At 38.9% G+C, this 60,948-nt stretch overlaps 1 protein-coding gene and 1 pseudogene across 1 annotated transcript; one reads left to right on the top strand and one right to left on the bottom strand.

Annotated features, from left to right (window-relative positions):
* Positions 1 to 2,281: 2,281 nt before the first annotated feature.
* Positions 2,282 to 2,801, bottom strand: LOC130025749 (enhancer of rudimentary homolog; annotated as a pseudogene).
* A 4,842-nt stretch (positions 2,802 to 7,643) lies between these two features.
* HORMAD2 (HORMA domain containing 2) lies at positions 7,644 to 26,972 on the top strand. Its single transcript, XM_056116566.1, has 9 exons — positions 7,644 to 7,694; positions 13,269 to 13,410; positions 16,244 to 16,307; positions 17,166 to 17,202; positions 21,269 to 21,289; positions 24,282 to 24,308; positions 25,714 to 25,784; positions 26,377 to 26,528; positions 26,689 to 26,972. The coding sequence occupies exons 1-9, from the start codon at positions 7,644 to 7,646 to the stop codon at positions 26,970 to 26,972; spliced, it is 849 nt and encodes a 282-aa protein (XP_055972541.1).
* The last annotated feature ends 33,976 nt before the right edge of the window (positions 26,973 to 60,948 follow it).

The following is a 60,948-nucleotide window of genomic DNA, read 5'->3' as shown; positions in this document are numbered from 1 at the left end:
CAGTGATCCAGTGAGCACTGAGCAGGCAGTAACCCTAAACCAAAAACAAGTTACAGTACAAAAAGGTATATTCTTTTTTTTTTAACTCAACTTTGTATTTATTTATTTATTTTACATTTTTATTAGTGAAACACCATGAGGTACAGTTGTAGACTTACAAATTTTTGTGCTTGGGTTTCAGTTATACAATGATCAAGTACCCATCCCTCCACCAGTGCCCATTCTCCACCACCACTGATCCCAGTATCCATCCCACCCTCCATCCTCCCATCCCACACTACCTCTGTGGCAGTGCATTCCCTTTTGTTATCTCTCTCCTTTTGAGTGCTGTGGTTTGCAATAGAGACATTGAATGGTAATCATGCTTGGTCTATAGTCTACTCTCATCACACATCTCCCATCCTGGGAGGAACCTCCCAACACCCTTTATTTGGTGCTCCCTTCTCTTTCTGAGCTGCCTTTTCCCTTAGCATGTGGGCCTGGCCTCCAAACCATGGAGTAAACCTCTCAGCTATTCTTGAGTGTTAGTCTCCTATTTTGTTACTTTATGTTCCCCAGATGAATGCAATCTTTCTATGTCTGTCACTCTCTTTCTGACTCATTTAGCTTAGCATGATACTTTCCATGTAGTACTACTTGTATATAAATTTCATGACTTCATCTTTTCTAACAGCTGCATAGTACTCCATTGTGTAGATGTACCAAAGTTTCTTTAACCAGTCATCTGTTCTCGGGCACTCCAAGATTCTAGCTATTGTAAACAATTTCAGATTCTAGCTATTGTAAACAGTGCTGCAATGAACAAGTGCAAATGTCACTTCAACTACTTTTTTTGCCTCTCTGGGATATATTCCCAGGAGTGGTATTGCTGAGTCAAATGGGAGCTCAATTTCTAATTTTTTGAGAATCGTCCATACTGTTTTCCAAAAGGGCTGAACCAGTCGGCATTCCCACCAGCAGTGAAGGAGAGTCCCTTTCTCGCCACATCTGCACCAACACCGGTTGCTTTTGTTCTTTTGGATGTGGGCCAGTCTCTGTGGTGTGAAATGATATCTCATTATTGTTTTGATCTGCATCTCCCTGATGATTAATGATGTAGAGCATTTTCTCATGTGCCTTTTTGCCATTCGGATTTCTTCTTTGGGAAATTTTCTGTTCATTTCGTCGCCCCATTTTTTGATGGGGTTGGATATTTTCTTCTTTTGGAGTTCAACCAGTAATTTGTATATCCTTGATATCAACCCCTTGTCAGATGTGTATTCGGCGGATATCCTCAAAAAGGTATATTCTTAAGTAAAATATATATACCTTGGGATATTTAAGGACCAAAGAACTGTTAGGTGGTTTTCAGTCTTGTATAAGATATTGTAAAAGAGTGTCCCCTAGTGCTACTCTGAAGAGTTGAATGAAATTAAATATTACCTGTTTATAATCTCTATCTCCACCTTGTGGCAGTGTCTTCAAATAATTCTGCTGTCATATTTGCAAAAATTTCCAGAATCTTGTATTCATTTATGTACAAAAATAGGTCATAGCTTATTCTGGGTAATTCAGAATATCATTTCTCTAAATGAAGTATTTTACAACTATATTTTTTCAGAACCCCATAAAACCTAGAAAAGAGGCCCCAGGTGAAAGGGAAATTAGGGAAGGGAAATTTACTTTCTTTTTAAATGTTAGTGAAACAAAAGAAGTGGAAACTATATTTGTTTAATTAGCTTTTATGTTCTAGTATAATATACAAAACAGAATTACTGCTTCTAACATTCTCGTGGGTAGAACTCAGTGACTCTAAGTGCATTTAGTGTTGTGCAGTCATTACCATTATCTTTTTCTAGGAAATTTCATCATTTGAACAGAAATTCTACCCAATTACCTCAACCTCTTGTCCCTGAAAACTTTAATTCTACTTTCTGTATGAATTTCACTACTTTAGGTATAACTGCCTCATAGAAATTTAAGTATAATGTTTTCAAGATTCATCCATGTTATTGCATGTATCATCCTTTTCTTTGGTTGAGATTGAGATTCCATTGTATATAACACTTAAATCCTTTTTATTTTTTTTAATAACTAAAGAACATTTATTTGTCTTTCACTAAGATTTTATCTTGAGGACATAACTGTGTCATCATCACCCCCCCCCCCCCAATCCTGAAGAATGGTTAGTAGAGTGAGTACTATTAAAGTGGAAACAAATAGTTGGAAGGACTGAAACCAACAATAACTGACAAAGAAAAACCTCCGTGTAAAACATCATAAAAATATTTTAAGTAAAAAAAGGTGGGGAGGGGGTAGGAAGAGGGAAGGAAGCATTGGGGGTTTTCAGATTGAACAAGATCGCCGTATTTCATTCAGTACATTCAACCCTGGCTAGATTGTACCAAATGGAAACAGGATTGTTAGAATACAAAACATCCACTAGAGTTTGCTGTACACACCTGTATTCCAAGCCTACCCATACCCCCTAATGCTTCCAGCTCAATTATTTCCCGGCCTGCTGGGCCTGCCAACGAAGAAGCATGTAGATCATCTCTTTAATCCAGTCTTTGTTATAAGGTTGGTATGTCTGGGTCTCAGCTCGGGTAAACGAGGCAGTTGAGGTCTGCCAGATCATCAATAAAATCAAACAATTTACTGATATTACATATGACAGAGGGGCTGAGGGGTTCATTCTCTGCAGATGTTCTTCGTACATTTTACAAACACCTTCCAAGCATTCATTCACAGATTCATAGTCAGCATAAGTTCTGCCTTCTGGCCTCTTGGTGGGCTGGACTAGTAAAATGGTGTGAGACATGGAGCCACTTTCAATGCAGCCCCTGGCTGACACCTCCGCTGCACATGAGCTGAGAAGCAATGCCTTAAATCCTTTTTAATCTTTTAAAAATAAAAGGTAGGCTGGAAAGATAGTACAGCACGTAGGACACTTACCTTTCACACGGCTGACCTGGGGTTTGATCCTCAGCAACCCATATGGTCCCCTGATGACTGCCAGGAATAATTCCTGAGTGCAGAGCCAAGAGTAATCCCTGAGCATCACCAGATATGGCCTCGAAACCAAAATGAATGAAATAAATGGTATATACAGTGTTGATGCTCAGGGGCTTAGGAACCACTTAGTAATATAGGCCTGAGGAATTGGTGTGTGGCATAGCTATGCAGTATGAATTTGGGTGTTAAGGGGTTATAGGGCTACCCTGGCAGTGATTTGGAGCCACCAGAGCTATACCTATTGGTGCTTGAGGGGCCATGCCAAGAATTTAATAAGTACCCTCACCTTTGTTTTGGGGTAGATTTTTAAATTACTATTTTGATTTTCTTACTGGATATTGGTCTATTCATTGAGATTTTCTACATTTCGCTGCAAAGAGGATTCTCAGTTGGAGATTCTTTTTATTCAGTACTTTGAATAAACCATTCCATTTCCTCCTTAATTGTAGTTTCATTTAAGAAATCTAATGTAAGTTTTAAGCTGTTTTCCTTATATTTGAGGCTTTGGTTCTGTCTTGTCACTTCAGGTACTTCATCTCTCTTTAGTTCTTGCCATTTTGAATACAATATGCCTTGGTAGTGTAGTGTTTTGTTTGGATTAACTTTGTTTGGTATTCTTGGGTCTCCAGGATCTGTGCACATATTTACCTTCCCACAGTGGGATATTTATCTTAACTTTCCTTCATTTTGAGGGCAGGGAGGGCTGGGGAGGAGGTATATGACTCTGCTTAAGTTGTGCTCCTGGCTCTACCCGCAGGAACCCTCCTCATGTGGTTAGGAATGCCAGGGAACAAACCCAGGTCCGTTACATGCTAGGCAAGTGCCTTAACATCAATTCCCCCCCCCCCAGTTTAATGAGTCTCTCTTCAAATCATTTCTTTAGCTCAGTGAATATCAAGAGGATTGCTGGTGTGAAGTCATCCGTGGATAACGTGAAAATTTCTGCTATACTTGAGGGCTTCTGTCCCCATCCATTGATGTGGAAGAAGAATTTCTTCATTTTTTCATTATATCTGCTGTTTTGTAGTAACTAAGGGTTGAACTTCAAGTGCCAGATGGTCTGAGCAGCTAACCACTGCTCCGATTCACAGTACCAGGCTCATGTCTATGAGTCTACTGATTTCTGGCAGCCATGGATGCCTAGGGAGAATTATTTTTGGGGCTGCAGAGTTTGGGTCATACCCAGTTGTGCTCATGGGCCATTCCTTGTTCTGTGTTCAGGAGTGAACCCTGGAGATACTTGGGGTACCATATGCAGTTATTGAACATGGGTTGGCAACTTGTGAGGAGCCCTTTGCGCGCGCGCGCGCGTGTGTGTGTGTGTGTGTGTGTGTGTGTGTGTGTGTGGTGTGGTGCCTGGAATCACATACAGCAGTGAGGAGTTCTTAAAGGCTCACAGGATCAAACTGGTGCCTGTTCTGATTTGTGTGCATTTGGATGACAACAGGGGATTGGTGGAACCAGTGCCTTACAGCACCAAGATCTAGCTGGCATGGGCGCTATCTCTAGTTTGCCGTGACTGATGTCTGGAAGTTGTAGCATCACAGTCCACCTGACTTGGGAAGCGATAGGAGTTTGTGACCATGTATACCCAGTAATCGTTGTTCAGTAAGCTGATCCGTGTTGCTCTGGTGGATTTTTGCACTGACTAATAGCATTTGGGGGATGGCTGCTCCAAATCATGAACTAATGGAAAGTGGGGGCAGCTTACCCTGGAGTGTCTGCTATCAGCTGCTGCTTCTGCAATGGCAGCTCCTAGTTTCTCTTGGAAAGGTTTGCTTCCAGCTGTGGCCCAGGGGAGAACTACACTCTGTAGGGGCTGGGTACTGCCTGTTTCTAGATTTTTTCTGATATGGTGGGTAGAGGCTTATAAAAAAAAAACCGAACCTTTTTGGATCCTTTTCACTCAGTGTCCTCTGACTTATTTGGAGATTCCATTTTGTAAGCCTACTTTGGAGGAGCTTCCTCTGGTTCTGAGCTTATTGAAGCTATAATGCCTGTCAGATTGTATTTTGTTCTGGGGCCATAGCTGAGACCTCTGCTCAACAGAACCAAAACTGATCCTGCTGGGTGGGTTCACCTCAGTAATGGCTGCTCCTAGTCCCAGTTAGGTGCAATCGTATCATCAGTTAGGTTTAACAAGTCCCAAGACTGTGACTCCTGAGTTCCAGCGCAAAACTGAATTCTGTGAGAAGCCTAAATACTCAGCTCCTTGGCACAAGCATGTCAGGTTAGGTGGGGCCAATTCAGGTAGTGAACTGTCTGCACAGTCTATCAGTGCAGAGGTGAGACAGCAGCCCTATCAGTCGGTCATGGTTCATCTTTCTAATGGCTGCTTTCTGCTCATCCCAGGAGCAGCAGGCCACTGTGGTGGACTAAACCAGCCCCAAATATGTTTACTAACTTAGTTAATGTTGGTGTAAAACTGATGTTCTGTAAGTTCTTTATGTTCAGCACCCTCTTGCCCCAGTGTTTTTGGCCCAGTGTCTGTTTGTCAGACTTGTGGTCCCTTCTATCTTTCATCTTCTTCTCCTCCCACAACCCAGTGGAAACACACTTCAGCTCTGATCTTATCTGCAGTTCTTCATCCTGTAGTTTAGTCTTTCCAGGAGGTTATAGCTACTTTTTCCAGATAATTTTCTCCTTGAGACTCTTTCCAGGGGCCTGTGTTCCATTCAATTTTTGCGGGATTTTTTTGTTGTTGTTGATGCTATAGGAACACTCACAGAACATTTCCTTTTTGATCACTTTGGCCCTGCCCCCTCCCCATTTCATTTTTTAAGAAGCTGCCATATTGTTTTTCATAAAAGCTACCATTTTACATTCCCACTAACAGAGCACAAAGGTTCCACTTTCTCCACATTTTCATGAACTTTTGTTTTTTGTCCTGGGTGCTCGTAGTTCTGCCTGTCCCTCATACACTACAAGGCACATGTTCCAGGACTACGCTATACACTTGTTCCATGTTTTTTCTTTTCTTTTTTAAATCGTCATCCTAATGGGTATGAAGTGTATACATTAACTTTTTATTTTTTGCTTTTTGGGTCACACCCAGCAATGCACAGGGGTAACTCCTGGTTCTGTGCTCAGGAATCACCCCTGGCGGTGCTCAGGGGACTATATGGGATGCTGGGAATCGAACCCAGGTTGGCCACGTGCAAGGCAAACGCCCTACTTGCTGTGCTATTGCTCCAGCCCCTACATTAACTTTTGAGCTGAATTTGAGAATAAGTTACACATGAAATAATTTAAGAAATGTATATTAGAGTCTGGAAAGATAGTACAGTAGGTAGGGTACTTGCCTTGCATGCAGCCAACCCAGATTCAATCCCTGGCACCATATATTGTCCCCTGAGTTCTACCAGGAGTGATCTCTGAGCACAGAGCCCGGAGTAAAACCTGTGCACTGCTGTATGTAATCTCCCCAAAAAGAAAAATAAATGTTTCTGAATCCCTACTATATCCAGAGCAATATTAACACTTGAAAGAAATAACAAAGACGAGTAAAACATATTCTTGACTTTTTGGGTAGTTAAATTTACGTTTTATCTCTAAATGTATTTGGGAACAAGTAACTCAAATTTTATTTATCTCCCCCCTTGCCATCATTGTTGTTTGTTGTGATAACCAGGGATCACACACTTGGTCACATAGCTCACTGGAAGTAAATACTTGTTTACGGTACTCACACATTTTTGTTACAGCTCTAGGGTGGTACATTTTAGTTGTGTTGCTTGTATAAACACTATTTCTGTGCATCTGTGATTACAGTTTGTTTTGTTTTTCTTTTGTGGTACCATGGTTTGAACCAAGAGCCTCACATATGCAAAGAGGTTGCATACTTTGCTTCTATATTGGAGATTTCAAACACCAGTACTGCTGTAATCTTCCTCTGAGTGTGGAGCCATTCTCGGGCAGGGGACAAGGGAAGTTAAACTCGCAACCTTACTTTGCCACTGAGCCATTTCTGTGATCCTTAACTTAATTTTTCACTGGGTTGTTAGAAAAATTAATCCAAAGATCCTAAGTCAAATTTACAGATTGGTAAAATCAGTAGTGGGGATAAAGTTGTTTATTGAATGAATTTTTCAAAGAATGCAAATAACATTAATTATATAGTTTTTTGAAAATTTCCCAGTAAGGATTCTTCCAATCAAGTTAATTTTATAGTTTATATAGGGTCTGGTAGATGTATATTAATATTCATTTTTCTTTGCTTATTTAAAATTGAACTTGGTTAATTCTCTCCAAACAGAGCAATCTGGAAAACAGCCTATATTTAACTGACTTAATTTTTGTTTAGATTTTTGGGATTTTTTGGGCGGGGGCTTGGGGTGGGGGAGTGGGTGGTGGTGGTTGAAACATACCTGGCAGCAGTTGAAACACTCCTGACATGCTCAAGAGTGATCACTGGCAGTGCTTGGGGACCTTATGTGGCACCAGAGTCAGCTGCTTGCAAGACAAGTTTCCTTGCTTCTTGTGCTCTTTCTGGTCCTAACTTTTAATTTTTTATTTGTTTTTAGAATTTTATAATGCAATATTTGGACATAATAAGAAAGGAAAATTTAAAGTGCTAAAGATAAGCATATTTCTAATTCACTTCTTTTTGCAGGTTAAATTTATTAGAAGAATCCTGATATAGTCCTATAATGGCCACTGCTCAGCTCTCTCACTCCATCCGAATTCACAAAGCAGCTGAGGTATTTACCAAGTGTTAAAAGAAAATCAATTACTATTTAGTGAGCTAATTCAGATGACTTTAATCTTTCTTTAAGAAAAAAAACATTTTATCAGTTAATTGGCACATAACAGTCTGGCAGAGTATGTCAACACTTTTACCACCTAATGGACTGAGAATGTAAAGGAAATTAAAGGCAGATTTCTACAAAGAAATTTACTTTGAGACATGTTTATTTTATGCTTTTTATATTTGTACTTTCTGGAATAAAAGAAATCAGAAGGAAAAAAAAAGAGAAAAAGGTGTTTAAAGTGAATGTTAGAAATCCACTTCCTGGGCCAGGTAGGGCACTTGCCTTGCATGCAGTTGACCTCAATTTGATCCGTGGCATCCCATATGGTCCCCTGAACACCGCCAGGAGTAATTCCTGAAAGTAGAGCCATGAGTAACCCCTGAGCATTGCTAGGTGTGGCCCTAAACCAAAAAACAGAAAAATAAGAAAGAAAGAAATTGACTGCTATAAGCAATTAGATAACTTCTGATGCATAAAATGATGTAATTATCAGAATTAAAGAAGAAAGCTAAGAGAGAAAAATGGATGCTGGAACCCTTGGAGGACATACTGGGACCACCGAACCTTTTTTTGAATTCACCTGTACAAATTTATCTTAGTCCACGATGTTTTTAAATAAATTACTGGTTTAGTCATTGATATTAATTGTATATAATTAATAACTAATTATATATAAAATACAATTATATAATATATATTTAAAGGAATATTCATCTTTAAGGAGAAGTTATTAAGGTAAATAAGTTAGTTTGGTAAATAAAATTTATGATAGTTGTCATATATAAAGCAGTATTTACATTGCATGTATGTGGCAAAAGTTAGATGATACAAATGATAAGAATTTAGAGATTTTGTGTAATAGAGTAGTTTGTTTATTCCTTGTGAAGGAGATGAGATTCAGTGTGAAAAATTACCAATGAAAAGTGCTTGATTAGAGGAGAGAGAATTCAATGAGTAAAACCTAGCATAATGCCATGGCATGGTATAAGAAATGAACATGATGACATGTTTCAGGGAATAATTAAGAACCTATTTTTATGGAGAGTTTCACAGTATAGAAAATAAAATTAAACAAGAACTTTAGAAGTAAATTTATATGGATCTTAAAAACCAGGCTAAGGAATTTATGCTTTATTCTGCAATCAATAGAAAGTGGATTTGATCAGGATAGTAAGTAAAATAATTGTTTTAGGAATATTAAACTGTAGCTGGAACAGGAAAGATTAAAGTTGAAGGAGAAATATTAGGGCAGAGAGAAAGCAGTCATCTTTCTGGCTTGAATCACATATATTCACCAAGGAGATTCCTGATCGTCTTTGGTTTCCTAAGTGCTTGCTTTCTGCGATGAGGAGTGGGGAGAAGAAAGTGCTGAGCTGGGTATATGAACTGCCACCAACTTGGTGGTTCTTTTTCTCTCTATAATTTAACAAATTGACCTTTCAATATCAACAAATCTTTGTAGGTGAACTACATGAGCTATTTCTCCTAACAAATTTTAAGTGACCATATGATTTTTTTCTATTTAATACTTTAAAAGACAAAGATAATAACAGTAGAAGCTGAGTAAGCAAACTTACTATGTCCTTGGCACTGTACCAAGGGCTTTATGTTATTATTTCAATTGTATTTTGCAATAAGGAATAAATTGAAGCACAGAAGTAATTTGCCTATGATCATATGACTTGACAGCAAAGCTGTCAAATATCTTTTGTCATTAGCACCCTGTCTTATTAAAATAATTTACAATGGTATTTCTATTAACACGTCATGGTATTTTCATGAATTGAACATTTATAAAAAAAAAAGGGTAACTCAAAGAATTAGACTAGCTGAAATGAAAAAGAGAAATAACTGAGTATAGAGAAGCAACAAAATTCTAGAAACATTATTTTTCTTTTTAAAATATCTGTCTTGTATACCAGGGATTTTAAACAGCAGAGTATTTGCTAGTGCAAATAGCACCAAGATTTGAAATCAGAGTCTTTTTTTTTGCTTTTATTATTGTTTTTTGTTACAATCATATGCACCTGACTATGCTCAGTGATTATCCCTGGCTCTGCACTCATGAATTACTCCTGGTCATGCTCAGAGGACCGGAGACCATATGGGATGCTGGGGATCAAACCCAGGTTGACCCAGTGCAAGGCAAATGCCCTACCCATTGTACTATTGCTCTGATCCCATGAACTCAGTCTTGAAATTATTAGGCAAGCATTTTAAGGACCCTGTAATCTGAATCTTCTTCTGTGTCCCTATAGTTTAATTTTTAAAAAATTTTTTATTAGTGAAACACCATGAGGTACAGTTATAGACTTATAAATTTTTGTGCTTGGGTTTTAGTTATACAATGATCAAGTACCCATCCCTCCACCAGTGCCCATCCTCCACCACCACAGTTCCCAGCATCAGTATCATGTTAAGCGAAATGAGTCGGAGAGAGCGGGATAGACACAGAAAGATTGCATTCATCTGGGGAACATAAAGCAACAAAATGGGAGACTAACACCTATAGTTTAATTTTTATTAATTTATCTTTATACCAGGCTGGGCTGGAGCTATAGCATAGCAGGTAGGGCGTTTGCCTTGCACAGAGCTGACCCAGTTTTGATTCTCCTCTCAGAGAGCCTGGCAAGCTACCAAGAGTATCTCACCCGTACAGCAAAGCCTGGCAAACTACCCATGATGTATTCGATATGCCAAAGACAGTAACAACAAGTCTCACAATGGAGATGTTACTGGTGCCAGCTCTTGCAAATCGATGAACAATGGGAGGACAGTGCTACAGTGCTACCAGGCTATGCTTGGGTGCCATTTCCAGCTTGGTGCTCAGGGATAACTCAGGTGCCAGTTAAACCTTCTGTATTAATGTTTTTGGTAGTTGAGATGAACTACCAATAACTACCAACTACTATGTTACATTCCAATCCAACCTGATGTGCTCAGTACTTCTGGTATGTTAGTGTGGTAGAGTTGGAGATGTTGCACAGTCATGAATATGGCAACACGCTCCAGAAATATCTAGAATATTTAACTGGGCAGTCTGGCTGGTGGCATGACAGCAGCTTTTGGGGCTTTGGTAGGACAGGAACTTGGCCCAACCCTGTCCCGAGATCACATTGGAGGTCTTAGCCAGAACTGGGTAACTGAAAATTTTTTGCAGCTTGCAATTCTCTCTTGAGATTTATTTTTGAGCCTCTTGAACAGGACTGGTAGATGAGCTTACGTGGTGGTGGTGGTGGGACATCTCAGTTGCTTATTTTTTACTCAGTGAATTTTAGGGGTTCATTATACATTCTTGATGAGTCCTTTGTTAAGCATGTATTGCAACTGCCTTCCATGCTTGAATTTTCTTATTGCTCTGAAGAGTATATTAATGAACAGTAGCTCATAAGTTTAAAAGTTTCACCAATATTTGGAAAATACTTTAAGATTTTAATGTATCTGGACCAAAGAGATAGAACAGGGATTATCATGAGAGCAGCCCTAATTTAATCCCTGGTACTATATGGTCCCCTGAGCACCACTATATGGTCCCCTGAGCACCACTTGTATAGCTCTGGAGTCCTCCAATCACTTGCCACAGTGGCCTGTGTGATCCCTGGCACTACAGGGCCCAAGCAGCACTGTAACCTCGGTCAAAGCATTGAACCACTTTGGCCAAGAATTGTGTGAAGTGTTCCCAGGCCTCTAACTCTTGGGAGACCCCAAAATAAGTAAAAATAAAAATATAATGTATCAACATTATACACCATCTAGAGTTTATGAGACATTTTGTGCTAGGATTATAAAAAAAAGTAATCTTATAGATTAGTTAATTCTGGAACCATGATAACATTTTTATTTTTGTGTTTACGATATATATAATAAACATGGACTGCTATGACAAACACGTTGAAATTATAACTCATGATCCCCAATATAAACTATCCATGTGCAAATAATACGGTTTTTGTTTTTGATCCACACCCAGGGGTACTCAAATCTGGGATTTCAGTGACAGAGCAATAGTACAGCGTGTAGGGTGTTTGTCTTGCACATGGCTGACCCAGGTTTGATCCCCAGCATCCCACATTGTTCCTAAGCACCACCAGTAGTATTTCCTGAATATTTCCTGAGTGCAGAGCCAGGAATAACCCCTGAGCATTGCTGGGTGTGACCCCAACAAAGGAAGAAAAAACTTTGAATAAATAGCAGTACTCCTACATGCAAAAAAAATCTGGGACTTCAGAAGGAAACCATGCATTTCAGCCCTTTAAACAATCTCCCATGCTAGCAAATATTCTGTATGCAAGATGACTGTTAGTAGACCCTTCTTTTTGCTTGTGTGTTTTGTTTTAGTTTTGGGGCCACACCCAGAAGTGCACAGGGCTTACTCCTGGCTTTGCACTCAGGGATCACTTCTGGTGGGCCCAGGGGACCATATGAGGTGCCAGGGATTGGACCCAGGTCAGTCATGGGCAAGGTAAGAACCCTGCCTGTTGTACTATCTCTCAGGCCCCAATAAACACTTCTTATGTAATGAATTAAAATTAATGCATCTGTCATTCTCATATGCCACACTATTCAAGGCAGATTATGCAATTGTTTAAGAATATACATACATGTACATACATCTAAGCTTCAGAAGGAAATCACTATTCATATTTATAAAATTATAAAAATATTGATAAAATAATCTTATAAAACCTTACTATTTGTCAAAATTTTAGCTCAATTTTTGGGGGAAGGTGCAGTGTGCGGCACATTCAGTAGTGCTCAGGACTTACGCCTTGTTCTGTGCTCAGGGATCACACCTGGCAGTGCTCAGAAGTGCAAATGCGGTGATGAGGTCAGCTATATGCCATGTAAGTGCCTTAACTGCTGTACTACTTCTTTGGCCCCCACAATTCTAGCTTAACTAAAACACAGAGTTGTGGAAATGCATGGTAATAAAATAACAGATGAACAGTGGTTTCACATGGGTAGAGAGCAGGGTGTGTAGGAGGATTTGGAACTAATGGCAGAGAGGAAAGGGTCGGAGGTGAGGTAGGTGAGCGAAGCAAAGAAAAGACAGTCCTTAAATTTTACACAAAATTATTTTAGCTATTTTGTATGAACACAAAGAATCTTTTGATAAAATTTATCTTCTTTAAAGTGAACTATGATTATAAAGAATAGATTGAATGAGAGGAGCTTTCAGTAATGAAGTCAGGGGCTACAAGGGAGAAATGAGTTTTCTTGAATTAGGTCTGTCCGACTCAGAAGGGAAATGAGAAAACATATTTAAGAATGCTTTTAGAATTAGTAGGATTTAGTGATTGCATATGGGCTACTAATGAGGGAGAGAAGTCAAAGATGATTCAACTCTAGACTGGATGATCAGAATAGATATTGGTTCATTTGTCTAACCCTTTTAATTACCTGTCAAGGTTTTAGATTTTAGGTCTTCAATAAGGTATTTCCATTATGTCTGTGGAATTAGGCTGAATGTATCAAGGACTGAATACATTAAATAATTCTAACTTTATTCATTTACCCCCCTAGGACACTGTTTTTCCATCTCAAGTCAGTAATGAGCATGAATCATTGATTATGGTGAAGAAACTTTTTGCTACTTCTATCTCATGTATAACATATCTAAGGGGCTTGTTTCCAGAGAGCTCTTATGGAGAACGCCATTTGGATGGTAAAATTTAACTGAATGGTTGCTTTAACTGTTGTAGTACTTTTCTATATTTGGTAGAAATAAACCTTTTATATCTCACAAGATGTGATAATTATGTTATGAAACTTGCTCATCTAGGTCCATTTGTTAATTCCTTTCTCATTTTAATTTCACTATGCATAGGTGGTTTTGCCTATGGGAACCAGTAGTTCTTGAATAGATACCAAATGACAGACTAAGGGAAAAAATATGTGTGAACAAACTCAGTAATTCTAAACTATATCTGTAAAAGAAGCAGCCAGGTCAAAATATATCTGGATGTAGATTCTGTATTCAATTGGATTTTGACTTTTTTGAGGTATAATTTAACATTGAGTAAGTTCTATGCAGTCAGGCTAGAAAAAAACATCAACTATTTCGGTTAACACATATACATATTCTATGAAAAGTACTGGAAAAAATGTGCCAAACACATTTGTTGATTAGCCTGGATATCAAACAATTATTATTCTTATCAGCATAGTTCTTTTTTTCAGGTCATGGGTCTTCTTTCCTTTTTTTTGTTTCTAGTGTCTTTAAACTTATGATCTCATTGCCTTATCCTTTCTGGTTCCTTTCCTCCTCTTATATTAGAACTTAGCAATTTTTCAAAAATTTTGTTGATTTGTTAATAAAGTAGGAAGCAGCACTTGTAAATTAAATATGAAGAGCTACAAGCTTCTCTGTAAAATGTTATTTTTCAAAATTGTACCTTATTATAATTTCTCACATCTGCATTTAATGACACATCTTAGTTTTGGTCTCATTTTTTTCTTTTCTTTTCTTTTTTGTTTTTGGGCTATACCTGGTGGTGCTCAGGAGTTACTCCTGGCTCTGCACTCAGGAATTACTCCTGGTGGTGCTCAGGGGACCATATGGGATGCCGGGGATTGAACCTTACTGTGTTGTACAATGCAAACACCCTATCCACTATTCTGTTTTTCTGACTTATAATTTTATTTTCTTAAGCAACAGTAGATTTCTAAAGCATGGTATTTTACAATCTTGACAACATCTTTTGTATTATATCCTTTTTTGATTTATAGTATTAAACCTGCAGTGCTGACTATGTTTATTTGTAGCATATAAGTGCCATTTCTCCTTTTGTTTGGAAGGAACATAGAATTTAAAAAAGACATGCTTTGCTTAGAAAGTTAGGTCACTTGCTTTGCATGTGGCCAACCCTGATTTGATCCCTGTCACCACATATAGTTCCCTGAGCATAGAGCCAGGAGTAAGCCCTGAGCATAGCCAGGTATGCTGCATCACCTCCCCAGCCCCTCTCCCCGCCAAAAAAAGAAAGAATAAAAAAAGAAAAAGAAAAGAAAAAGAGGCGTTAGTAGACTAGAGATAAAATTCAGTGTTAGAGCACTTGCCTTGGATATGTGAAGTCTGGGTTCAATTCCCAGTACCACATAATCCTTTCAAACACCACTGGAGTGACTCCTGGACCCAGAATCAGGAGTAACTCAAGCCCAAGTGTGACCTCCTCACAAAAGAAAACAAACAAAAACATGTTTGAGGTAATTAAGCACTCATTGTGTGCTGTTTATTCCCTTAGCCTCAGGAGAGAGATTCTTTCTAGCTTCATTTTTGGAGACAGTTTTTTTTTAATGGAAGTTTTTGTCTCCCTCTCAGTGTTTTAAAAATTAATTATTTTTAAAAAATTGTTATTTGTGCCACATCCAGCAATTCTCAGTGGTAACTCCTGACTCTGCACTCAGAGACCGTTCCTGGTGGTGCTCAGGGGACAATATGGGAAGGAAGGACTGAACCCACGTCTGCGCGTGCAGGACAAGCACCCTATCCACTGTACTATTTCTCTGGCTTTTCCCTCTCAAAGTTCATATAACTGCAAAGGGCAAGTTCCACTATTACTCCTAAGGGTCAGTCAGTCTAAAAATCAGATGACTGGGCCTAATACAATGCAATGCTGCTTGGGCTCAGAAATGCTAGGGGTCACAAAGACCACCTCTGTGGTACTAGGGGGCTATCAGGACCACATGAAGCAGTACTTGGGAGTTTTCTGGGCTCCTCCAGGCTCTGCCCTGGGGCCAGGTCACTCAACTCCTTTATATTTGGTTTTATTTGTACACAAAATGTTCACATAACTGTGTTACGTGTTTACTATTCTTACTTGCTCAAAAATGCACAAAACTCTTATCTGCTTAACACCCTTTTTGATAGTATTTGAATGTAATAGCAACATAGAAAATAATTTCTATCCTTCTGTAAAGGAGAGGTGAAATTGATTTTAGGATAGGAAGCAATATTGGAAGAATTATGTGACTTAGGCAAAGTCATATATGTATCATTGGTTACTTTTAGATTTATATGAATGAAAAACTCATACTACTCTTTCTTTCTTTCATACTACTCTATCTTTACAGGATACTAAAATTCCAGATGGAAATTAATATTTTCTATAATTTTTAAAAAAGATTTTCATCTCTTTTCATTGAGAGCGAAAGATAACAGAAAAAGAATTTAAGATTAAGGTTTCTGTCTTAAATTTAGAGAGAATGACCTCAGTGATCTTATGATTACAGAGAATTCAATAGAAGCAAATAAATGATATGTATTGATTTTGCAGCAACTCAGTTGTGCCGTAAAGGAAGAAACTATATACTTTAATCAAAATCAGATTGAATCAACCTGTGATTTAGAAGATACTTAGATATTGTAAATTTTTATATTATAAAACTAAATAGGTTTTATAAATAAAAGAGCTAAAGAAATATTCTTAATTAGCATGAGCAATTTTGGGATAGCAGTCATTTAATAAATGAAAATATACTGTCTTTCTGTTTTGTAGGCCTCAATATAAAAATCCTCCAAGATGATAAAAAATGCCCTGGCTCACTGCATATTATCAAATGGTAAGTAACTAAAACTTCACACAAGTTTTACAAGATTGGGCTGGAGAGTACAGTAGGTAAGGTGTTTACTTTGTATGTACCCAATCTGGTTCTATATGCCCTGAGCACTACCAGGAGTGATTCCTGAACACAAAGCCAGGAATAACTCCTGAGCACAGCCAGGTGTGGCCTAAAAAGCAAACAAAAAAAAAGGTGTATAATGTTGTTTTAGCATGATTGAAATTAACCCTAACACTTTAACAAGATTATTTCCTTAAAAGACATTTTTCCCTCCTTCTTTCATCTTAAAAAAATAAAATAAAATAAAGTTCCCTAGAAATTTACAGCAAATATCTTATTTTTTAAAAAAAATATTATTAAGTTTTATGTACTAATTTGTTTGGGGCATACCGTGAAATTCTCAGGAGTTACTTCCAACTCTGTGCCCAGGGTCACTCTTGATGATGCTTGGGTACCATATGTACCCAAAATTGAGCCTGGATCTCCTGTATGCAAAGCATGTGCTCAGTCAACTGAGCTATCTCACTGGGCCTTAGTGGTTTTCTTTTTTTTTTTTTTTTAAATAGACTTGTATAAAGAAACATGTCAATCATTTTGAAAGTTTGATTACTTTTCACAGACATGATAATCTTCTATGTATCAGAGAAGCCAGAAATAAAAATAAGAGTTACTTCTCTATCTCAAAATTGCTATTTTATTACTTTAAAAGTTCTATCAAGAGAATGTTGGGAGTTTAAAAAAAATGAATGGAAAAGGTAAAATATCAATTTTCAAATTAAAAAGAATAAATCAACCTTGTATTTAGAATTTTTTGGCTATGCTTGGTCCAAGATTGACATTACCATTATTTCTTTTCAGGATTAAAGGTTGTTTTGATGCTTTGGAGAAGAATTATGTAAGAATATTATAAAATTTACACTAGGATCTTTTATCCCTTTATAAAAAAATTTTAACTATTTTTGTTGCTATATTTTAAGAGTGTACTAGTGCCTACATTTGTGTCCATGAACTAACTTTACAACTAATATTGTCTTATTGATATCTTACTTACATCAATTATAAATGAAGCCCTCATTTTTCTTTTTCTTACTCATATCTTTCTGACCACAGTATTTCCTCTGAAGTTTCTGGAAGAGATCCACAGGATGTGGGATGGGGAGACAATAATCTAGAACTTAGCATTTTCAACATATTCAATGATAGTGACAATTCAGTTGTAGTTACGAAAGGGAAAAATAGACTTGAGTAATCAGTTTTTATTTATCTGATTTTAAAATTATTTTTAGTATACAACTTGTTTCTTCAATACAGATTGTGTTGTAGTTTGAATTTTTTAAAAAAGACAACTTGGGTTTTAACTTAATCTGATATTTCTTGCAACCCAAGACAGCTATGAAGGGCATATCAATTTTTTTCTCTAGTTCTAATTGAAAAAATAAAGATGTATATAATGAAATTTCTATTACTGCTTCCCCCACTTATCTTGTCTAAGCCTTTTTACTCCTTCCCAATTTTCTATTCCTTTAGAACTCGAGGTGCGTAATCCTCACATTGGATTATTTGGTATATTCATACATTACTTTTCTCATTAAACATTTTTTCCCTTATGACTTATTCAACACTGATATGGGAAACTGAGGGCTATGAAACCAAAATATAAATGGGATGGTATACACAAAGAGTTTATAGGGCATGGAAGAGATTTAATGATATTTATATGGAGAGTTTAAGCGCAGTTACCCACTGGCCCAGCCTTACTTGTCAAAAATTTAAGGGGGCAGAGCAATAATATAGCAGGTAGGGATTTGCTTTGCATGGAGCCAACCCAGTTTTGATCCATAACACTACATATGGTCCCCTGAGCCTCACCAGGAGTGATCCCTGATTGCAGAGCCAGGAGTAAGCGCTTAGCAGCACTGAGCACTGTGAGAGTACTTCTGTGAGACTCCCATTGAGCCCCAAACTTCCGTCTCATGCCACCAGTATGTCTCTTGCAATCTCCTAACATCTCTCTCTAATCTAGCAACTAAAGAGTTAACACATGGTCCAGGGGAGCTTCCATGAACATAGCTTTAGAACTAGCTTGCCATTATTTCACTTAGTATCTGTACTGTATCAGTTTTGTTAGGTGTATATGACAACAGATATTTTGACTATCACTTTCATCCTAAGTATAAGTAAATATCCATTAGAAAGTGTTGTATGTCAAATAGTGGTGCAATGAGAAATGTGGGAAAGGAGAATTATCAGAGAAATGTTTCAGAGAAAGTGACTTTTGAGCTTCGAAGGCCCTTAACATTTAAGATTGGTTAAACGGGGGAGAAGTGTTCTAAACTGATCATACACTAGTTTTCACTCATTCTCCTTAATCCATTTTGTTGTTGTTGTTGTTGTTGGGGGTACTTTTATTTAGGAACCACAACCATCTGTGCTCAGGGCCTACTCTTTAAAGGTGGTACCTACAGGCACCAAGTGGTACGTAGAATTGAATTCAGACCTCTGGCCTGCAAAGTATGTACCTGAACCCACTGAACTATCTCCCTGCCCTCATTCATTTGTTTAGCAACATTTTCTAATAAACTATCTTTAAGGGACACCGTAATACACTGAAGAATAAACTTCTGGAATCAAACTAAAGTAAATCCAACTTCTGCCTTTTTATACCTATATGACCTTTGGAAAAAACAATTTACATCTTAGATTATTTATATGTAAAATAGAAATAATAATAGCAGTAATAATAATGTTTCCTTTTTTGTTTGAGAGTTAAATGAACTAGGCATGTAGAACAGTGATTTTTAACATTAGCTTGTATTAAAATCAACTGGAAGACTTGTTGAAACACACATTGACAGGCTTCATCCCAAAATTTCTTAAGTGAGAATTTACATTTTGGACAAATTCCAGGTGAAAGACTGATGCTCTAAGGACCAAACTTTGAGAATTGTTTGTCTAAAATGTTTATAGCTATTCCTGGCACATAATAAGGAATATATAAGTGTTAATGTTTTGGTCTTTTTTTTCTCATGTCTTCCCTTCTTTTGCTCTCCCTCTTCCTGCTTTCTTTCTTTCATGTTTAATCTTTAACAGAAATAATGCTTAGGTTCTCTATGAGATAAAAATAAGCTAAAGATTCGAAGGTCCCTCAAGAAGGTTACAGTTTAATAGAGTCACTTCTTAAATAAATTGCATTACTACAATAACAGTATAATGTAAAGGGGGTTATTTACCAAGTTTCATGGACTTATGTTACTTAAATGACTACATATATGCTGAATCAATTTACTGTTTTTGAAAGACAATATCTTAAATGACTTAGACCCTAAATAGTATTTAAATTTTCAGTTGTTAACATAACTTTTCTTTTAGGGTGTTCTCATTACTAGTAGGGAATAGCCAATGTTTTTAAAATTGAGGAAAGTCCTTTGAATATCTAGAGATCTTTAATAATATCTTCCATTGAAGATCATGGTTCTATTTCTAGTTGTGAAATTTTGAGTGGTTTTTACACTGTATTTTTAGTATGCTTGAACTCTTTAAGCATTAATATATACTTCTGATAGTCATTGTACAAAAACATTGTAAATAACCTCCTAACTTGTCTCCTGATTCCCATTCCCAATCTATTACAACTCCAACCCATTGTCCACATTGTATTCTTTCAGAGACCTATTTCTCATTTTGCGATTATTTTGCTTAAAAATCTTTTCTGGATTTAAAAAATAAAGTTTAAGTTCTTTATGTGAAAATTCTATATGATTTGATCTAGTCCCCAGATGTATTTATAAGAGATCACTCTCACTATGCCAAGAAACATAAGGATTCAGAATAGTCCAAGTGCCTTTTATCTTTGTATATATTATTTGTTTGCCTGAAAAATTCTTTATCCTGAACTAGCCCTCTTACCTGTCTAACTCCAATTTCAGAACTAAGCTCAAATTATTACTTCCTCAGGAGGGCCTTCCCTGGCATGTTTCCTCCCTCAACCTAGATTATTCTCTGGTGAATGATCACATGCATTCTGTATTATATATTCACAGCAATTAGCAATGTGTTTTTTCTTTAATTTTGTGCTTTCTCCCCTGGTATTCTGTATGTTTCCTGAGATCAAGGAGCCAAAAATTTTGAATGCTGAATGAAGTAATGAGTGTGCAAACAATATAAATTCGAGTTTCACTGTGTACTTAAAATAACTATCTGCAGTAACAAAAATAACCACACAGTGTCACTACTGATTTAGTCCTTTAGTTGAAAAAGGTGACTGATGTGAAATTATGGTTTTGGAAATATCTTATTTGTATTTCTTTCTAAAAATCTATCATAAAAATGCTTAAATATATATAATTAATCTCAATAAAAATAATTTTCTTATAGAAATATGTATATATGGAGCACAAGGTTTAATGATTTCTATCAGATTTCTTTTTTTTCTTTTAATAGATTAGTTTCAAAAGGCAATGTGAAAAGAATATGTAGCATGTTCAATTTTTATTAATAATAATGAATTATTTTGTGTATATTTTGTATTCCAAATGAGAATATGACTTAAAGAGTAAGGATAGTTATCTTCTTTTTTCACATCCTGTATCTCCCTAGGCATGTAATAGGTACTTGAATGAATGAAAATTTTGTTTTGTTTTTTATTTGCTTGTTATTTGGGCTATTCCCAGTAACTCAGGGGGTAACGTTTAGCTTACTGCTCAGGGATTACAGTGTTTGGAGGAATGTGTAATGCTAGGGATTGAACCTGGGTATCCTGCAAAAGCATGTAGTCTAATAACCCTTTGAGTTATCTTACTGATCCAATGAATTAAAAATTTGTACTCCTTTTTCTGTCTATCTGTATAATACTTTTCTACATAAATCTTTGGAAACTGTATAATCATTTTAATTAGACTACACTGAAAATAATTATATTGCTATGGGTATATAATAACAAAAGTTTTTCCTTTCTCTTGAAGCTACACATGGCAGTACTTACAGTAAGTAAACAGTTGATTCCATTTCTGCCCTACGTTTTTTATCTGTAGGCAAGCAAATATTAAATCAGTACTTTCTTGTATCCTCCCTGAATTTATTTGTTCCTTGAATATTTGTGATTAAAGTAATAAAATCTATTTAGGGTTTTAATAAAAGAGCAGAAACTATATATGTCATTGACATACTACAATACAAAGACATATATATATAATAGTATATCTATTACATCAATTAGCTATCAGAACTTCATTTTGGGGAGCAGTCTTCTAAGTAATGCTCAGGTCCCTGGGCACCACGTGGCAATATTGGCCAATTGGGCCTGAAAGTTCATTGCTAGGACCTGGTGATGCGATACTGCTCAGTCTGGAATACTGGGGTGCACCAGGGCAAACCTTTTGTTGTTCTCCAGAGCTGCAACCTGGCAGTATTTGGGGGCCCATCCATTGTGGGGACTGAACTCAGTTCCCTGTTTATGTGAGGCATGCACCCCTGATCACTGAGTTTTCTCCCCAGCCCAAGAATTAACTTGTAACCTTCCTTCCTTCCTTCCTTCCTTCCTTCCTTCCTTCCTTCCTTCCTTCCTTCCTTCCTCTCTCTCTCTCTCTCTCTTTCTTTCTTTCTTTCTTTCTTTCTTTCTTTCTTTCTTTCTTAATTTAACCTGCAAGAATCAACATATTCTTAGCCTGAGATTTTCTTATACATAAATAGAGAATGTCTTTATTTTTATTATTAGTGAAAAACCATGAGGTACAGTTGTAGACTTACGAAATTTTGTGCTTGGGTTTCAGTTATACAATGATCGAGTACCCATCCCTCCACCAGTGCCCATTCTCCACCACCAATGATCCCAGTATCCCTCCCACCCACCCCCTGTCCCACCCCTCCTCTGTGGCAGGGCATTCCCATTTGTTCTCTCTTTCCTTTTGGGTGTTGTAGTTTGCAGTAGAGGTATTGAGTGGCAATCATGTTCGGTCTATAGTCTACTTTCAGCATGCATCTCCCATCCTGGATGGATCCTCCCAACATCCTTTACTTGGTGTTCCCTTCTCTATCTGAGCTGCTTTTCCCCTCAGCATGTACGGCTGGCCTCCAAGCCCTGGAGCGAACCTCCTGGTACTTATCTTAATTATTCTTGGGTGTTAGTCTTGTATTCTGTTACTTTATATTCCACAGATGAATACAATCTTTCTATGTCTGTCACTTTCTTTCTGCCTCATTTCACTTAGCATGATACTTTCCATGTAGAACCACTTGTATGTAAATTTCATGGCTTCATCTTTTCTAACAGCTACATAGTATTCCATTGTGTAGATGTACCAAAGTTTCTTTAACCAGTTATCGGTTCTCCGGCACTAGGGTTTTTTCCAGATTCTGGCTATTGTAAACAGTGCTGCAATGAACAAACAAGTGCAGATATCACTTCGACTATATATATTTTTGCCTCTCTGGAATATATTCCCAGAAGTGGTGTTGCTGGGTCAAATGAGAGCTCAATTCCTAATTTTTTGAGAAGCGTCCATATTGTTTTCCAAAAGGGCTGAACCAATCTGCATTCGCACCAGCAGTGTAGGAGGGTCCCTTTCTCCCCACATCCATACCAATACTGGTTGCTTTTGTGTGTCAGTCTCTGTGGTGTGAAAAAAAATGGGCTTAAACCTCGACCTAACACCATGCACAAAAGTCAGATCAAAATGGATTAAAGATCTCAACATCAGGCCGGAATCCATAAGGTACATTGAAGACAAGGTCGGCAAAACCCTCCACAATATTGAGGCTAGCGGTATCTTCAAAGATGACACTCCACTGACCAACCAAGTGGAAACAGAGATAAACCAATGGGACTATCTTAAATGAAGAAGCTTCTGTACCACAAAAGATACAGTGACCAAAATACAAAGACAAATTACAGAATGGGAAATTATATTCATCCAATACCCATTGGACAAGGGGTTGATATCAAGGATATATAAGCTACTGGTTGAACTCTGCAAGAAGAAAATATCCATCCCCATCAGAAAACGGGGTGATGAAATGAATATAAACTTTCTCAGAAGAAATACGAATGGCTAAAAGGCACATGAAAAAATGCTCTTCATCACTAATCATCAGGAAGATGCAGATCAAAACATCTTTCCTTCCTTCCTTCCTTCCTTCCTTCCTTCCTTCTTTCTTTTTTCTTTTTCTTTCTTCCTTTCTCTCTCTTTCTCCCTCCCTCCCTCCCTCCCTCCCTCCCTCCCTTCCTTCCTTTCTTCTATTCCTTCTTCCTTCCATTTTTCTTTTTTTCTTCCTTTCTTTTTTTGCTTTCTTCCATCATCCCTCCTTTGCTCCTTCCCTCCCTCCCTTTCTCCCTCCCTCCCTCCCTCCCTCCCTCCCTTCCTTCCTTCCTTCCTTTTCTTTCCTTTCCATTCTTTCCTTCCTTCTTTCTCCTGAGTACTCCTGGAAGTTCTTGGGATACCACATTTGGTTTGCCAGGAACCAAACCAGGGCTTCTTCATGCCGAGCACGTGCTCTACTCCATCTCCATCCCCAAACTGCCATTTCTTGAGTTACTTTACAGATTCAAAATTTTTGGTTCTAATGTAGATTTTTTTGTGTGTGTCTTGTTTTCTTTTTTGTTTTTGAACCATATGTGACAATGTTCAGAGGTTGCTCCTGGCTCTGCAGTCAGGAGTCACTCTTAGTGGTTTTAGGGAACCATATGGGATGCTAAGGATAGAGCCCGGGTTGATCCTTTGCAAGGCAAGCTCCTTACCCACTGTACTCAATGGAGTCTTGGATTCTTTTAGTATATGTAGTTAAAGATAGAAAATGAGGGGATGCCATTGGCTTTTAAATACACTGATATATAATATTATTTATTGGTATATTGAAATAGAAGCATGTTAATACTAACATACTACTCAACACAATTCAAACTGACTTCTTCTTATAGAAAATGTATTCTGTGAGGAGTAATGTGTAAGTTTCAAAACTAAATGCTATTTTTTAAAACAGCTTTACACAAATCCCAAGGAACCAGAGGTAAGATAACATAGGTATAGACAGCATAAACATATTATATTTAAGTATATGTATTAAATATATCTGAGTAGAGGTTATTGATTATGTTAATTTGTTAATATTATGTTAAAATAGACAAAACTTATAGTGAGATTTTTCAATGTGTTTTATTATAAACTTCAACCATTCTTAATTTTTAATTGAACAGTCAATTTTTGTTTATTTATTTTGGGTTTGGGGCTACAACTGACAGTGCTCAGGGCTTACTCCTGGCTTTGTGTTCAGTGTTTATACCACAAGATACCATATGTGGTTTCAAGAATAGAACTGGGGTCAGCTGCATGCAAGGCAAAATACTTAACCCATATACTATCTCTCTGGATCTGTATATATATATATATATATATATATATATATATATATATTATCAACTAACTGCACTATTCCTTTCTATACTATATCAGAGCATCTGCTTCATACTGCTCACAACACTTCCTACTACCTTAAGTTCTCTTTTTATTTGTCTGCATATTCATTGATTGTCTTTCCTACCAGCTTGTATATTTTAGGAAAACAGCAACCTTTTCTTTCATTGTCACCACTATGACTCTAGTATCTGGCACAAATTAGATATTTACTATGTTGTAGGGGCTGAAGGGAGTGCAAAGGGCTAGGGTATGTGTTTTGCATATGATAGACCTGGATATGCTTCTGGCACCACTTAGTTCTCTGAGCATGGCCAAGAGTGATCCCTGAACAGTGATCTGGGAGTACCTCCTGAGCACCACAAAAATCTGAAAACAAAAATCAAAACATGTTGATTGATATAATACTGTGAAACAAATAGTTATGTAGGAAGTGTAACAAGTATGCAATGAAAATGTTCCTAAATGAAATAATTTTGAAAGAGTAATAAACTGGGTGATTTCACTCATATGTGAAATAAATAAAACAAATGAACTAGTGAAATAACACCCAAATAACTCAGACTCTGAAAAGAATGGTAGTAATAGAAGGGAAGGGAATATGGAAACAAGGGTAGCACAATTCAGTAGTGGTGAGTGCATAGTATTAGAACTTTGGTAGTGGGTATGTTATAGTACATATGTTCAACGTGTGAAACTGTGCTCCTAAATATTGTATAGTATTGTAAACCAATGATTAAATAAAGAATAAAGTGTTCTTTAATCATTAATTTGATAAGGTGGTGTTTGTGGGATTGTATAGATGAGAATAAAACCTCAGACTCCTGAATTCCTGATACAGAGCTAGGAGTAACCCCCGAGCATCTCCAGGTGTGACCCAAAAAGCAAAAAAAAAAAAAAAAAAGCATGTGCTCCCAGCCCTTTGAGCTTCCAGCCCTCTGGATTTCTTTCTTTCTTTTTTTTTTAAAGCAATTACTTTCTGTTTACTTTGATGCTTCTAGAAAGTGACTGAGATATACCAGTTCAAATTCAGATATGCAAAAGGAGGAGCCACTATGGATTTTGACAGGTAGTGCATGATTGTTTAATGAACATGAAAAATGTGTGGGACTGTGGTGAAAAGCTTTTGGGGGTTATAGATATGTCTTGCCTTTGTAACTTCCCTACCAATCCTACCTCCTCAAGAAAAAAAAAAATTAAAAAACCCTTACCATAATAAAGCAGTGTCAGTGCTACAGTGCTACCATAATAAAAGAGTTTTTGGTTGTTTTTTTTGTTTTGTTTTGTTTTTTGTTTTGTTTTATTTTGTAGTTGGGTTGTGTTTTTTATTTTGTTTTATGTTTGGGGTTTGTCTGAGGGGCACACTTGTGTTTATTTCTTCATAGTGTAGCAGCAGTGCAAATACAAAACAATTATATTGGTACAATTATTAAATAATAGTAAATTTTTGGGCTCCTCCCAGCAGTGCTCAGAGGTTAATCATGACTGTGCTCAGGGGTTGATTCTAGCAGGCTAGGGAAACCATATGGGGTCCTAGGGATTGGACTCAAGTCAGCCATATGCAAGACAAACACCTGACCTGCTGTACTATTACTCTCAGAATAGTTTCTCAACATTACATACAATTGGAAAATAAGCTGTTTTTCTCTATGATATGATTGCAGTAGTGATATAAACTTTGCAAGTGGGACACACAATGAAAATACTAAGAAAGCCGGTATTCTTCTGATCCGTAAATTGTATATGCTGATGCAGAATCTTGGACCCCTTCCTAATGATGTCATACTTACCATGAAACTCCGCTACTATAATGCAGGTAGGTAGAGACCTCTTGTTCAATTACTTTTTTAAGTGTTAAATATTATATGTAAATAGAAGCATTTTAGAGGCACCTGAAAGAGATCCCTTGCTACACATGAAATATTAATTCGACTGGTTCTAAAAACTCATATTTTTTTTTCCTTTTCATTTTGCAGTGACTCCACGTGATTATCAACCCCCTGGTTTTAAAGAAGACCCTAACTCACACTTCCTGCTATTTGAGGGGCAGCCCTTAAATCTGCAAGTAGGACTGGTTTCTACTGGCTTTCATAGCATGAAAGTGAAAGTCACAACTGAGGCCACCAGAATATATGATTTTGGGAGCCAACTCTTCCAGGAGAACAGCACTACAAAGATTGCCCACCAGGGTTTAGACTATGATGAGGAAGAAGAGGAATGCAACAATCACGTAAGGAAAAGCTTTATTAAACCTCCATAGCTTCATCTAAGCACAGCTGACATTTAGTTCCTCTGCTAATCTTGTCATAGTAGCAGAGTTTGGTGGGTATACCAGGTATAATGAATGAAACAAAACTAGCTCCTACCTTAAGGAGTATTTATTCTAAAAAAGTACTAACTTCAAGAAGAAAGTTTACTTTGTTAGAGGAAATGGTACATAAGTAGAAAAAAATCAAGACTTTCCGATATATTTCTTCATACAAGATACCTATGAATTTGGAAATCTTTGAATTTTCTTTCTTTCAAGTGTAAGTAACATTTTTAGTGTTAAAAAATTTTCCAGGAACCAGAGCAATAGTAAAGTGGGTAATATGTTTGCCTTGCACAGGATCAACCTGGGTTTGATCTCCAGCATCCCATATGTTCCTCTCTACCCACCTGTAGTGATCCCTGAGTGCAGAGCCAGGAGTAACCTTGAGCACTGCCGGGTGTGGCACCAAAACAAAAACAAAAACAAATTCTAGGTGTGAAATCATAGAATGTGAACATTTCTTTGGCTCAACTTTACACACACACACACACACACACACACACACACACACACACACACACACACATAATTTTTGTTAGATTGTGTAAACCATTCTCAAAGGTAATACATTCTACTGTTGATGGGCATTTGAGACATTTACTATTTACAAATTATTTTAGTCACTATAATTTACAATAGTGATAATAATAGGATTTCATGAATGAAATTTTCCAACCCCATGCTCTCCACCAGACTGACAGCTTCCCTCCATCAGTGTCTCAGGATCCACCCTACCTCGCCCCTTGAGCCCCCATGCTCCCTGCTGTAGTAAACTCAGTTCTGTAGACCAGTTCTCCAGGTTCTGTTGCCTTTGGCCATTTGTTGCTCCCTTACTATGCTTCTGTGTATCCCACATATGAGAGTGGTCATTTCGTTTCTGTCCTCCTTCTGGCTAACTTTGTTCAGCATGATAACCTCCAGCTCCATTCACATAGTGAAAAAATGCATGATTTAATCTTTTCTTGTAGCTGAGAAGGATTCCACATACCAAGGTTTCTTTAATAGTCATCTGTTCTTGGATGCTTGACTTGTTCAGATTTTGGCTATCAGTAGTACTGCAATAAACATAGGAGCACAAATATATTTTCTAAATAGAATTTTAGGTCCTTGGTGTAGATTCCAGAAGTGGAATTTCTGGGCTATTATGGAAGCTTAATTTTTAGTTTTGAATGGATGAGGGTGGTAATGATAATAATAAAGAATATACAGTATTAGTTTTGAGTGGATGAGAGTTCCATTTTCCTTCACATCCTGCAAACACTGGTTTTCTTTTGTTCTTTGTGATATGTGCCAGTCTCACTGGTGTTAGGTGACATCTTATTGTTGTCTTGATTTGCGTTTCCCTGATAATAAGTGATGCAGAGCATTTTTTCATGTACGTACTTATTGACTTTCATATACTTAATGACTTTCAATAGTACTATTTTAAAATATGTACAAATTTCTGGTAGAAACTAGTGTGTTGCTAGGACGAGAAGTGGGTGAAAGGATGTTTACATATCTAGTTTTAACACTGCAAACCATATTCCAAAAAGGTTGTGTCAAATTGTATACTCATCAGCAATGTCTGAGAGCTGTGGTTGCTCCACATCCTCACCAACCCTTGGCATTTTCCACCTTTTTGATTTTAGCTGTTATGGTGGGTGTACAGTGTGATATGTCTTTGTGGTCTTGATTTTCATTTCCCTAATGAGTAATGAAAAGAGCATCTTTTTGTATGCTCATCAGCAAAATTGAAGGTCTTCTTTTTGTGAAATGTGTTAGCTTTGTATATTCTTCATTTCTGTTTTTGAGGGTGGTGGTATTTGGGCCCCAGTGGGGCTAAGGGTCTACATCTAGCTAGGGATCACTCCTGTTGGTGTTCAGGAGGAACATGTGTAGTTCGTGTCATGTTCTTTACCTCTGCAAAACCTCAAGAATAGCTTTTTTTCTAATAGACAAGATTTTGGTTAACAAGACTATAAAAACACACTGATGCCTATCTCAGTACTCTGAGAAGTAGGACCTGTTCTCTCTGCTGTAGTCAACTGATCAGTTAGCTGTAGACATATACACTAGAGAGAAACTCCTGTATGGGCTTCTTTATTATTATCATCATCACCACCATCATCATTATTGTGCAGGGGATTAACCCAGGGTCTCACACATCTACTGAGTCACATCCTTGGTCCCCAGGGTAGGCTTTTCTTTTTATTAATTCTGTGCCACACTTGATAGTGCTCAGGGCTTACTCCTGGCTTTCACTCAGGGATCATTCTTCACATGACTTGGGGGCTCATGTGGGGTGCTGGAGATCAAACTTGGTTACTTGCATGCAAGGCAAATGCCCTACTCATTGTACTATTGCTCCAACCTCACGGTAGGCTTCTTTAAAGAACTCACCTATATGGTAATAATCAACACATTGTTTTACAAGGTAACAATTTTAGAATTAGGTGTAAAATCTTACTTAACTTTTATGCTAAATCTAAATGCGTATGGGAATGTACTTGTTTCTTGTACACTTAGTTTAACCCAGACTAATTAAAAGAATTTTTATTACTGACACATACTATAAAAAGATGAAGGATTTATGTTGCAAAAATATAGAGCAGAGCTTTTTAAACTCTCTCCACTTGTGGCCCACTTTGATCTAAGAATTTTTTACATTACCCCAATATTTATATAAGTATATAAAATAGATATACCAGGCCAGAGAGAAAATAAATAAGAACATTTTCTAAGAATAAATCATAAACAAATAAATTTTAAAGGAAATGTTAAAAAGATAATATGGGTCACAACCTGTAGTTCAAGAAACTGATTTTAGAGTGCCAGAGAGATAGTACAGTAGGTACGGCATTTGCCTTGTACACAGCAGACCCAGGTTCAATCCCTGGCACCCCATATGGTTTTTTGAGCCCATCAGGAGTGATCCCTGAGCATAGAGCCAGGAGTAAGTCCTGAGCACTGTTGGGTATGGCCCCAAAGCAAACAAACAAGCTAGATTTTAGAGAATAATTGTCCTAGTTTAATACACCATATAGGTCTTTGGGAATTAATGTTTATTGGGGGAATATTTTAATAGAAAATTTAGATGAAGATTCATATGTTATAATTTCATAATTTTCTGAAAACATTTGAGTCTTTATACCTTTATATTAGAAATCGTTGTTAGATACTTTATAGGATTTTTTCTGTTATTTTTGCCTAGAACTCTTGATGGAGAATGGTATGTTTTAACTGTAATATACTAACAATAGGATAAATAATTCATACAAATGATATTTTCTGAGGATGCACTAAGGGCAGGAGAACTTTGTATTTTTCTAAGAGTCACAAGTTTTTCTCCCCCTTCCCTCTACCTCTCTCTTCCTTCATGCCTTTTTTATCTCCCTTCCTTCCTTCCTTCCTTCCTTCCTTCCTTCCTTCCTTCCTTCCTTCCCTCTTTCCTTTCTCTCTCCCTCCATTTCTGCTTTCTGTTCTTTTCTTTGTTTTTCTTTTGGTTTTGGGGTCACCTTCAGCAGTGCTCAGGGTTTCCTCCTGGCTTTCTTACTCCTGGTTATGTTTAGGGGTCCATACATGGTGCTGGGTATGAATCAAGATAAACTGTTACCGAAGCAAATACCTTCACCCCTGTATTAGCTCTCCAATAATTATCTCTGCAGGTAGTGCAGAACCAGAAGTAAGCCCTGAGCACTGCCAGGTGTGCCCCACCCCAGATACGCCTCCAATCCTCAGTACAGAAGATTGAATTCAGGGCCCTGGACATGTTAGACATATGCTCTTTCACAGCCACACTTTCCCCTTATATTTGTGCTGCCAGGAACCCAGTAGTATTGTGTGCCAGGGCTTCATTCAAGCAGGCAAGCATTCTGCCTCTGAGTTACATCCACAGCCAAGTGTAACAGCTATTTTTTTTCTTTTAAAAAAAATTTTTTACCACACCTTGCTGTGTTCAGGGTTAACTCCTGGCTCTGTGCTAGAGATTATTTCTGCTGGGGCTTGGAAGACATATGCAATTCCAGGGATGGAACCCGAGTTGATGCATACAAGACAAGTACCTTACCCACTACACTATCTCTCTACCGCAACAACTTGTGTTGAAGAACAAATCAATAGCTTATCACTTGACCAAGTTATAATGAACTATTTTCTTTCTAAGTGTATGTCCACTATTTTCCAAGTAGAATTAAATTTTTTGTTGCTAGAGAGATGGTATGGGGGTCAGGCTTCTTGCCTGCATACAGTTGACCCTAATTGGATTCCTGGCACTGTGTATGGTTCTTGAGTAGCCTTCAACACCAACAAGTGTGGCCCTAAAACAGATAAATAAAAAGAGTTTTGAAGCAGTGACATAGTATGGGATTAAGACACATGTCTCACATGAATGAGACTGATTCCAATTTGAATCCTGGCACCATTTGGTTTGATTTTCCCTGATCATTGCCAGGTGCAATCCTTTAAGACCTCAAGTAGTGTCAGGTGTATCCCTGGAGAGACCTGTGCGCTGTTGGGGTGGCCCAGGTACTCTTCAGCACTACAAGACCTGATCAGCACCTCTGGTGCTATCACTGAGCCACTAGCCCTGTTGATTGAGAATCAATGGAATGGTCTCCTGGGCTCCCCCACTTCGGAGGCCATATTCCCCCAAGTTGGCTTGTATTCTTCACAGATGTGTATCTCATTTAAAGTTAAAATATTTTTAAAGTAGGGGGCTGGAGAGATAGCACAGCGGTTAGGACATTTGCCTTGTGCGCAGTCGACCCAGGTTCGATTCCCAGCATCCCATATGATCCCCTGAGCACTACCAGGAGTGATTCCTGAGTGCAGAGCCAGGAGTAACCCCTGTGCATCGCCGTGTGTGATCCAGAAAGCAAAAAAAAAAAAAAATTTAAAGTATATAATATTTTGAGATATTTTTTCTTTTGATAAATTCCACAAAAGAATGCATATATTATAACATGTAGTTGACGTGGTTACACTTTTTTTTACTCTGTGAAGTCCATTTCTCACACTTTAGTACCGGCACATTTAATTTAGGTGAAAATGATTTGGTTTTGTTTTTGAGAAATTAGAATGAAAATTACACTGGTGTCTAAGTAAATGAGAGTTCATGTAAGTGTGCACTAGAGAGGTATTTTAGGAATTACTTAGAATTACTTTTGTTTTATTCCATCCAGAGGATTAAAACAACATACTTGAGGTTGGAGAGATAGTACAGTGGGTAAGGTGCTTGCTTTGAATGCAGCGGCCCAGGTTAGATCCCCAGGACCGCATATTGTCCCCTGAGCACAGTAGGTGTGTCCCCAAAAGAATCCAAGAGACTTTTCATTTAGAATCTGTTTTGTTCCGCTAACTGAAAAATAATCTGTATTGTCCCACTGAACTGAAACTTTGCATTTTTGGAGTATGGTCCGATTATTTTCCTAGCATCACATTTCATGAGACTTATATGTCTTCTTTGATAAAATGTAGTATTGGCAAGAATTGCTTAGATTCTTAGAAGTGGGGCTGATCATTGAAAACATCTACGAAGGCACATTATTTACAGAAAAATTCAGCCTTAAAAACTACACTTTGTCCTCTCTTCATCATAGGACTATAGTTCTTTTTATAAAGGTTATTTTTATTAAACAGGATAGAGCACTCAATTAATTTCTCCACTTTGTATTACAGAATACAATTGTTATCCTCTGTTAACAATACAGAAAGAATGAAAGTTGGTTGACTTTCCCATAAATCTTATATGTCATTTGTTTTAAATATGAATCATACAAAATATCAGAAATTATTTTCTTCCCATTGTGACTGATAAGAGCCACACTGATGATCTGTGTATGTGTCATTTACATGATAAAAGAGTATATTTATACATATAGTAGAAACAGCAGAGTGAGTAATCTTAAGTAGGAACACTTTAGATGCCACTATTACTAAATCTTAGCAATAAAAGAAATGTTTTGTTTTTTAATGAAAGAGTAAGACTAGACTGAGAGATGACTCAATAGGCTGGAGTATGTGCTCTGCATATAAGGGGCCCAGTTTTTATACCATAGTCCCTGAGCACTGCTGAGAGCGACCTCTGAACACTGAGCCAGAATCACCTATACACTGAGCACTGGGCTGAAGTAACCTCTGATCCCCTGAATTCTGCCAAAAACCAAAGGAAAAGAAAAAAGGAGTAAATCTGAGATTTCCCTGTTTGGTTAAACAAAAAAGAAGTCTGTAACAGTCTGTAATAATACAATGTTCTCATTATGCTAAAACCAGTATAATTTTAGGTTCTATTTAAACCAAGATTTTTCTTCCTCCTTCCCTCCCTCTCTCCCTCCCTCCCTCTCTTCCTCCCTCCCTCCATCCCTCCCTCCGTTCTCTTACTTTCTCCCTCCCTCCCTCTCTCCCTCCCTCCCTCTCTTCCTCCCTCCCTCCATCCCTCCCTCCGTTCTCTTCCTTCCTCCCTCCCTCCCTCCCTCCCTCCCTCCCTCCCTCCCTCCCTCCCTCCTTCTTCCCTCCCTCCCTCCCTCCTTCCCTCCTTCCTTCTTCCCTCCCTCCCTCCCTCCCTTTCTTTCTTTCTCTCTCTCTCTCTCTCTCTCTCTCTCTCTCTCTCTCTCTCTCTCTCTCTCTGTGTTCACTTGTTTTTGGGTCACACCCAGTGAAGCTCAAGGCTTTCTCCTCACTCTGTGCTCAGGGGTCCATATGCAGTTCTGGGGATTCAAACCAGGGTCATCATATGCAGGGCAAGTACCTGTACTATACTGTATCTCTGTTCTGTACTATACCTCTGATCTAAGCTAGAATTTCTCAAAATGAACTTTTTTGAGGGTTAGTCAGCTGTAGCGATAGCACAGCGGTAGGGCGTTTGCCTTGCACGCAGCCAACATGGCGACCCGAGTTCGATTCCTCTGCCCCTCTCGGCAAGCTACCGAGAGTATCTCGCCCACAGGGCAGAGCCTGGCAAGCCACCTGTGATGTATTTGATATGCCAAACACAGTAACAACAAAGTCTCCAATGGAGACGTTACTGGGCCCGCTCGAGAAAATCGATGAACAACGGGAGGACAGACAGCTGTACATTGGGGGGGAAACAAGTAATAATGCTAATTATCTAGAATGATAATCAGATACTTTTTCTTTTTTTTCTGAAAAGTTATTAAATTTTGTTTTTATTTTTTTACCAAAGTGACTTACAAGTTAAAATCACCAAACAAATGATTACTTTTCAGTTAACTTCATTCTGCTTTACAAGTCCATAATCTTATCATCTGCAAAAATAATTTTAACTCTATTATTTTCAATATTTACATGCCATATTTTTATTAAATGTTTTTAACTAGCCATTTATTTATATTTTATCAAAGTAACATTGGTTTGAATTACACTTTTGCTTTAGTAGTACAGGCTTACACCTCAAATGCATATCATATTTTTATTTCTCTTCTAATTGCTTTTTAAAAATATTTTTATTTTATAAGGTGGTTCACAATTTTTGATTACAGTTAGTATTCAAACACCAATCCCACCACCATTATACCTTCCCACCACCAAGTTTGGGATGTTTCCATCCCAAGCCCCAAGCCCTGTCCCAAAATACAACCGAAAAAATGTATTTTGTATTGTCTGTTATGGAAAAGCGTCTTATGATGTATCGTGGTACATGGTCCAGGAATATGTTCACTCATACATGAGGCTTGAGCAGCCTTGAGCGTAGCGGCAGTTGGGTTCTGGAGGTTTTTGGCTGCCAGGGTTGGGTTCCTTGGGGCGGGGAGGGCTCTCACCCATCCCTCTCTGGGCACCCCTAGTGAAACAGCCTGGCATGGAGTCCGGTGGCATGGCTATGGCAGGAATCAGATACTTTTTCTAAGTTATATTTGCTTCTGACTTTCCATTTGAAGTTAAATTATCTATTGATAAACAAATGAGCTTACCAAATACAGACATTAGCAATTAATAACAAGAGTAACTCCAAAATTCAGAAGATCAGCTCTTCGGACAGTTGCAAAGAGCCAGCTAGACAGAGCCAAGATAAAGTCCAAAGGACCAGTGACCATGCTTTACATGCTAGAAGCCTGGGTTCAACCCCTAGTTCTGCTTAGTCCCTTAGGCACTATAGTGTCAGGAAGTGACCCTAAAACCTGTACTAGTAGTAATAGTACACTAGGACTACTAGATGTTGACCAAAACCAAAAGAAAATAGCTAGAAACAGCAGGTAGGGAGCTTGCCTTGCACATGGGTGACCCTTGTTTGATCTCTGACATCCATATGGTTTCTTGTGCACTGCCAGGAGTAATTTTTGAGTAATTCCGGGCTCAAAAATGTCAACAAAGATAAAATCATCTGATAAGGACTTTAAAATAGCAATTGCAGTGTAGTGATATCTTCTATTTTCACAAAAACATCTATATAAATGTTTATACTAGATTTATTCCTAAAATTTCCCCAAATTGGAAACATCCAAATTTTGGGGGGGGGGGAGGAGAGGGAATGATAAACTTAAAACAAAAAGAAAAAGGCCCAGGGCAATAGTACAGAGCCTGGAGTAACCCTGAGCTTTACAAGGTTTGAGCCAAAAAATAAAATAAAATAAAATAAAAAATAAACAAAATACAAGAACCATGTTTTCAGCTAAGACAACAGGAATTGCAGGACTATGATCCCAGATAGAGGAGAAACTAGATGGACCTTAAAATTATCCTTACTTTCTCTAACAACGCATTTTCTGGACCACCAGTGTTTGGGGTGAGGTAAGGTGAGGTGGTGGTAAGAGTCCAAGCGGTACATGAGTTTTATAAATTTGAGAAACAGAATTTGGAGTTTGAGGAAGCAGAGGCAATTGGGTAGAGAGTGTCAAAAGATCAAAAGAGAGAAAGTGGGAGAGAGATCCAGAAATCAGCAAAGGAGCCTCCTCTAATATATTTGATTGAGGCCAGAGAGAGAGAGAGAGAGAGAGAGTACAGTGGATTGCCTTGTGAGCAGTCTGCCCACATTTCATTGTCAGCGCCCCATATGGTGTCCTGTAACTGAACTGGGGCGGGGGGGGTGGGGAGTCCTGAATTGAATTTTCAGCTTCTCAAGTATGGGTTGGGTTTCCTACAAGACTGAACAAAGAAAACTGTTGGAGGAAATGTAAGCTAAAATATTCCTAGAGCTCTCACAGATGGGGAAATTCACATTATGAACAGTTAATTGGAGAGAACTTGTTGGACACTATCTTTCAGTAGAGAACTCCAGCTGAGAATTAAAACTCTTTAATGAAAACCTCTAAACTTTATTTAACAGCTTAGAAATAAGCCTCAAAAAGATCAAGCTTATCTGTCTGCCAACAACACTTTTCAGAAAAAGACCAGCAAGTTCAAATACTCAACTATGTAAAATTCTTATCCAATAAAATTTTACTGACATAAAGCAGCAAGAAAAAATAACCCATAACCAAGGAAAATCAGCCAGTAGAATCAGGCTCAGAAATGTCAACAAAGATAAAAACTGTCGGGGCTGAAGTGATAGCACAGCGGGTAGGGTGTTTGCCTTGCACGCAGCCCGACCCGGATTTAATCCCCAGCATCCCATATGGTCACCTGAGCATGGCGAGTAGTAAATCCTGAGTGTTTGAACCAGGAGTAACCCCTGAGCATCGCCAGGTGTGACCCAAAAAGAAAAAAAAAAAGATAAAAAACTGTCTGATAAGGACTTTAGAATAGAAATTACACTGCAGTGATAACCTCTGTTTTCACAAAAACATGTATACAAATATTTGTAGTAGCTTTATTCATAATCTCCCCAAACTAGAAACATATATCTAAATTGTTAGGAAAATGCATAGACTTAACACAAAAAGAAAAAGTCCCAGGGCAATAATACAGTGGATAAGGCAGGAACTCTCCTTGCATGTGGCCAACCTGGGTTTGACCGCCTGCACCACCAAGCTTCCCCAGGAGTAAGCTCTGAGCACCTCGAAATACAAGGAAGGGAGGGAGGGAGGCAGGAAGGCAGGAAGGCCCCCAAAGCATATCTAGGTATGGCTCAAAACCAAAATAATAATAGTAATAAAAGTAATACAATAAAAATAAAAAAGAGGGGCCAGAGAGATAGTACAATGGATAAGGTGCTTATCTTACACTCATCCCCACCTGTATCCCTGGCACCCCATATGTTCTCCCAAACAGCCAGGAGTAATTCCTGAGTGCAGAGCCAGGAGTAACCCCTGAGCATTTCCATTAACATTTAAAAATAAATAAAAAAACAAATACTGATACAACATTAAATTAATCACAGATACATTATGTTAAGTGAAAGAGGAAAAAGTCTACACAATGTATAATTCTAATTTTACAATGTTTTTCTGTGGCTTTATTGAGATACAATATATCATACAATTTTCCTGTTTACAGTACAATTCAGGGCTAGGGAGAGGACATAATGGTCATAAAAAGCACCCTACTTGACAGGTATGAGCTCAATTCTCAGTGCTGCTGAATGTGCCTACCGGGGTCCTGACTGTAAAATGGAGTTGAGTGTGCAATCTGTAGTCCACCACAGCCAGGTGTGTGCAAGCACCACAAATGAAGATATGCAAGCTCTGTGACCAGAATGGTATAGATGTGTCAGCACCACAGTGACCCCAAACGAGCAGCCAGAATATGTGTGAACAACTGAGTTCAGAGCCCAGTGAGCAAGCACTAAAACTAAACTGTGCAACCCCTGGGAAACACCAGGTGTGAGCGTGTGTGCACTGCAACCAAGCACATGTGCTGCCCCTTCTCCTCAGTCATTTCAACAACAAAGGAGAAGAACAAGGAAAAAATTAAGAATACAAGTCAATACTCCTTGGTAGATTTACAATTGCACACAGTCACAATCATCTGTCTTAGAACATTGTCATCACCTTAGAAAGAGACCCTACATACTTTAACTATAACTTCCCTCTCCTCCAAATCCCAAGACATTGTTCATCTTTGTTCTGTGTCTAGGATTTGCCCATTTGGGATATTTACTATAAACTATAGGAGATATAAGCCAAATATCCAATAAACTGCATTTTATGATTAGCTTCTACTTACTATTATGTTTTCAAGTTTCATTCATGTTGTAACATGAATCTATTTTAATTCCTTTTCATTGCTATGTAATGTCTCATTATTTAGATATTCCGTGCTTTGTTTATCTATTCATCAGTGATGCACATTTAGGTTATTTCCACCTTTTGGCTATCATAAATAATTTATATAAAGTTCTTTCTGAATTCCTCTTTTAAGTTTTCTTGGCTAGCTACTTAGAGGTGGCATTGCTGGCATATGGTAATTCAATGGTTAATCATTTGATAAGCTCCAAAAATGTTGTTTAAAGTGGTGTTACCATTTTACATTCCCACAAGCAGTGTGTGAGACTTCCTCCACGTCCTCACCAACACTTAACCATCTCACATGTAGAAATTCTAACCGTCTTCATTGATATAGATAAGCTGTCTCAAGGTTTTGTTGCATTTCTTTACTGATTAGTAATTCCAAGAAATTTTTCATATTTTACTTAGTGATGTACTTATTGTCCAAATACATTTCTTGGAGAAATGTTTATTAAGATTTTTACCCCCTTTAAAATTAGGCTGTCATTTGTTGAGGTATAACAATTCCTTATGTATTACGAGTATAGTTCCTAATCAGAGATTTGATTTGCAAATATTTTCTTCCATTTCTGTGTATTGTCCTTTTATTTTCTTGGTAATGTGTACTTTTTTGTCTGAGCTGGCAAAACAATGCAGAGAAGCGATCAAGGATGACCTCAAAGAAAGGAGAGCAGCAGTGCAGGTAGATGCGGCAGAAGCCGGGAAAAGCATTCGTAATGCCCGCCCGTCCTTCACCAACTACAAGACCAAGATGACTGCCCTCCGACATCCTGATGGATCTATCACATCTTACAGAAGGGCAATGGAGAGGATTATTTATGACTTCTACTCAGATCTCTTTAATAGCCACGTCCACTTGCCCACATACCACATTCCGCACGATGGATATATCATTCCCAATGTTCTCCCTTCCGAAATTCAACACGCCATCTCGTCGGTAAAGAAACAAAGAGCACCTGACCCAGACAAGATCAGACCTGAATATCTGAAGAACTTACCATCAGTACTCATCAATACATTGGCTCGGCTCTTCACACGCTACCTGTCTGAATGCAAGGTTCCATCCCAATGGAAAACCAGCAAGACTGTACTACTATACAAGAAGGGAGACATCCACGACATTGGCAACTATCGCCCAATCTGCCTATTGTCTGTCATCTACAAACTGTTCACTCGAGTCATCCTGAATAGGATTAGTAGAACACTAGATGAAGGACAACCATGTGAACAAGCTGGGTTCCAAAAAGGATTCAGTACCATCAACCATATCCACATGATTACTAAGCTCATTGAGGTTTCTCAGGAGTTCAAGATGCCGCTCTAACGTTCATTGATTTAAAGAAGGCCTTTGGTTCTGTTGAGATGGAAGCGGTCATGGAAGCCCTAGCCAGTCAGGGTGTACAAACTCAATACATCAGCATCCTCCGTGAGCCTATTACGGATTCACTACCAGGATCTCACCATTCTACAAAGAAGTAATCATCCATGTCAAGAGAGGGGTTTGGCAGGGTGATACCATTTCACCAAAACTCTTCAGTGCCACCCTCGTGAACATCATGCGATGACTGGAATGGGAAGAAATGGGAGTGAAGATAGATGGTCGGCAACTACATCACTTCCGCTTTGCTGATGACATCGTTCTAATAACACCAAACATCAGCCAAGCGGCACAAATGCTGACCGACTTCGACCGTGAGTGCGGAAAGGTCGGACTACAGCTGAATCTTACGAAGACAATGTTTATGAGAAACAGCCTTGTCCCTGACGCTCCATTCGCTCTCAACGGAACCACCATCTCCGAATGCAACAGTTATATATACCTAGGTTGAGAAATCAACATGATGAATGTCCTGGCACCTGAGTTACGCAGGAGGAAGAGAGCGGCTTGGAATGCCTTCAAGAGCGTTGAAGAAATAACTAAGAGGACAAAGAACCTTCAGCTACGAGCGCATCTCTTTGATTCCACTGTTCTTCCTGCATTAACATATGCCTCAGAGAGCTGGGCCCTACGAAAACAGGATGAGAACGCTATTCGGGTCTCTCAAAGAGGAATCGAAAGAGCTATGCTTGGAATATCACGCTTTACTCAAATGAGAGATAGAATTTGGAGTTCTGATCTCCGTCAACGCTCAAGAATCAGGGACACTGTCTCATTTGCCAAAGCATCAAAAATCAGATGGACTGGACATGTAATGAGGTTTACAGACAACCGCTGGACTAGAGCCATTACTGACTGGATTCCACGGGACATCAAAAGATCGCGTGGACGCCCACCTACAAGATGGTCAGACATCTTCGTCAAGACCCTGAATGATCGGTTTGAGGCTCTGCATGTTCCTAGAATGAACAGATGCCATTGGGCTACACTAGCACGTAACAGGGATGAATGGAGACGTTACTGGCACCCGCTTGAGTAAATCGATGAATAACAGGGGATCAAGTGATCAAGTGAATGTGTACTTTGAAATACAGATGGTTTTTAATTTTGATCAAGTCTGAGCTGGGCTGGAGCGCACAGTGGATAGGGCATTTGCCTTGCACGCGGTCCACGCGGTTGACCCGAGTTTGATTCCTCCACCCCTCTCGGTAGCCCAGCAAGCTACCGAGAGTATCTCGCCCACACGGCAAAGCCTGGCAAACTACCCATGATGTATTCGATATGCCAAACACGGTAACAAAAAGTCTCACAGTGGAGACTTACTGGGCCTGCTCGAGCAACTCGATGAACAACAGGAGGACAATGCTACAGTGCAGTGCAAGTCTGAGCTATTTCTTTTTGTTGCTTATACTTTTTTATTGATATTATATCTGAGAATTCTTTGCCAAATTTGAAGTAATAACGAATTTGTCTTTGTTTCCTTTTAAGTTTTATTATTTTAGCTCTTATATTCAGTTATTTGATCCATTTTGAGTATATATGTGCATATATGGGTATACACAAAAATATTTATATATATGGAGGAGAGCCACACCTAGGAGTTCTGGTGGTCCAGGGTGGGTAGCATAATCCTTAACTCTACTCCTGGTGGTTCTCAGCCTGATGGGATTGGCCTGACCGTTTTGGTGGTGGTTTAGTGTTCTGGCCCAACAGCACCTGAGAGCCACCAGGGCAAACCAACCCTGATAATTACTCAGGGGCCACCAGGACTACATCTAGTGGTGCTCGAAGGGCCATGCAGTATTGGGGATAACACCTGGGGCTCTGCGTGCGCTAGGCAGATCTTCCACTCAAACTATCTCCCCAACTCTTGAGTTAAATTTTGTAAATGTTAAGGAAAGGATCTGGCATCATTCTTTTATATACAGAGATCCAGGAGTATCATTTGTTCAAAAGACCATTATTTCTCTTAAAAAGATAGTGCTCTTATTAAAAGACTGTTGCCATATGTTTTGTTTCTGAACTCTCATATCTATTCCATTAATTTTATCTGTATCAGTATACCAGTATACTGCAGTCTTGTTTAGTATTGTTTTATAATAAGTTTTGAAATCAGATCAGTTCTTCTATTTTGTTGTTTTGTTTCACATTTGATTTGACCTGTTATGAGTCCTTCGTAATTTTATTTGAATGTTTAATTGGTTTGTAGAGTGATAGCCCTTGGATTGAAGTTGTACTATCTGCTTTCCTAGGTTTCAAGACTGTGATCATCTTGATATTTAATTAATTAATTAATTAACTTTTTTGTTTCGGCCAAGTCTTCTCTTATTTTCTTGGTCAATATGGCTAAAGGCTTTTCAGATACATTGATATAATTTTTAAATAATCAGTTTTTGTTTTTTGTGGGGACATTTTGATTGTTTTTTTTCCTAAGTTTGTCTGTTTTTGTTTTTGCAGTGCTGGGAATTGAACCCAGACCCTCATAAAGGACAAATGTCCACTGCTAATATCTGACATCTACCGCTATATCTAATTTATCATTTTTCTATTGAATTTATATTATCCATTTCCTAAATATTCAATATAATCTTCCCAACTACTTGTTTTTGATTCAGTTTGCATTCTTTTTCCAGGTTCTAAAGGTGGAAATTTGTTTGAGACCTTTCTTTTTCTTTATTTTCGATTTTTGGGTCACACCCAATTATGCTCAGGGCTTACTCCTGGCTCTGCAGTCAGTATTCACTCCTGGCAGAACTCAGAGGACCATGGGGACCATATGCAGTGCCTAGGTTTGAACACAGCTCAGCTACAGCAAAACAAGCATCTTACCTACTATATTTTCTCTCTGGTCCCTAAGACCTTTCTTCTTTTTTTATATAGGTATTTGCACCTATAGTTTTCCTTCCAAGCATTGATAAAGCATGTGTTATGTTATATTTTGTTACATTGTATCTTATTTTCATTCTTGTCAAAGTATCTGATTTCTCTTGTGATCCACTGCTTATTTCTGAGGATGTTGCATAAGGTCCACCTATTGTGGGTTTCCTTGATTTTATTCTATTCTTTTTATCTTTTTTGGCTTTTTGGGTGACACCTGGTGATGCACAGGGGTTACTCCTGGCTCTGCACTCAGGAATTACTCCTTGTGGTAACTCAGGGGACCATACGAGATGCTGGGAATCGAACCTGGGTCGGCCGCGTGCAAGGCAAATGCCTTACCCGCTGTGCTATCACTCCAGCCCCAATTTTATTCTATTCTTGACTTCTACTTTTATTTAATTGTGGTGAGCGAACATACTCTTTTGTATTTTTATCTTTTAAATTTATGAAGCCTTGTCTCATATTTTAAGCTAGAGAATTTTCCATGGGCACTTGAAAAGAATGTATATTCTACTGTTATTTGGTAGACTGTTCTATGTCTGTTTCGAACAGTATATCATGTTCATAGTCTACCAACTAGCATACCAAAAACTATTTGTCTAGTTTTTTTTCTGTTATTCCTCAGGTCTTTTTATCCTTGTTAATCTCTACTTCATTCTTCTAGTAATTGCTGCAGTTAGACTATAAAAGTCTTTGTTATGTTGAATTGTCATCTTTCTATTTATTTCTGTCAGCTTTAAGTTTTGTGTATTTTTATATTATTAAGTAATAGTGGAGTTCATGCCCAGTTCAATGAGCTTAATCAATGACTGAATAAATAGCAGTACACCTACATTGAAAAAAAAAAGTACACCTATGTATAAGTGCAGAAAATCTTGATGATTTGGCTCTTTTAGCTTCATAAAATATCTCTTTTTTATTTCTGATAACATCTTTGCCTTTTAATTGGATCATTTGATCTGTTCACCTAATGCTATTATTGACTTAGTTGGGTTTATGACTCCTGTTTTTCTTTTTTACTTCCTGTTTTTCATATATTTGTTGTTCTATTCCTTTCATTGCTGTCTTTGCTTTAAGCTAATATTTTTTCAATGAGACACTTTAATTTCATTAATGGTTTTTCTCCAGGTACTTTTAAAATTATAATAGTACATATTTTAAATGATCCTGTATATCAGAATTATATTAAGATGTATGCTAATTTAATTCCTGGAAGATATAGTAGCATTACTCCTATATGTCTATTTCCTTCTCCACCTTTTTGATAATTATTAATAATATCAGGCCAGAGGTATTAGATAGTGCTACAAATCCACAGATACTAATGACAAGATAAATAGGCAGGGATCTTAAAGCAATCCATCACACCACACTAAAACCTGCATCAAAAATGACTAAATACAGATTGCTGTGTGGGAACCTACCAGAAATCTTCACTTAAGAATCTAGTCATTGAGGCTGAAGAGATAGTACAGCAGCTGACCTGGGTTTGATCCCTGCCTCCCTATATGGTCCACTGATCCCGAAGCAAAGAGCCAAGAATAAACCCTGAGCACTGCTGGTTGCAACTTGAAAAAAAAACCAAAAACAATCTAGCTATCATCTTTATTGTATCTCCTGCTGTAACAGTAGTTAGGACTTGGAAGCTAAAGAGTGTGACCCTGTGGCCTGATAAATAGTACAAATGTTAAGGTATTTGCCTAGCACGCAGCTATGGCCCCAACACTGATTCAGATCCTTGCACAGTATATGTCTCCCCCCATCCCCAGGCACTGGGGCAGGTTTGGGGGACTGAGCACAGAATCAGTGCTTCCTGAGCACCACTAGATGTGGCCCCAAAACAAAAACTGAAACACTGCTACTCGAGGTGGTGGAGTGGATCAGATATTATTACTTGGAATTTTCCCTAGGAAAACAAGCTGAAAAGTAGCACTCCAACCTCAGCACTCAACTTTTACAAAATCTCATCAGAAGGCAATAATTACCTTAGGTATGATAGATACTCAAGGTTAGGACTTTCAGCAGACTGTACCTCAGGAGACCTCTTGCAAGGGGGCAGTGAGCCACCATTTCTGAATACTTTCAAAACAAGAAACAGCTGGAGTCAAATTCCACCATTCCAAGCTGAGGGCTGAGCAACTGGGGTGGAGCGGGGCACTGAGTGACATTCTTTCATCCCAGGCTAAACAAAGCCAGCTTCTCCCAGTTCACATCTGGCTGATAGAGGCTACTAAATGAAAGCCTATGAAAGGACTTTCAGAGGTACTGGGAAAAGCATGCAGCAAAACTCCCATTGCCTGTTATACCCCAATTCTCCCCTTTTCTTTCTTCCTTCGTTTTTTTTTAAAGGGGGACCACACTCTGCTGCTCCTGGCTCTGCACTCAGGGATCACTACTGGTGGGGCTCAGGAGACCAATTAGGGTGCCAAGGATTGAACCAAAGATAAAGGTAGATTCCTTAAAATGGCAAGAGCAAAGCAAAGACTCACATATAAGATAACCCCCCAAAAGACTTACAGCAGATCTGTCCAATGATATCCTAGTTGCTAGAAGATTAGTAGCACTGTTCTCCCATTGTTCATCGATTTGCTCGAGCAGGCACCAGTAACGTCTCCATTGTGAGACTTTGTTGTTACTGTTTTTGGCATATCAAATACGCCATGGGGAGCTTGCCAGGTTCTGCCGTGTGGGCGGGATACTCTCGGTAGCTTGCTGGGCTCTCCAAGAGGGATGGAGGAATCGAACCCAGGTCAGCTGCATGCAAAGCAAACACCCTACCTGCTGTGCTATCACTCCATGGCATGATATAGTCAACACAATTCAACAAAGACAAAGTATGCTGAATTAAATGGGCATTGAAACAATATTCTACCCAATTAGATAATCATTTAAATTTGAAGAAATAATGCAAAACTTTTCAGACAACCAATGATTAAAGAAATTTACAGGGCAGGGATATAGCTCAGTGGTGGCACATTTACATTGCGTGTAGGAAGCTCTGAATTTGAGTCCCCAGCACCACAAAGAAAAGAGAGAAAAATTAAGTTCCTGACCATTCAACCAGCTCTGAAAGCGGTACTAATGGTCTCCTAGAAAAGTCAGAGAAACACTGCTTGGAAAGAAGTACAATAATAAAAAACAAACAAACAAAAAGAAAAAAATTTAAAACGTTGGAAAGGAAGAGAGTAATAATGGGTCTTTGGTAATAAACTCAAGCTTACTTGCTTTAAACTAAAAAGGAGACAGAGCTTAGGACTGCAGAGATGAACTTTATGAACCTCTCAGGACAAATATTCTTCAAAGATACAAACAAGAGAAAACAAAAGAATCTGACAAATAGAACTTGATCACTTGACTTCCCGTTAATCATTGATTTGCTCTAGCAGGCGCCAGTAACATCTCTATTTCTCTCTATCGCGTGCTAGTGTAGCCCAATGGCGTCTGTTCATTCTAGGAACACGAAGAGCCTCAAACCCATTGTTCAGGGTCTTGACGAAGAAGTCTGACCAACTCGTAGGTGGGCGGACACGTGGTCTTTTGACGTCCCGTGGAATCCAGTCAGTAACAACTCTAGTCCAGCGGTCATCTCCAAATCTCATTACGTGTCCAGCCCATCTGATTTTCAACACCTTGGCAAATGAGACAGCGTCCCTGATTCTTGATCATAGACAGAGGTCAGAACTCTGGATTCTTTCTCTCATTTGAGTGAAAGGTGAATTCAATATGCCAAAACCAGTAATTACAGATAGAACCTGATACCAAAATACAGGGTAAAAAAGTGAAAAAAGGCCAAAGAAACAAACTTAACAAACACCCAGAACTCATGCAGAAAAAAATGGTAATATATTACTTTACTTCAATAATTTTCTTAAATATCAATGACCTTGGGCTGGAGCGATAGCACAGCAGGCGTTTGCCTTGCATGCGGCCGACACGGATGACCCGAATTCAATTCCTCCACCCCTCTCAGAGAGCCTGGCAAGCTACCGAGAGTATCTCGCCCGCACGGCAAAGCCTGGCAAGCTACCCGTGACATATTCGATATGCCAAACACAGTAACAAGTCTCACAATGTTACTGGGCCCACTCGAGCAAACCGATGAACAACAGGACAGTGACAATGATCAGTAACCTCAGTTCACCAATCAAAAGGCACAGAGTGAGCGCCAGAGAGATAGTACAGTGGATAAGGCACTTGCCTTGCATGCTTCGGGCTTGGGTTAGATCACATCCCTGAACCACATCTGGTCCTTAGAGCTTCTCCAGGAGCAATCCCTGAGTACAGAACCAGGAGTAAGCCCTGAGCCCTGATCACAGTTGGGTGTGGCTCCAGTCCTAAATAAAGGCTCAAAGTAGCTGGAAGTATCAGAAAATGAAACCCAATCTTCTGCTATTTACAGGAGACACACACTCTCCTGATAAACTTTCCTGATAAACACAGCCTCTAAGTAAAAGATTGGAAAACAAACAGGCACATGATATCCTAAAAAAAAAATAGGGATAGCCATACTTAAATCAGACAAAATAGTCTTTCAAACTAAGTTTTATAAAGGTAATAAGACAAGATAGACATTACATAATAATTAAGGGATCAAGAAGACTTAGCCTTCATTAATATATATGTAGCAAATGAAGGACCATCAAAACATATAAAGAAATTAAAAACAATTCAATAAAAAAGAAAATAACAAATTAATAACAGTAACAATTGATATCTGAACAAAGATATTAATGCTTCCAAGCATTGCCATGAGTAAACCCTGAGCATAGCCAGGTGTGGTCTAAAAAAAAGAAGAAAGATATCAGCAGCAATACAATAGTAGCAGGAAATTTTAATATTATCTTCTCACCACTGGAGAGATCAACTAGACAAAAAAAAAAAAAAAAGGAAACAATGGCCTAAAGGAGGAATTTGAAGATCTCTGCAAGTAGGATTTAATAACTTCATTGGGCTCTCTAGTCTGAAAGACAAGTACACAATCTTCTCCAATGCTTGGGATATTCTTCAGGGTATACCACATGCTGAGGTACAAAACAATTGTCCATAAAATTATGAATATAGAAATAATATTCAAGTATCTTTTCAGACCACAATGCTATAAATGTAGGAATAAGTGTAAAAAAGAAAGCTGGGGGAAATATCAACATTTGGAAAGTAAACAACATGCTATTGTACAACCATTGAGTCTAAGAGAAAACTCAAAGAAAAAATGAGATTTCTGGAAACATATGAAGGAAAGACATGAACTATCAGAAATATGGCATATAGAAAAAGATTCATGATGAGTGAAGTTAATAAATATATAGGCTTACATCAGGAGAAAGAAAGTTACATCACTTCAGCTAACATCTAAGGAAACTAGAAAAATAACAAATGAAACCCAAAGTAAGTAAAAGGAAGGAAACAATAAAGGCTAGAGCACAAGCAAATGATACTGAAATTTTTTTTAAATAAAAAAGATCAATGAAACTAGCCTTCCCCAACGCAGGTCCATTGCCAATGCAAATAGTTCTATTTCCTTTCCCTCATGCACAGTATTAGTCACCCTGAAAGCAGAGTTGAGCATGGTAATCTGTAATTAAAGAATGTATCCCCAATGGACTATCTCATTAGATTACCAAGAAAAAAATCAACTTGCCTGAGTCCAGCATACAGATATGGCTTAAGAATTAAAAAGTTAAGTGCCACCAACAGTATCAGGAACAACAGAATGAAGGTTTAAAAAAAAAGTTTTATCTGTCAAAAATATCACTCCAGTTTAGAAAGTGAGTTTAGAGAGTGGACTCTGTTCAATTCACTACTTGCTCAGTACCTCAGTCCCAACTAGTACCTCACTACTAGTACCTCAGTCCCAACCATCTCTAGCAGCATTATATCTATCTGGATCCCAGCTTCCATCTTCCCAATCTCAGATCTCTTTCCCACCTTCTCTTCCTTCATGCGGAGATAAAGTCAAGAATATGCAATTCAAAAGAAGAAGGAGGAGGAGGAGGAGAGAGGAAAGAGAGAAGAGAGAGGAGAGAAGAGAGAAGAAAGAAGAAAGAAGAAGAAAAAAGATACAATTCAACTTCCTACTTTAGGGACATATATCTATTTGATCCTGATGCATAACTAGCTTCCTGGACCAGGGACCATACTCAGTCCCATAGGTACCAATGCTGTCACAGACCAGCTCAATCATTTTCTAGCTTCTCTTTCCACCTAAGAATAAGGAGAATCAAGCTTGGGTTTTAACTCAACCTAGATTAAAAGAACCAAACTGCTTCCTGAAAACTTATCTTCAATACTGACTGGTTGGATTATAAATTACAGACTTGATCACTTGATCACTTGACTTCCCGTTAATCAGCGATTTGCTAGAGCAGGCGCCAGTAACATCTCCATTTGTCCCTGTCGCGTGCTAGTATAGCCAAATGGCGTCTGTTTGTTCTAGGAACACGAAGAGCCTCAACCCGATCATTCATGATCTTGATGAAGAAGTCTGACCATCTGGTAGGTGGGCGGCCACGCGGTCTTTTGACATCCCGTGGAATCCAGTCGTAAAGGCTCTAGTCCAGCGATCGTCTCTAAATCTCATTACGTGACCAGCCCATCTGGTTTTTGACACCGTGGCAAATGAGACAGCGTCCCTGATTCTTGATCTTCAACGGAGGTCGAAACTCCAGATTTTTTCCCTCATTTGAGTGAAATGTGATACTCCAAGCATAGCTCTTTTGATTCCTCTTTGGGAGACCCGACGTTCTCATCCTGTTTTCGTAGGGCCCAGGTCTCTGAGGCGTATGTTAATGCAGGAAGAACAGTGGAGTCAAAGAGATGTGCCTGGAGCTGGAGGTTCTTCATCCTTTTAGCTATTTCTTCGATGCTCTTGAAAGCGTTCCAAGCCACTCTCTTCCTCCTGCGCAGCTCAGGTGCCAGGTCATTTGTCATGTTGACTTCTCGACCTAGGTACACATAACTTTTGCATTCAGAGATGGTCATTCCGTTGAGAGCGAATGGAGCATCAGGGACGAGGCTGTTTCTCATAAACATTGTCTTCGTAAGATTCAGCTGTAGTCTGACCTTTCCACACTCACAGTTGAAGTCGGCCAGCATTTGTGCCGCTTTGCTAATGTTTGGTTTTATTAAAACAATGTCATAAGCAAAGTGGAGGTGGTGTAGTTGCCAACCATCTATCTTCACTCCCATTCCTTCCCATTCCAGTCATCACATGATGTTCTTGAAGGTGACACTGAAGAGTCTCGGTGAAATGGTATCACCCTGCCAAACCCCTCTCTTGACATCAATGATTACTTTTTTGTAGAATGGTGAGATCCTGGTAGTGAATCCGTAATAGAGCTCACGGAGGATCCTGATGTATTGAGTTTGAATGCCCTGATTGGCTAGGGCTTCAATGACCACTTCCGTCTCAACAGAATCAAAGGCCTTCTTTAAATCAATGAACATTAGACATAGCAGCGTCTTGAACTCCCAAGAAACCTCAATGAGCTTGGTTATTGTGTGGATATGGTCGATTGTGCTGAATCCTTTTCGGAACTCAGGTTGCTCGCATGGTTGTCCTTCATCTAGTGTTCTGCCAATCCTAGTCAGGATGACTCGAGGGAACAGCTTGTAGATGACAGACAATAGGCAGATCGGGTGATAGTTGCCAATGTCGTGGATGTCTCCCTTCTTGTACAGTAGTACAGTCCTGCTGGTTTTCCACTGAGATGGAACCTTGCATTCAGACAGGTAGCATGTGAAGAGCCGAGCCAGCATATTGATGAGTACTGAGGGCAGGTTCTTCAGGTGTTTAGGTATGATCTTGTCTGGGCCAGGTGCTGTTCGTTTCTTTACTGAAAAAATGGCGTGTCGGATTTTGGAAGGGAGAACATTGGGAATGACATATCCATCCTGGGGAATTTGGTATGTGGGCAGGTGGACAAGGCTATCAAAGAGATCTGAGTAGAAGTCATGGATAATCTTCTCCATTGACCTTCTGGAAGATGTGATAGATCCATCAGGACGTCGGAGGGCAGTCATCTTGGTCTTGTAGTTGGTGAAGGACAGGCGGGCGCTACGAATACTTTTCCCGGCTTCTGCCGCATCTACCAGCTCTTCTGCTCTTCTCTCTTTGAGGTCTTCCTTGATCGCATCTCTGCACTGCTTTGTGAGCTTGGACATTCGCTTGCGGTTGCCTGAGGCGTGCGCCAAATCTCAAGGCCGAACTAGGCTGCCACAATGAAGGAAGACAAAAATGATCATCTGTACTTTCAATGCACATACACTAGCATCAGATGCATCCATTGAGGACCTGATGGTACAAGCGTGAAATATCAAGTACGATATCATTGGTCTGACTGAGACAAGAAGGCACCAATCTTAGCATGCCGTTTTCGACACTGGAGAAGAATTGTTCCTCGGAACATGCGATAAAAGAGGTGTGGGAGGCGTTGGTGTCCTTGGCAACACGAACTTGGCCATGAGCATTGATTCATTCGAATGCCTAACAACCCGAATCAGACGTTTACATTTGAATAGATGTGGCTCACTGCCTGCAGTTTCTATCTTCGTGGTCTACGCACCAACGTCTCATTATGATGAAAGAGAAATCGAGAAGTTCTACACGGAGCTGGAGAAGTTCTATAAAGAAGACCACACCTTCTACAAGATCACTGTGGGTGATTTTAATGCCGAGATAGGACCAAGAAGATCAGCCGAAGAACTCCACATCGGGACCCATGGCCTAGAATGGAACGAACAGGACTGTCTGAGTTCATCATGTCGGCCAAGACCATTCATGGTAACTCAAGATTCCAGAAGGCCAAATTTAAACGTTGGACATGGGAGTCTCTTGGTGGACGGTTCCACAACGAAATAGACCACTCATATTCAATCAACGATTTTGCCTGACCGATGTCACTGTTGTCCTAAAATTCCAAACGGGATGGGACCACCGTCACCTTCGTGCAAAATTATACTTCACAGAGCAGGGAGAAAGGGCTGCAAAGTTTAAGAAGAGAACTCCCAGAACGACCACCAACTGGGAGCTCTTTGGCACTATTGCTGCAACATGGGAAGATGCCATTGTTGACAACATTGACGAGGAATACGATCGACTGGTTCAGCACCTCCATGATTGTGCGAAGAACGCCAAGAGAGAGACAGCCACAAAAATACGCCTGTCTTCGAAAACTCTTGAGCTTATTCGCCAACATGGTTTGGCGCATGCCTCAGGCAACTGAAAGCAAATTACAGACATTCTATGGAAATTTTAGGTTTTGTGAAGACCTGTAGAATTTCCTTTATTGGTTATTTTAAATATACTTTGCAGGGCACTCCAGTTTTAGCCATACATTGCAATTGATTAAAATAATTAGATGAAATGATGTTCAGATTAATCTAATCAATGTTGCAGAAAGTTAAAGCATATACCACGTAAGTGCAAAAGATCATGAGATTGCCATCAATAACTATATACCATTAAATTGGACCTAAAATAAATAAACTTTTATAATTATATAATTTCCCAAGAGAATCAGGAAGAAGTAGAAACTCTGAACATCGGGGGTATGGTGCAGCCAATAGGTCAACCTACACCTGTGGGGTGAGCACATCAGCAGCCTGATGGTACCTTCAGGCTTCCTGACACCCCAAAATTGCCACTGTGCCTTTGGCCAGACCCCAACAACTTGGGACCAATTTTACCAAGAAATTAAGCAGCCAAAAATTTGATATGTGGGAGCAATGCCCGCAAACCACCTCTGGCTCTGCTATACAAGCTCACTTATTGGCCTTATATCAGAGACCTATAGATAAATCTTAAAAGAGATCAAAAGCCACAGTTAATCTCGGACCTGCACATGGCTGAACAGACTGGGGCAAATTGGAGGGGGGCAAAAGAGTAAAAAGAAAAAATTAAAACAGCAATCCAAAGTCTCTCCCAAAGCAAAAATCTAGTATCAGATGCATTCACTAGTGAGTTTTCCCAAATGAAACAAACAAAACAAACACCGTCCTCCCATTGTTCATCAATTTGCTCGAGCGGGCCCAGTAACGTCTCCATTGTGAGACTTCTTGTTACTGTGTTTGGCATATTGACTACTCTCAGTAGCTTGCCAGGTTCTCCAAGAGGTGCGGAGGAATCAAACCCGACTCAGCCAGGCTGGCTGCGCTCAAGGCAAACGCCCTACCGCTGTGTTATCACTCCAGCCCTTTCCCAAATAATCTAATGGAAATGTATTACTTATTGTTCTCAAGTTCTACTAGAAAGTTAGAGAAATAGGAATTTTCCTCATTAGTTTCTATGAGCCACCATTACCCTGATACTAGAAATAGACAGAAGTTATTTGTAGGAATCTGAAGGAAGTGGTGGAGAGGAGGTACTCAAGCTAAAATATGTGCTAACACCACAGTCAGGAAGTGCAATGTCTGGGGAGCATGTGATCCTCTCTCCAGAGTGAGCACCACAATCATAATTTATGTGCCTCAATTAAGTGCTCATCAGGATGTAAACCTCGTTGAGCATGGCAGTCAAGTGTGTGAGCACTGCAACCTCATGTGCAACCCCCTGTCATCACAACTGTTAAGGGAAGTAGGGGGAGTGAACAAATATTTTGTTTTTGTTTTCTGGCCACCACACTGTGCTCAGGAATTACTCCTGGCTCTGTCCTCAGGGATTACTCTTGGCAGACTCAGGGGACCATATGTGGTGCCAGTGATCAAATCCAGGTCAGCAGCATGCAGGGCAAGCACCCTATCCTCTGTACTATCTCCTTGGCTATTGTCTTATTAAAAAAAAAGATAACAAGAATTCTAATTAATATATCTCAGTTTTTGCTCCCTTTTTATTCTTTATAAGTTTTATATATTTACTATATTTTTTAAATGTTCATTCAGGGGCTGGAGCGATAGCACAGCAGGTAGGGTGTTTGCCTTGCACGTGGCTAACTCGGGTTTGATTCCCGGCATCCCATATGGTCCCCCGAGCACCGCCAGGAGTAATTCCTGAGTGCATGAGCCAGGAGTAACCCCTGTGCAACACCAGGTGTGACCCAAAAAGCAAAAAAAATAAATAAATAAAAGTTCATTCATGTTCATATATTATTCTGTTCTCCTTTGCCTTCCCTCTATCTCACCTGCATTTGTTTCTTCCTGTCACTTTTATTCTTCCTCTCTCTTCTAATTGTGACAAACCCCCAACAATTCTAAGGTCTCTTTGATTCTATGTTCTATAAACTTTCTTGGGAGAATGCATCCATTCTCGGGCCTTCAAGTAGTAGAAGTATGCTGTGACTCCCAATGTTTCAGTTGGCTTTTTGTTTGTTCTGTTTAGGGAGGGGGCGCACAGCTGGTGGTTTTCAGGGACTATTTCTGGATCTGTGCTCAAGAGTGATGCCTGGGGCGGGGGGATTCAGGGATCATATGTGATGCTGAAAATTGAACCAGAGTTGGCTACATGTAAGCACCTTACCCACTGCCAGTCACCCCTAGTAGTGTCTCAGAGACTTGACCATGCAGCAGTGCTCCAGTTCTGTATTTTTAACCTTCAATTGTCTTTTCAATTTGATGTCCCATTATCAAGTCAAATCTAGTATACTCCCTTTGTATTCACTGCTGCTATTCCTCTTCCACACCCAGAGCAAATTTTCTGAACCAGATTCTCTGTCTCTCACATCACCTTTATCCTCTCAATTCAAGCTCAGAATCTTGAAATAATTCTCCTTATTTAGTCAGGTATCAGAATTTCCACAACCCTTCCCTTTGCAGTCTGTTCTTACTGCCAAAACCCAAGTCCAGGCCTTCAGCCTTGTGAATTTGAATTGCTGCCACAGCCTCCAGGCTCTCCCACAGTCTCCTCTCTATCCCGCATACCACTGCCAGTCTAATCTTCTTTAAATATAACTTTCATCATATCACTTCCTTAATCAAATTATCTCATGACTCCTATTTCCTACTCCATCAAGTCTAAACACCTCTACCTGGCTTTCAGGCTGCTCATGATCTGGCTCCATATTACCTATCTTATTTCCCACTATTACCCAACATGTTCCCCTTCCTTGAATTAAGTTAGTTTTCTTTCTCATTGTTAGAAAAATAAGCCATGTTCATTTCTGTCTCCATATCTTAACAAATATACTTTTTTTTTAACCTGGAATATATTTTTCCCATTGGCTTAAAGCATATCCATTTTTGCAAGAAAATTGTCTGTCCTTGCTATGTTTAGTTGCTTTCTGTTTTCTGGCTCATTTTATTTTTTTAATTTATTCATTTATTTATTTATTGACTTTTGGGGTCACACCCAGAGATGCTCAGGGTTAGTCCCAGCTCTGCACTCAGGAATTACTCCTGGCAGTGTTTGGGGGACCATATGGGATGCCATGGATTGAACCTGGGTTGGAAGCATGCAAGGCAAATGTCCTACCCCCTGTAGTATTGCTCCAGCCCCCTTTAGCTCATTTTAATTAGTCCTTCAAAACACCCCTGAACTCCCCATTCCATGGCCCAATACCAAATTCTTATTATTGTCCTATCATTAGTTACTTCCTTACTCTTTCCCAATCCAGTTGCTATGATTTAAATTCTAGGAACACCCTTAGTTCTCCCTTAAAATTCATATTCAGTCCATCAGCAAGAACATCAAGCTTTCCTTTCTAAATATAAATTTAAGTATGTATTATCTCATACTCTTAAATCACTTATCACTTAACTTCCCGTTAGTCGTCGATTTGCTCGAGCGGGCGCCAGTAACGTCTCCATTTGTCCCTGTCGCGTGCTAGTGTAGCCCAATGGCATCTGTTCGCTCCGGGAACATGAAGGGCCTCAAACCGATCGTTCATGATCTTGACGAAGAAGTCTGACCATCTGGTAGGTGGGCGGCCACGCGGTCTCCTGACATCCCGTGGAATCCAATCAGTAACAGGTCTAGTCCAACGGTCGTCTTTAAATCTCATTACGTGACCAGCCCATCTGGTTTTTGACACCTTGGCAAATGAGACAGCGTCCCTGATTCTTGATCGTCGACAGATGTCAGAACTCCGGATTCGTTCTCTCATTTGAGTGAAACGTGATATTCCAAGCATAGCTCTTTCTATTCTTCTTTGGGAGACCTGGATGGCGTTCTCATCTTGTTTGCGTAGGGCCCAGGTCTCTGAGGCATATGTTAATGCAGGAAGAACAGTGGAATCAAAGAGATGTGCCCGGAGCCGGAGGTTCTTCGTCCTCTTAGCTATTTCTTCGACGTTCTTGAAGGCGTTCCAAGCCGCTCTCTTCCTCCTGCACAGCTCGGGTGCCAGGTCATTTGTCATGTTGACCTCTCAACCTAGGTAGACATAGCTGTTGCATTCGGAGATGGTCGTTCCATTGAGAGCGAATGGGGCGTCAGGAACAAGACTGTTTCTCATAAACACTGTCTTCGTAAGATTCAGCTGTAGCTGAATCTTCATACTCTAGCCCAAGTATATAATACCTCTACAGTGATCTCCCTACTTTGATTTTTGGCATTTGCAGTTTGACACAAGTATTCAGAATTATCTTTTATCTTTTATTTATTTATTTTTTTATTGCTTTTTAGGTCACACCCAGAGATGCACAGTGGTTACTCCTGGTTCATGCACTCAGGAATTACTCCTGGCCATGCTCGGGGGACCATATTGGATGCTGGGAATCGAACCCGGGTCGGCCACGTGCAAGACAAACGCCCTACCCGCTGTGCTATCACTCCAGCCCCCAGAATTATCTTTTAAAGATATGGGTGTATTCATATCACTTTGTTTTCTATAGTCTTCAAGTCATACTTGATCTGATCATAAAAGCCCAAGGCTTTTACCTTAACTCTTAGCAGTTTCCTTCACTCCATCTCTACCTTCTCTATTCTTCTTTCTGTTTCTAGAACAAAACAAACTTACTGACACCTCACTTACCTATGAATAGCTTTCAAAATAACAGCTAGATGGGGGCTAGGGTGATAGTACAGCACGTGGGGCATTTAAATTTGCCTTATACCGTATTTGATCCCCTGCATCCCATATGGTCCCCTGAGCACCGCCAGGGGGTCCTGAGTGCAGAGCCAGGATTAACCCCTGAGCATCTCCAGGTATGACCGAGAAAGCCAAAATAAATAAATAAATAAAATAATAGCTAGATAGGTTTGAACAGAAAAAAGTTCTCATTTTCTACAATATCTATCTAGTATGACTCTGTCTCCCACTCATTGCAAAGGGAAGGGGAGAGAAGGGAAAAGAAGGGAAGGGAATAAGAGGGAAGAGTAGAAGCAAAGAGGGGTGGGAAGGGGAGGGGAAACTAGAAAAGGAGAGGGGATGGAAGATGGAAGGCATTGAAAGACACCACAGAAAGCGCACATTATTTCAATGATGTTTAATTTTGATTAAGATAGTTAATGCCAATCTTTTCTATTTTATAATTATTCTTTCTCCCGTGACACCTAAAACTAAGAAATACAGATTTTTAAAAATCACAATAATATTACTATTTTTTGGCTATATCACAAGGCTTTGTAAAGCAATATCTACACTGAATTGATTATCCCTTGAAATCTTAGAACTTTGAAATTTTTGAACTTAAAACTGCAAGATCACCTTTATTTTTTAATTTTATTTATTTATTCTTTACTTTTTCCCCCAGAAGTATTCATTGAGACACCATGATTTACAAAGCTGTTCATAGTAGAGTTGTTTCAGGCATACAATTTTCAGCACCAATCCCAATCCCCAGTATGCCACCTTGGCAGGCATATAACAAATTTATTTCATATTACTTGGTCCGTTAAAACTTAAAGGAGTGGCAAATAGAATTATCAGCAAGCAAATCAAAATGTGTAATGAATTTCTGTAGTTTTTAAACCTTTCTTAAACAAGTTGAGGACAACCCTATGCACCATTAGTGAGAGCCTACTCAATGGTACATGATGAGAAGTTTCTCCTGTCCTTTGAAGGAGCTCTTTGAAAACTTCTTGCAAAATTGATTTCAAGTGTATGAATTCCCTTGGCTGTTTCCTGTCTATAAAGCTCTGTATATTTTCTTCAAATCTGAATGATAATCTAACTTGATTTATATTCTTGGTGAGGTGTTCATTTCATTGAGTTTTTGTACTATACACTCCCATCATCTTCTGGCTCATGGAATTTCATTTGATAGATCTGTTTATGTCTTATGGACTTTCTTTAGTATAAAAATTCCATTTTTTTTTGCTGAATTCAATATTCTGTGTCTATCTTTGGATTTTGGCATTTGGAGTATAATGTGTCTTGTACTTTTCCTAATTGGGTGTATTTTCACTGGAACTCTTTGGGTCTCTTGGATCTCAGTGCTTATAATCCTCAACTCTGGGGAGTTCTTATCTATGATTTAACTGTTGTTTCTTCATCACATTTGCCTTTCTGCTCTTCAGTGACTCTGATGATTCTTATTGTTCCTCTTAAACCCATCCTGTAGTTCTCTGGTATGCTGTTCATTTCTTTTCAAGCGATCTTCCACCTTTTGCTGTTTCCTAACAGTTTAGTTTTTTCTTTCTCAACTTGGAGCTTCTCGATCTTTTGCTCAACTTCTGTTATTCTGCTGTTCAGAGTTTCTATTGAATTATTTATTTATTTATTTATTTATTTATTTATTTATTGCTTTTTTGGGTCACACCCGGCAATGCTCAGGGGTTACTCTTGGCTCTGCACTCAGGAAATGGCAGTGCTCAAGGGACCATATGGGATGCTGAGAATCGAACCTGGGCCAGCCGCGTGCAAGATAAATGCCTTGCCCACTATATTATCGCTCCAGCTCCTCTGTTGACTTTTTAAATATTACCTACCATGTTCCTCATTTCTGTCATTTATAGCTATAATAGTTCTTTTATTTCAACTCAAATATTTTCTTGTGTTTGCTGACTACCTGTGCTATCGTTTCTTTAAACTCATTGAACATCCTCATCATAGTGTCACTAAAGATACTATCTGATGGTTTTCTAATGTTATTCATGTCTTTAATGATAATTGTCTTTGCTCATTGGTGTGGACTTCTGTGTGTTTTCCCCATTGGTTTTCTAGTGTTCTTGCTGTGCTGGGTGCTGAATCTTTGTAGTTAACCTCCCTAAAAGATCCTGGCAAATTAAGCTGGGGATTGTTCTTGGTCTCTTCTGGGATGATGCAGAAGCAAGCAGGACGTCAGGAAAAAGCTGTGGTCTAGGCCCTTAATATGGCACAGGTCGTGTGTAGGGGCTGCTGGGACCCATTGGGTAGGGAGGAAAATTACCTTTAATAACTGCTTCACAAAGATGATGCACAGATGTGGTAGAATCCAGATATTGCTATTAAAAAATAGAAACTTCTGGAGAATATAACTATCCTAGGACATACTTGCCTCCAGATTTACTAAGGATATAACTATCATTCTAAGAAGTAGCTTTTTCATTCTTTTTCATACTCCAAAATTTTCTTTGTCTGAGAAAGGCAAAGTTAACATTTCTTCTAAATCAACGCCTGATATAACTGGACTTTTGTTTAATTCTAAGCCAAAACATTCCCAAACTCCCACTGCATTCCTGGGAATCCCTAAATACTGTTGCAGTATTTTCTTGGCCATTTCTCATTCCTTTAGGGAACTAAGCACTCTTCACTTGTAGCCTCTAATGGAACCTGAGAAATCAGCATGGCTTCCAGGATAGCTCTGACCAGGTGCATCTTAGCTTCACAGTCCACTCACGAGAAAGCTAACAAGGCTCCTCTGTGGGTGTCTGAGCACACTTTACAAAACTGCTGGTGACCTCATGAGCCAAAGAAAGCAGGTCTCACATTGTGGACTAAGCCTAAATATTAATACTACTTCATATTTATGTAGTGTCTTTTTTCCTAGGAGCTCCAACCTCTCTACAGACATTATGTCATTAATCCTCAAAGCATTGCTGTTTGGTCCGTGGCAAATATTATTCCCCTCCTATTTTTTTGCTGTGATGGAAACTTGCAAGTTAATGACGAAACCCAACCCCCTTGAGTCTCAGCTAGCACACTATACCATGACAAAAATTAATTTTAGCATATTCATTTCTTCTCGGGTGGTATTTGAGAGTTTGTATGCATTCCAATATTCAGTGTCTCTAACATCTAAACTACTTTTTTACCTTCATTTTAAGTTAAGTACTTCATTTATCTTCCTCTATTACAGGAACACTAAAAGTTTGTAGCTGAATTTGAAGAAAAACCTGTTACTGAATATGTAGTTTCACCTCCTGCTCGCAGATCCCTGATACCTCTTATACCTGTGATAAATTAGGTTTTTATGCTTTGTTTGATTATGGGCCCACTTCTGGCTGTGCCCAGGGGTTACTCCTGGCTCTGTGCTCAGGGGTCACTCCTGATGGGACTTGGAGAAACATATGTGGTGAAAGAAATTGAACTTGGGTCGGCCTAACCTAACTGGGTTGGCCACATGTGAGGCAATTGTTCTACTCTCTACTGTTGATCCAATTCTAAATTAGATTGTCATAAATCTACATGTCAATTAGGATACATTTCATTTATAGAAACCATGTGGTCAGCTAAACAAGTTAAACGTTCAACTAATTTATATTGCATAATCACGTGTACCAAATGTTGTCCCAAATATTTTCAAACACATAATCTTATTTTACAAATGAACGTTCCATGTGAATCTGTTAATTTGATCTACTGTATATGGAAGCATTCTCTTAGAGTATGACAAGAAAAAATGACTAATATAGGACCTGGAGCCATAGTACGAGAGTAAGGCATTTGCTTTGCACATGGCCAACCCCGTTAGGTTCCCAGCATTACATATAGTTCCCAAGCCCTGCCAGGAGTGATCCCTGACTGCAGAGCCAGAAGTAAACCCTGAGCATTGCCACACACACACACACACACACACACACACACACACACAAAATAGATAAAAATAATACAGGCTGGAGAGATAGTAATAGGAGATAAGCAAACACTTGCTTTGCACATAGGGATTTGATCCCCAGCACTGCATATAGTCCCCTGAGAACTGCCAGGGGTCACTCCTGAGCACAGTATCTATGAGCACAGAACTGGGAATAGCCCTGGAGCACCTCCCCACAGTCCCCACCCCAGTAGTGTGATCCAACTCCCCCCAACCAAAAAAATTAATATAAATTAATAAGCCTCAGAGCAAATGTGTATCCGTTGCCTGCAGCACTGACACTCTTCCACCCTGCTCTTTGGTCTAATATAGAAATGCTCTACATTCCTAAATAACTCTTGCTTAATTTGAAATGAAGCATTCCTGACCCATCATGGAAATATTTTATAGGCTGGAAAATATATACAGTATATCATACTTGATGTATATATTCTAGCTATATTCTGTACCATAGCTACACTGAAGTTTATACCAACAACCTGGAGTTTTTAAGAAAAAAATATATTCATAACATTCTAAATGTTTGTGTTTTGTCATAGGAAATATTAGCCAAAAGGATACTCTTGTATGCCAAGTAAAAATTTAGTTATGGGAAAAGTTAGAAAATGGTACTTAGATTTTGCTGTAGCAGGATGCACCTGCCTGGTTGTGTTGGTGGTGCATAGCATAATTACGGGGATCGCCC

The sequence above is a fragment of the Sorex fumeus genome, unplaced genomic scaffold, assembly GCF_029834395.1.
Source record: "Sorex fumeus unplaced genomic scaffold, SorFum_2.1 ptg000032l, whole genome shotgun sequence".
In the NCBI taxonomy this organism is placed as follows: Eukaryota; Metazoa; Chordata; class Mammalia; order Eulipotyphla; family Soricidae; genus Sorex; species Sorex fumeus.
This window is presented reverse-complemented; position numbering and strand designations above follow the sequence as displayed.

Coding starts and splice junctions, on each gene's coding strand:
- HORMAD2 (XM_056116566.1), top strand. CDS start 7,644: ATGGCCACTGCTCAGCTCTCTCACTCCATCCGAATTCACAAAGCAGCT. Junction 13,411..16,243: donor TGGAGAACGCCATTTGGATG/GTAAAATTTAAC, acceptor TCTGTTTTGTAG/GCCTCAATATAAAAATCCTC. Junction 26,529..26,688: donor ACTCCGCTACTATAATGCAG/GTAGGTAGAGAC, acceptor TTCATTTTGCAG/TGACTCCACGTGATTATCAA.